This window comes from Bos grunniens, chromosome 12 (assembly GCF_055505025.1).
Source record: "Bos grunniens cultivar Pamir isolate PY7600 chromosome 12, Bosgru_T2T1.0, whole genome shotgun sequence".
Taxonomy (NCBI): Eukaryota; Metazoa; Chordata; class Mammalia; order Artiodactyla; family Bovidae; genus Bos; species Bos grunniens.
In genome coordinates, this window is record NC_141176.1 from 1,683,333 (window position 1) to 1,755,421 (window position 72,089).

Genomic DNA, 72,089 nt, shown 5'->3' on the forward strand with positions numbered 1-72,089 from the left:
TCTATGCAGAGTACATCATGAGAAACGCTGAGCTGGAAGAAGCACAAGCTGGAATTAAGATTGCCAGGAGAAATATCAATAACCTCAGATATGCAGATAACACCACCCTATGGCATAAAGTGAAGAGAAACTAAAAAGTCTCTTGATGAAAGTGAAAGTGGAGAGTGAAAAATTTGGCTTAAAGCTCAACATTCAGAAAACGAAGATCATGGCATCTGGTCCCATCACTTCATGGGAAATAGATGGGGAAACAGAGGAAACAGTGTCAGACTTTATTTTTGGGGGGCTCCAAAATCACTGCAGATGGTGACTGCAGCCATGAAATTAAAAGACGCTTACTCCTTGGAAGAAAAGTTATGACCAACCTAGATAGCATATTGAAAAGCAGAGACATTACTTTAACAACAAAGGTCCGTCTAGTCAAGGCTATGGTTTTTCCATTGGTCATGTATGATGTGAGAGTTGGACTGTGAAGAAAGCTGAGCGCCAAAGAATTGATGCTTTTGAACTATGGTGTTGGAGCAGACTCTTGAGAGTCCCTTGGACTGCAAGGAAATCCAACCAGTCCATCCTAAAGGAGATCAGTCCTGGGTGTTCTTTGGAAGGACTGATGCTAAAGCTGAAACTCCAATACTTTGGCCACCTCATGCGAAAAGTTGACTCATTGGAAAAGACTCTGATGCTGGGAGGGATTGAGGGCAGGAGGAAAAGGGGACAACAGAGGATGAGATGGCTGGATGGCATCACTGACTCAATGGACGTGAGTCTGAGTGAACTCCGGGAGTTGGTGATGGACAGGGAGGCCTGGCATGCTGTGATTCATGGGATCACAAAGAGTCAGACATGACTGAGAGACTGAACTGAACTGAACTGATGAATCCTTTTAGAACTAGGCATAACTCCTCTGAACCTAAAGAAATGTTGCAGTGCATTGTACTTTCCTATACACCAGTTCACCAAAGCAGTTCTCCTGCTTTCTGGAAACAAAACAACTGTTCATCAACCCCCTTACCCCAGACAAGGACAAAAAAGCTAGTTTCAGCTGGATGATGTGATTCAGGTGTCTTTGTGCCCACAGAGCTCAACCGAACAAGGAGTTAATGCAATTTCACTTTTTATGAAAGGAATCTCAGGATGGGGGAATCGTTTATTTTTTAGTTACTCAAGTCTATCAAGTCCCAGAAACTTTAGGGCTTTCAAAAGGAAAATACAATTGCTATGGCAGGGTGTAGCCAATTGTGTCTTTTAAAAATATGATGGGGTAGCTACATTTCACACAGAACCTTCAAAGAGATCAAATACCCTGCAGTGAATAAGACAGATGAAAAAATGTTCTCTTTTGTAACCATAGGTAGTCCTTGATTCCATAGCAAGGTTGTGCTGGCAATCGAAATTTCCCAAATCATAGCATTTGGAAGCTAGAAGAAATCTCCATCTTTCCTGAATTACTTGAAGTCAGTGACTACTCAACTATTAGTTTGAAAAAGAGATAGAGTGTGCTTGATGAAGGCTTCCCAGGTAGCCCAGTGGTAAAGAATCTGCCTGAAATGCAAGAGCCACAGAAAATGCAGATTCAATCCCTGGGTTGAGAAGATCCCCTGGAGGAGTGCATGACAACCCACTCCAGTATTCTTGCCTGGAGAATTCCATGGACAGAGGAGCCTGGCAGGTTATGGTCCATAGGGTCGCAAAGAGTTGGACACGACTGAAGTGACTGAGCACACACGCACATGTTTAGTGAACTACGTATGCTATTAAAACCATTCTAAAAGATCAAGTAAAGAAATCTTCAGCCTTGATTAATTGATGAAACTGTTCAGAATCCATCTGATACTGATATTTTGTAGGAAGCCTTAACCTATTCAGCCTTTAGCCATAGTAATGGAGATTTTTTCTTACTACAAGTTTAAAACTGCAGTAAATTCATTCAATTCATGCTTTAGTCACATAAAACTGAAATTTATGAAAAGTTCAACCTGTCACTTTCCTAGGAATGCCTCCTGATGAATATCCATTGATGATTGATTGATTCACAAAACCATTGTGGGAAAAAGGAAAGATGTCATATTGAAATTATGCACCCCTGAAGGGCTGTGTATAGTAAATCCAGTATATAGTCTTTTTATTATTTATTAAATTATAAAGTAAATGAATATTGATTTCAGTAATTGAGGTAAAAAGTAAGCAAGTAATTGCCTTGTGCTAAGGCAAGATAAAAATTATATACCATTTCATGAAAAGGATGAAAAAGATGTGAACATATTCTTAAATCATTGCCTAGGTAATTAATAAATATAATGGAAGCATTTTACCTCCTAGCAACTGATGGGAATACCCAGAAACATAATAAAACTAATAAAAGTATCCAAATGTCATACTGCAGAGTGTGGTAAGAACTGTTGTTCCCATGCTGTTCTCAAACACACCTGCACACACAGATGGTAAATTGCTACCAGGAGCTCCAGTTGGAAAAGAAGAAAAAGGAAAGCCATCTTTTTAAAGTATCATTTTAAATGTTTTAGAACGTAATATACTACATAAGAAAAGAACAGCTTTCTTTCTTTTTTTCCGTCTGGGGAGGGATAGGTCATATTTTTCTCACTCTAAATGATACCTGCTCATTAATATAAATTTCAAAAATTCAGAAAAATATACAGAAGAAAAAGAGTTCTCACAAATCCACTGCTTTGGTGTATAATTCCTGTTTGGGCAGTGCATAGTTCTTTCATGCTATTCTGATCACATGCAGATCAGTCAAAATTAAGGAATGTCCAAAAGCAGTTGGTAATCAGCAAAGATTGTTGAAAATGAGTGATAAAACAATATAAAATAGAAGGAATATTTCTATCAGAGGTATAGAAGATACTGTATATAATATCTACAAAGGTACTGCATACTCAATATAAGCAGCAATGTTTGGGGCAAAAGAAAAATATATATGTCTGTAAGAGCTCTGAAAACATTCAAAAGGGACATTCTGAACATATTTTGAACAATGTAAGCTTAATTAAAATGCACTGTACATCCCTCCCTTGAGAAGCAGAGCCCTCAATGTGGCTCTATTCCCTAGGCAACCCAGCCAGACCCTTGGTAACTGATTGCTTACACTGGATGTCTTCCACGGGGGAAGAGGCATTGATCCAGTGTGTGCCCAGTCAGACTGTGCCTTCCATGCCCACGTACTTCTGCCAGACCAGTACTGGCAATACAGGCTTAGGGAATGTCTTCTTCCCTCATGTGATGCCACATACAATTGCTTCTGACAAGGCAATACATTACTCAGCAAAAGGAGAAGGGGAATTAGCATATACCCACAGGATTCACTGGTCTATCCCTGACAACCCAACTGATGGAGCACTGAAGCAGCCCACTGAAGACTAGGTCACACGGTCAGCTGGGTTAGCTTGTGGGAGACAGTCTCTTATAGGTTTGGTTCCTCAGGAAGCTGACCCTGAGAAGGTGATTAGCATAAGGGGTCTTGGGATTAAATTCTGTGGAGGAGATGGAAGGAAGCAGGGTTGAACAGAAACAGAAGCTGCGATATAGGCTGAATGGAAGCCTCAGCTAACCCTGCAGAGAGAACTGATGATGAGACCATCCAGAATTTGGGGCAGGGGGATGGGCCTTAACACCTGCCTGTTAACTACTCATGCAGCGCAGCAGGCCCTAGGAAGGAGACCAGGACCTCTTGAGCTGAAGAAACCCTGAAAAGAGCTGAAAGCTGAAGAGCTGAAAGCTCTCTGCCAATCGCAGCCCCAGTTGCTGAGAATGAATATTTTATTTCTGAAGAGGGGGTCTGTATAATGCATCAAAATGTCTGCCTTAAGTCCTGTCCTGAAATGCAATACATGCTCTGAACCAGGAAATTAAACATGGTTTCTGGGAATAGGTGGTGGAAGTGAAGGTGATTCCCTTCACTATTATCCTTTAATAACCTACCTGCAGAGGGTTTGCTTCCCAGGTCCTAACATCTCTGTGCTCTGCTGTTTTGGCTGTCATGGTTCCCTAGAAAGGAATACTTCCACTAGGAAATAGACAAAACTTCCTTATAACTAGAGGCTGAGACTGCTAACCCCCCATGTCTGATTCTTTACACCACTGAGATGGCAAAAAAAAAATTCTGTTTCTAGGGAGATTGACTCTGATTATTAAGGGGAAATTGTGTTGCTTCTAAACAATGAAGAGAGGGAGAAGTATGCACAAAATCTGAAAAAAAAAAAAAAAAGCCCAGTGAGTGAAGTCAATAGGTTACTCCAGTAACCCAATGCAGAAAAGCCTACTTACTAACAGTACCAACCCTTCAGCAATTAAAGTTTTAAATCACTTTACAGGTAAAGAAATCTAACCAGCTAAGGTACTGGGGTAAGAAAAAAGAACATGGAATGGATATTGGGAGAAAGAATTCATGAATACCAAGTACAGCCACATGACCAGTGTTAGATGGGGGGACAACAGTGACTAAACATTTTCCTTTCTTTATTTCAGAACATGTCTATATTCAGTAACTGTTTTCTCCCTATGTCTAATGTTTGTTCATAGTGGTTAGCCTTATAAAGGCATACTGCATCCAGAAAGGCACTCTGCTGGAATGCAGCCCTGCTATCTATAGAATGCCTGAGGGAGCACACCTGTGCATCAGAAGGCCATCTTATTGAGCATGATTCTCACAGAAATGCTAAAACGTCGATTTCCTACATGGGTCACAAATCAAGTCTGTACTGAGCTCCTTTGACCTTACACATTGCAAATTTCTGTCCAGAGTCTAAGACACAGGAAAACTACTTTGTAAATTATCTTCTCTGTTACTTTTACTTGAATGCATCCCATCAGCAGGAAAAGGGAGCGAGAGCTCCTGAAATACTACTCACTTCACTTGGCTCCAACCATGTCATACCTTCTTCCTATTTCTATATTCATTCAAAGTCTCCTCTGCAGTAGTTCTATGTTGCTCTTAGTGGAATCTTGAAATTCAACCTGTCTTTTCCCATCTATACTTTCTCCATCAGCAATATCATCAGTGCTCATGAATTCAATTAGCAATTAATACAGATGTTTCACAAATTCATACCTTAACTCAGACAAAACCATTCCTCTGAACTCAACCTATTTATCCAATGTACTACTCAACATCTTCACTTGGGAATCTCCAAGATGTATCAGACACAACACATTAGGGCTCAAATTCATTATCTTTTCCTCAAAATCTAGTGCTCAAGTAAGTGAATCGAACTGCTATCATTCAGCTTCTGAAGGTAGGAACATAGATGTGATATTTATTGCCTTCCCCAACACCTAACATGCCAAGTAGCTTGTCCAGTTGATTCAGCTTTTAAGTTCCCACATCTGCAAATTTCCACTGCCATCATCCTATTCCCAAGTGACAGGGATAGCATGGTGCCCTCAAAGAAATGTTCTTGGATTACTACAATACAATTGGACTCCACAAGCTCTCTCTTACCTCTTTATCCTGTTCTTCTTAGCAGCAAGGAATATTTTTTTCCGAATGCAAGTCTGATTTTACAATTTAAAATTCATCAGTAAGTTCCGTGTTTCCTGGACTTAAGCCCAACGTTACCACCAACCATGAGGCTTTGTCAGGTCTAGGCCATACCTCTCATACTCTACCCTTCCCTGGATCACAGGCACATTGGCCTTCTCTCAAATCCACAAGCATCAGTCCTCTTTTCTGCTCTAGGACCTCTGTGCACACTGCTTCCTTGTCTGGAATAAGCCTGGACCCCGTCAGGAATTAGCTTTCACACATGTACACACACACATAAACACACATGCATGCATATGCACACACTCACATAATTAATTCCTATTCAGGTTAATCCAATTCATGAGAATCTTTTCCTCAAAGGAGACTTCCTTAATGCCACACTCAAGATCAAAATGCCTCGCTAGGTACTCTCATATCACATGTTCATTTCCTTCATAGCTTTTAATTAAACAATAATGTCTTTGGTTCTAATACTTAATGTCATCTTCCCCACTGGACAATAAGCTCCACAAGGTCAGGGCCATGATAATTTTATTTATTTTACCCTCAGCATCTAGCAAAGTATCTCACACAGAGGTAGCACTATCTAAAGGTTTGTTGAATAAAAAGTGGCAAAAAAGGGTTTTCAAAGGTTTTTAGTCTTGAGAGATTTTCTAAGAGAAAGGAAAATGATTTTAAATTTATAAAGCACTTGTACACACATAATCTCATTTAGCTATACAAAGGCCTATTAGATGAACTGGCTACAATGCTTTGCCAACTTACAAATCTCTGCTGCCTGCACTATTTGCACCCCTTCACTCCGGTATTCCTAGTTCAAGTACAGACATTTCTGGTCTATGGCAAAATCGCCTTCCTGAAAAACCTCATTGGGGGAAAACAAGGTTGTTGCAGACCAGTAAAATCAGAAGGCAAAAATAATCACAGTTCTGTTAAATCCATGAGCACAGATGCTCATGGCACACTGCTGGTATTTGCACCTAAAATCATCCTCAGTGCATCCTTTTCAATCTTATACCCTTGGGCTTGTGCTTCCTACTTTGAGATGTAAATTCCTGCAGAATTCATTTCCAATAGAGTTCAATCATATAAAAATTAAAAATTCAATCCAGGAGTACACGTCTTATTTACCTTTTTTAACATGGGAGCAATGTGTCCTCAGCTGCTGCTCCTGCATTTGCAGCTTCCCCCAAAAGCATCTCATGGCAGAAATTATCCCATTTTTGAAGGCACTATAGAAGAAAGCTGCTTTCTCAGATGAAAGGAAGTCACTCTAAAGTATTTGTCATCTGTTTTCTTAAAGTCTTCCTTATTGCTAAGGTTTTTTCCTCAACTGTGAAAAAGTTTATATCTGATGACTATAAAATATTAATATTGTGGAACTTAAAATGACACATCCTCCATGTTATGCCAACATCATCCCCGACTGCCAATTACATATAAGCTAATCCACATTAAAGAAACATGCATTTCAGCAGAACAAATTGTATAGTGTTCATTTACTATATACCTAATATGAATGGCATTGGCAAGCTCATATCAATACTGAAATTGTATCTAATTATTGAAAATGTCTCTTCAACTTACTACTATTTGTACAAAGAAATGTACATTCTAACAACTGCAGATCTTTCTTATCAAGGTGTTTCATAAATGATAGTCAACCAAAAAGTCTTTATGAAAACAGAAGACATCATTAAGGGTTTTTTTTTCCCCCTTTAATAGTTTAGTGTTGTTTTCTGAAAGCTGTATAGACAATTTAATAAGCATTAAAAAAAAATTAGGGTAAGATTATCTGTATCACAGAATAAAACACTCCATTTTGATTTTCATGCAATTTGTGAAACCACCATCTTCAAATAATATCATATACTAAAACCTGAGTCTAACTGATGTGTTCCATGATTTAAAGCTGTCATGCAGTTGACAAATAAGAAAAAATCAAACCAGCTAGAATGTATCCCTGCGAGCACAATGCACACACTGGAGGTCAGTATCTTTCTACAAGACATTTCATACACTCAGACATTTTACCTGACATATTACTTATCATTGACGAAATTGAAGGCATTTTGCTGTACTTACTCCGTTGACATTTTGTGAAATATTCTAAAATGGAATCCTTTTTTGTGAGTTCTTCAAAAAAGGAAACTTAATTTTCTCAAAGTCCTCTTAAAGTAAGGCAAAGTGAAATGGATTTTAAAATGAAATCAATGTATTTCACTCTTCTTTTAACCACAAAGTATATAAAATAAATTTGCTTAATAGTATATATACACATAGAAAGATAACAGATTTTTTTAAACTTTCTATTTTATCTTGAAGTATAGCCAATTAAAAATGTTGTGATAGCTTCAGGTGAACAGTAAGGAACTCAGCCATACATATACATGTATTTATTCTCCCCACACGCCCCTCTCATCCAGGCAGCCACATAATAGTGAGCAGTTTCCTGTGCTAGAGGGTAGCAAATTTAAAATACCTATTCCACTCTATTCAACCACCAAAATAACAATAGAAATATTTCTTTAAAAAATACAACAAATTATGATAGTTATCAACCTAATAAACTTCAAAAGCAATGGCAATATGAATAAAGGCAATGTGGATCCAAATCCCACACTCTTGGTGGCTCTCAAAGACAATGTGAAGAGTAACCATCAAATGAAAGAACTTTGAGTGGTATATCTAATCATCTACTCCTTGTAGAAGAGGAGATGGTCTGAAGTATGGATCCATATTGATTGATGGGCAGAAGCTGGCTAGGTGGCAAGGGTCTTAGAAAAGTGTACAAGATCAATGACTTCACAGAATAGACACAAAGTGGTAAAATACTTCTATTGCATTTTTGTGCACAGAAATACTTATCAGAGGTCACTACAAAACAAATGGGAGGGGGAGCCATCCTGTGAATGTCAGTCATCACAATTTCACTGCCACTCCAATATTTAATCTGTGACGCCATGTAAAAGTGGCTATGGTGATACGTGTAGAGGCAATAGATGGGATAACAGCATAGCTTTCTTATTACCACTGTTTATCTGGTACTCTGAGTACTCTTTCTTCCAAACATGGAGAACCATGATGAAACATCTAGAACAACTATCCAGCCATCTGCTGGCAAGATGATTGTTTTAAACTCCTCTCATTATGAAGAACATTTGGTCTACATTGAAATAAAGACCACCATTCTATCTGTAACTCTGTCTGTGATCTTATGAAATGCCTCTGTTTCTATTCTATTACTATATTCCAGAACTGATGTTATTTCAAAAAGATTTTCTTCTGACCCAAGACTGAATTTTATGATCAAAAAAAAAGTGAAGTTATCAGCTGACACCTGTGATATTTTCTGCTATTTTCATGCATCATCATGAAAAATCAGATGACTTCACAGAACAATATACTGAATTATTGAAGACCCAGTTATAGCATCAGCTTGGAGGGAACACCTTGAAAAGTCAGAGTGTTCTCCCACTGGAGAACTGGATATGCTATTAGGTCTGGTGGGAGCAGCACATCTTAACATTACATGTAATTGCAAAACAAAAGTTTTCCATCACAATGCACAACTTTAGGTTTTTTGGGTTTAACTGTCTTAATACCCAAGGAAAGAATACTTCTGGAAGGGACCAAATTATTAGCTTTGCTAAATTTGAGGTTGATACAACTGTATGACCCTTACAAGCATTTTAGGCAGTTTAAGTCATGAAATAAATAGAAAAGAGAGAAAAGCAGAGTTATTATTACGTTTGAGTAATTATTCTTGATTATCAAGGAGCAATATTTTGTGCTACACAAAGAAAGTGGAGAAGCACATCTCCTTTCTTTTAGCATGCCCAGTGGTAAAAGTTTATGGAAGACTAGAACAACCCAGCACAAGCAGGACTGTCAAGGTCCCTCATTCTTCAGGATTGACTTGAAGTTACCCCAACCAATCCAGGTTAAAAAAAAAATTAAGAAAAAACTAACTAAGGTGCTGGCTTAGGGAAAAAGGAAACATAAAATAGAAAATGAAGAAAATAAAAATACCAATTATATCCTCATGACCATTTGCAGAAACGAAGACTATAGGGGTTATATTCTTCTTTGTTCTTGACATATATATTTTTTCATTTTATTTATTTTTATCAGCCACTTTCTCTCTTTCTTCTCTCTTCCTCTAACAATTTATATAAATTTGTTGTTGACAGTTAACTTGCAATTTAATCATTTTATTTTTTTTTATTTTTTTAATTTAATTTTATTTTATTTTTTAACTTTACAATATTGTATTGGTTTTGCCATACATCAAAATGAATCCGCCACAGGTATACATGTGTTCCCCATCCTGAACCCTCCTCCCTCCTCCCTCCCCATACCATCCCCCCGGGTCGTCCCAGTGCACCAGCCCCAAGCATCCAGTATCGTGCATCGAACCTGGACTGGCGACTCGTTTCATATATGATATTATACATGTTTAAATGCCATCATTTTAAATATGTCAAGGTAGAATTGTGACTAAAATAAAACAGGAATAAATATCACTCAGAGATGGTATAGGGCTAACTGGATTTTAGGCCTTATCTTTTGGGGAAAGGACTTTACATATATGGACAACAATTGTACTGCGTTTACAGAAACATGTTGTTACTCTTTTAATTCTTATTTGAAATAATGGTTTCAACAGTTTTTAAAGAAGGTTTAAGCTTGAGGACAAAGACCTTATCAGCTAACCCATCATTATTTCCACAGTATGCCAGTCTAGTGCCTAGCCTATACACAGCAAACTCCAACAATTACTGAAGACCATACATATGGAACCTAGATCGTGGATTGAGGAAAAGAATTTTCAATGAAATTAAGAAATCAGAAGTTCCATTGTAAACAAGACCAGCAACTACTGGCCTCTGACATAAAACTGGAGTCTCACTTGCATGCTTTTACCACCAATTCCCCTCTCAAAACTATCAGGCTGTTACTTAATCAGTAGTTTTTGCTCTACAACTGACTGACTGATATTTGTAATATTCAAAAAGTATCACAGCAAGTCATCCATTAATTCACTTGATTGGAGAAACTATGTTTGTCCTAATATTGATTAGTCTTTTAACAGTTTCAATTGCAGTTGTTATTTAGGATTCATAATTCTAGAATTTGCAGTAAGCTTCATTCAAGCTTGTATATTTACACTGTTAGCTATATTTTATTTATATGATAATACTTACTGACCCACCAAACACATATATATTATATATGTTACATAGTAAGTCTTAACCCAACCACGAACAGAATTGTGCACACTCTTGATACCATCAGGATTAATTGTGTTTTCATTTGATTTAACAACCTCATTAATTTTGAGGCTTACCAGGTGGCTTAGTGGTGAAGAATTTGTCTCCCAAGCAGGAGACCTGGGTTCAATCCCCTGGATTGGGAAGATCCCCTGGAGAAGGGACCGGCTACCAACTCCAGTATTCTTGCCTGAAGAATTCCATGGACAGTCCATGGGGTCACAAAGAGTCGGACACAACTGAGTCGCTTTCACTTTCATTAATTTTAGTCTTGTTAACAAATATTTTAACAATGTATCAGCATGACCAGATACTGTAAGAGAAGGTACATTTTAAGATCACGTAAAAGAAGGAGAAATTAGTTTAAAACTTAAGATAATAATACAGAGGAGAAGTTATGTCAATCTCTACACAGTTGTGGCATTTGAAAATAAGAAAAGCAATTAAAAGTGTTTATGAGTCAGAGCTGCTGAGCTGAGTGACCATTTGATATAGGGAAAGAAAGAAAGAAAAGGATTAGACTCTCAGCTTTTTGGTTATGTGACGATGTGGATCATGGTGCCACCAGATAAATGAGCCTGGAAGGAGAAGGAGGTCAGTTTTGGAATACTACATTTTAGGCATCAATGCACTCAATTGTATTATATATAGCTCTCTGGATTGGAAATGATTTGAAAGTCATGAATGTCTAGGTAGCAGTTAACATCATGTATTTTATGAGTTTTCTCAACAAATGAAATATTTAGTACTTGCTCTTCCCTTATCCAATCTGTTTTCCAAATAGACACACAAGCTATACTGATCTGACCTCAAGAATCAAAGAGAGTGAAACAGGGAAATGCACCCTGTTAGCAGAGTTGTGGGCTAGTTGCTGCTCTAGGGTTTGCACGTGGATAGGTTAGTTGCATTCTCTCCACACTCAAATCATAAGCAGCTCCTAAAGACCGATGCAGAGCAGTGAGCATGTGCCCTGGGTCTCCACTGTGCCAGCAGTTGAGCACCCCTCACTGTTCCACTATACGCAGTGCCTAAACATGAGAGCTGAGTCCAGCTCCAACCTCCACAACTGCCCAGACGAGCCTTCTTCTACCATTCTGGTATATATGGGAACATAGGACACACTCCCTCCCCCAGGGTCACTGCTTGATCCATTGCCTGGACTTTTGAGCTCTGGCTCCATCATGTGCCTATTAACATTCCCCTGAGTCATCCTCTTTTCCACATTATGCCCCAAAGAAATCAGCAGTCACCCTCTGACGTCTCACCAAGATGGTGTGGAGAGATGAGAACTGGGAGAAATATTATATAAGAGGGCAGAGAAAGAGGGGAACTGGACATGGACAACCAGAAGAGAAAATGTTATTGATGATCAAACTGACAGTAATCTGAGTGCCTGAAGGGGAGTACAGTCAGTGGACTTAGAATTATGAAGAACTAGCTAAGAGGTAGAAAATATAAGTCATTTCTCTAGAGCATTGTTGTTAGTCCTAAAAGGTGTAAGAAAAATTGCACAACACATATAATACCATGCAAGCTCATGAACTTTACTCATTGGAGAGTTCCTGGGAACTGATTTATCTTTACTACTATTTGTACTTTTAATATGCTTGGTTATCTGGTTTCTCATTCCATGCAAAATTATAATGAGGAAACCAGAAGGGAGAATACACTAAGAATAGTAAATAGAACATCACAATTTGACAAAAGAGAAGAACTAAGGGGAAAACAAGAATAGCAAACCTCAAACAGAACAATCCAGCATCATTTAGTATGAATATAAACCACTTTAAACAACTCATCGAGAGAAAAATCATTGCATTTCAGCAAAATACAATAAGTGATATTCACAAGATTAATCTTGGTTGTTAAGAAAATGATAAACTGTGTTTAATGGACTCAATTTTAGAAGATTATAAAGTGAAAAAAGTTTTATCTAAACTTTTTTTTAGAAGTCGGATCCTTAGAAGGGTAGTATTCAATTACCGAGGAAATGCACACATACAAAACATGGTATTACCCAATGATACTGAGCAAATGAGATTTTACTCAACACAGGACAGAAATGGTTACCAGTTATCAAACTCAGATGAAGACCAAATCAGCATTGAATAATTTTGGGAAAAAATTCATAAAATACTTTTTGCTTATTATTTTGTTGATTTTGAATATTCAATTAAACATTTTTTCTTCATGTGCTGATTTTATTTTCTGACGCCTTCTAAATCTCATTGCCATTATGTAAAGTGTACCCTATATGGAATGTTTGGAGCAATGTTATTCTCTGAAATGGCCTTTAGTTTCTTTGAACTATAAGCTCCAAGTCCATAAATGTGGGATACATAAATACTGATAAATGGAGGCCCTCTGTATTCACTGTTCTGAATGTTCACTCTCAATACTGATAATTTGTTTCCATCCGCTGAGTCCCATCTTTACCTAGACCCAAGCCCCCTAGCCCCAGACCAGCTGCTAGTAATGATGCTCCTCACACCAGCCCCACTTGTTAAAATAAGAATTAGCAATAGCAGAAATTAACAACACATTAACATTTATTGGAAGCTTACTTCTTGCTACAGCACTAAAAGAAAAGAACTGGTGAGAAAGTTTGTACTGGAGGAAAAGAAAAATCCGTGAAGAAAACAAATTATGCTTTATCATTTGGGCAGCATAGGTAAAGGAAATTTGATTATTGATTTATGTCCATGCTTTATAGAAAGGATTTATCTACCTCATAGTTAAGATGCACCCTGACATCACATCAGGAGAAGACAAGGGGTGTAGGAGTCACTATGACCATTACTTGTTATAGCAATAGTTTCTTTCCAACTGACATAATCTACAGTATGATATAGAAAGTTTTTGATTGATTGTCAAATGGCAGTCTCCACTCTAGGTTGAGCAGTTAAAACTAGCTGGGAGTTTCAACTTGTAGAACATTCAAAATGATTCCCAGAACTCTGGGCGCAGAGCATAGGAGACAGAACAACAGAAAAACTAAAGACTCAGAGAGGGATACTGAACAGAGTAGAACGAAGGTGGAGAGACAAACCCAGGGGACACTGCATCAGGGAAAAGACACCCATTTTCACTTCACTGCCATAAACAGTTCCATTAATATTTTGACTAACCCAATAAAAGGCCTTGCAACCCTGGGCATTTCAGCTTCATCTCTGCCTTTCCCAGATTCCAATCACTTCAGTGCCTACATAAAGCTGTCCAATAAAACAAGTATTACTGCTAACTTCCTTTAACATATTGTACTTCTCAAGGTTGCCCAGCCATGGTTACGCTCTCACGCTGTCATTTCTCAAGTGAATTACAGTCTTTATTTTCCCTCTCCCTCCCTCTGTTTTTGTCACCCACATGCTGGGGCCTTCATGGTCTCAATACTCTCTGGGGAATAAGGCTGCTTTCCATCAGGTACAAAGAAATGGAACTCCACTTGAAAAAGCAGCATAGCTTTTAGGTATTCATGAATCAAAAGAGCTACTTTATCCATAACTATTTAACCTGGAAAAGCAAGCACAGATGTACAAATGTGATATCAAGTAGGTGATTGGAAAAAAAAAAAAAAAACTTCTAGAGGGGACACTTTTTGGTCTGACAGTTACTAGAAAAATTGCAGTAGCAGAAAAAGGATCATGTATCCTGCTGCTGCTGCTGCTAAGTCGCTTCAGTTGTGTCTGACTCTGTGCGACCCCATGGACGGCAGCCCACCAGGCTCCTCTGTCCCTGGGATTCTCCAGACAACAATACTGGAGTGGGTTGCCATTTCCTTCTCCAATAAATAAAAATGAAAGTGAAGTCGCTCAGTTGTGTCCGACTCTTCACGACCCCATGGACTGCAGCCTACCAGGCTCCTCCATCCATGGGATTTTCCAGGCAAGAGTACTGGAGTGGGTTGCTATTTCCTTCTCCATCATGTATCCTAATGATCACTAATAATATGGAGGAGTGAGGCAGAGAGACTCTATTCGGATGAGGGCAGAGTAAACTGCTCAGAATCACCTTAATAAACAAAGCAGATGGCATTCACCAGCTCTTTGACCTTGGACAGGTCATTGTACCTCTCTGGGATTGTTTTATTATTGGGATATAATTGCTTTACAATGTTGTATTAGTTTCTGCTGTACAATGAAGCAAATCAGCAATATGTATACATCTGTCCCGTCCTTCTCGGAGGCTCTTTAGTTCTTTGCTTTCTGCCATAAGGGTGGTGTCATCTGCGTATCTGAAGTTGTTGATATTTCCCCTGGCAATCTTGATTCCAGATTGTGAGTCATCCAGCCCAACATTTCACCTGATGTACTCAGAATATAAGTTGAATAAACAGGGTGACAAAACACAGCCTTGTCATATTACTTTCCCAATTTTGAACCTGTAAGCTGTTCCATGTCCAGTTCTAACTGTTTCTTCTGCACACTGGTTTCTGCACACTGTGAGAAACCTGCACACTGGTTTCTCAGGAGGCAAGTAAGGTGGTCTGGTATTCCTATCTTTTTAAGAATTTTCCACAGTTTGTTGTGATCCACACAGTCAAAGGCTTTAATGTAGTCAATGAAACAGAAGTAGATGCTTTTCTGGAAATTCCTTGCTTTCTCTATGATGGCAGTTTGATCTCTGGTTCCTTTGCCTTTTCTAAACCCAACTTGTACATCTGGAAGGTCTCAGTTTATGTGCTGCTGAAGCCTAGCTTGAAGGATTTTAAGCATAAGCTTACGAGCATGTGAAATGAGTACAATTGTGTAGTAGTTTGAACATTCTTTGGCATTGCCCTTCTTTGGGATTGGAATGAAAACTGATTCTTCCAGTCCTGTGACCATTGCAGAGTTTTCCAAATTTGCTGACATACTGAGTGCAACACTTTAATGGCATCATCTTTTAGGATTTGAAACGGCTTAGCTGGAATTCCATCACCATCACTACTTTTGTTCATAGTAATGCTTCCTAAGGCCCTCTTGACTTCGTACTCCAGGATGTCTGGCTCTAGGTGGGTGACCACATTATCGTGGTTACTCAGGTCATTAAGACCCTTTTTGTATAGTTCTTTTGCATATTCTTGCTACTGCTTCTTAATCTCTTCTGCTTCTGTTAGGTATCCTTATCATTTCTGCCCTTTATTGTGCCCATCTTTGCATGAAATGTTCCCTTGATATCTCCAATTTTCTTGAAGAGATAGTTCTTCAAGCACTGTCTACCAGATCTAATCCTTTGAATCTATTTGTCACCTCCACTTTATAGTTCAGTTCAGTTCAGTCGCTCAGTCGTGTCCAACTCTTTTTTGCCCCCATGAATTGCAGCACACCAGGCCTCCCTGTCCATCACCAACTCCTAGAGTTCACTCAAACTCACGTCCATCGAGTCAGTGATGCCATCCAGCCGTCTCATCCTCTGCTGTCCCCTTTTCCTCCTGCCCCCAATCCTTCCCAGCATCAGAGTCTTTTCCAATGAGTCAACTCTTGGCATGAGGTGGCCAAAGTACTGGAGTTTCAGCCTTAGCATCATCCTTCCAAAGAAATCCCAGGACTGGTCTTCAGAATGGACTGGTTGGATCTCCTTGCAGTCCAAGGGACTCTCAAGAATCTTCTCCAACACCACAGTTCAAAAGCATCAATTCTTCAGTGCTCAGTATTCTTCACAGTCCAACTCTCGCATCCATACATGACCATAGGAAAAACCATAGCCTAGACGGACCTTTGTTGGCAAAGTAATGTCTCTGCTTTTGAATATGCTATCTAGGTTGGTCATAAATGTTAAGTTTGCTTTTTCTCTACCATTCCCTACTATTTTCTCTATCTCTGTCCCCCAAACTCCTAAGGATTTGAAAAAATACAGTTGCTCTCATAATTGGATACAGATACTTAACATGCATCTTTTGTTTTAGAAAACACAACTTTCTTATCTTTCTTCCTTTAAAATGGATCACTAAAGCAGGTGCCCTCTAGTTCTTCTGACAGTTGTACATTCTGTTGGGGACTAACACAAGAGCTGAGTTCGAGGCCAGACTGCTGCATACCCACCATGTAATCCATTGTTGCCCATTCACTTCAGACCCTCAAAGCCCAGGCTTTTCGGTATGCAAGAGAGCAAGAGCCATCATAAACTGGAAAGTGCATAAAGGAGTTTCCAAGATTTGGACTCAAAGCCTGAGGCAAAAAGCAGAAGAAGCTAAGGTTCCAATGGTGTAAGACACATTCGCCCCAATCTGCTTCCTTGAGCCACAGTCTAAAATGTGAAGGCAACATCTGCCCCCTGTGGGAGATGAGGGGTTGTCTGGCTAAGATAACCACATGGTGGCCCTAAAGGGAACTGAGACTTAACGACCTGCATCCAAACTAGGTTGAATTGACTTCTGTCAAGTTGCCCAGCCACTCTAAGGCACAGGATGGGCTTCCTGATAGCTCAGTTGGTAAAGAACCCACCTGCAATGCATGAGACCCTGGTTCAATTTCTAGGTCATGAAGATCCCCTGGAGAAGGGATAGGCTACCCACTCTAGTATTCTAGGGCTTCCATTGTGGCTCAGCTGATAAAGAATCTGCCTGCAATGTGGGATACCTGGGTTCAACACCCGAGTTGGGAAGATCCCCTGGAGAAGGGAAAGGCTACCCACTCCAGTATTCTGGCCTGGAGAACTCCATGGACTGTGTAATCCATGGGGTCACAAAGAGTAGAACACGACTGAGCTACTCTCACTTTCTTTCCCTTTCTAAGGCACAGGAGTGACTGTCAGGGTTAGACAGAACACAGAGTCCCCTCTTTGGTCCTAGCTGTGAGATTCAGCTGCTCTGCCTTCAGGGGAAGGGAGAGTGGTGGTCCATGAAGGGCTAGTGTCAGGTGTCCCCAGTACACAAGCCTCTTTGAAGGCATTATCCCTGCTTGTTTCAAAAACACGTATGCTCGTTATTACTATCTCTGGCTGACAGTTAGGGAACCTAACTAATATTCTGCCTGAATTTCCAGAATGATGGCATTGAATCTGAATCCTAATATGTCTGAATTCTGTTTTGTTTTGGTCTTTTCCACACTTCATAGTGAACTTGACTCCTTTCTCCTCTGCTTGGCATTTTACTTTTAGCTCCTAATATTCTCTGACTAAATTTATAGCAAGTCGAAATTTTTCCCTGACACAATGGTAAATAAGATTTGGGGAGAGGGGGATTTTTTTGAGTAAAAAGAAAATAAGAATCACCCATACTCTCAGCATACAAAATTGGTGTTTTGATCTATTTGCTTCTAGTATTCTAATATTGTCTCCATGTATAAACTTTTTAAAACACACAAGTAATATATGAGGAGATTCTCTGTAAAAAATTTCAAGATCACAAATAAAACAAAAAATCTTATTTTTAGTTCAACAATAAAACCAAAGTATCCTTTGTCTATCACTCCAATACTCAACCCCAGCTTCCAAGACACTATGAGTTTGGTGTATATCTTCAAGTCCATTTTTATATTTTTGTGTAAATACATTGAAATGTAATAGTATTATTTTGTTTATGATTTTGAATATAAATATATTGGGTTGACCAAAAAGTTCATTTGGGTTTCTCTGTACAATCTTACAGAAGAACCCAAACAAACATTTTGGTCAGCCCAATAGAATAATGAATGTATTAATTTATAGTTTGTTTTTTCATTGAACAATTCTCCTTAAAGTTCTTGCATCTTTTGTTATGTTTATCCCAGACACATCATAGGTTTTGTTGCCATTCTGAATGGAATTCCTCTTTAATTACATTCTCCAATGAGCTATTGGCAGAACACAGAGAGGAAATTGATTTTGATATGTTGGTCTTGTATCCAGCATCCTTGCTATCCTCTTATCACTTCTAAGAAGGCAGGCCTTTTTCTACTGCCTTATTATTGTATTTCCAGAGATACTGGGTGCCACATTTTAGTCCTGAAAACTGGACAGTTTGAGAAAGGTCCTGAAAATAACAAAATTCTACTACAATAATACTGTGATGTCCCATGCAGTTCTTGATAATGAGGATTGGCCTGTCATGCTTTGCTGATTTTAGCTCTGTCAGACATTACACACACAAGTATGCCTATGAGATAATTGCACTAAATTTCTTTCTGTGGTTTCTTTTATGTCATAGCACAAACTTATAGTCACCTTTCTAAAAGTCAAAGTCACATTTAATTCTCCTCTGGTAGACAATGGTGATTAAGATGATGGTAAGTTTCTCAGGAGTAACCATAGGAAGTAAGAGGGAAGAGAAGTGCTCTAAACAAAAATTGGAAGTTAATGCAATGTCATCAATTTCCCATAGTAAGCAATTAACAAAGAAAAAAAAATGAACAAAAAAACTAATAATTGTTATTGAAGAGAAAGTGATGCAGTTAAAGCTTTAAAGTGAAATGACTTTTTATATATGCAGATTTTCAGGCTAGTCCTAGTTGTTATTTTTGTTACTTCAAGAAAACCAAAGGACTTTGATCACATCTATCTGTGCAAAGTGAACCCATAGTACAATTTATCTGCCCATTTCAATAGAATTAATAATTAATCAGCTTTAACTATGCAATAGATTCATCAGTGATGATCATTGTCAATCAGAAATGCACAATGTTAATAAATTGACTATCCTTTTATTTTATATTCCTAGTTTATGTAGGAAGATAAAATTCTCCAAGCTAGGCTCCAAGTTAAGATTCTTCAAGCTAGGTTCAAAATTCTCCAAGCTAGGCTTCAACAGTATGTGAAATAAGAATTTCCAGATATTCAAGCTGAATTTAGAAAAGGCATAGGAACCAAGGATCAAATTGCCAACATCCATTGGATCATAGAAAAAACAAGAGATTCTAGAAAAACATCTATTTCTGCTTCATTGACTAAAGCCTTTGACTGTGTGTATCACAACAAACTGTGCAAAATTCTTAAAGAGATGGGAATACCAGACCACCCTCCTCAGAAACCCATATGCAGGTCAAGAAGCAACAGTTAGAACCAGATATGGAACAACAGACTGATTCCAAATTGGAAAAGGAGTACATCAAGGCTGTATGTTGTCACCTGGCTTATTTAGCTTATAACCTAAATATATCATGTGAAATGCAAGGGTGGATTAAGCACAAGCTGGAATCAAGACTGCCAGAAGAAATATAAATAACCTCAGATATGCAGATGACACCACACATATGGCAGAAAGTGAAGAGGAAATAAAGACCCTCCTGATGAAGGTAAAATAGGAGAGTGAAAAAGCTGGCTTAAAACTCAACATTCAAAAAAATAAGATCATGGCATCTCATCCCTTCTCTTCATAGCAAATAGATGGGGAAACAATGGAAACTGTGACAGACTTTATTTTCTTGGGCTCCAAAATCACTGCAGATGGTAACTGCAGCTATGAAATTAAAAGATGCTTGTTACTTGGAAGAAAAGCTGTGACAAACCTAGACAGTATATTAAAAAGCAGAGACATTACTTTGCTAACAAAAGTCCATACAGTCAAAGCTATGGTTTTTCCAGTAGTCATGTATGGGTGTGAGAGTTAAACCATAAAGAAGGCTGAGTGCTGAAGAATTGATGCTTTTGAATTGTACTGCTGGAGAAGATTCTTGAGAGTCCCTTGGACTGCAAAGAGATCAAAACTATCAATTCTAAAGAAAATCAATCCTTAATATTCATTGGAAGGATGGATACTGAAGATGAAGATGAAGCTCTAGCACTTTGGCCACCTGATGTGAAGAGCCAATTCATTACAAAAGACCCTGATTCTGGGAAAGATTGAATGCAGAAGGAAAAGTGGATGACAGAGGACAAGATGGCTGGATGGCATTGCTGACTTAATGGACATGAGTTTGAGAAAGCTCCAGGAGATGGTGATGGACAGGGAAGCCTGGTGTGCTGCAGTCCATGGCCGCAAAGAGTCAGACACTACTGAGCAACTGAACTACAACAAAAGTCTATGTAGATTAACTTCTATAGAAAGCTGGCTTTCCTTCCCTCCTTCCTTCCTTCCCTCCTTCCTTCCTTCCCTCCCTCCTTCCTTCCTTTCTTTGCAGAGCATTTCACTGAAGTGAGAGGAAAACTGCCAACAAAAAATTCATTTTCAAAAGGATGAAATCTTCTTAAAGGATTTTAAAGTGATGACTATGGATCTCTCCACACCCATCTCCTTCAGCTCCCAGTCAGATTTGGGATTTTCAAAACCCTGTTGAATTGAACAAAGAACCATTTGCTAAATGCCTTGAAGGGAAATTATTTATTTCAAGGCATAGTGAATCTGAGTTTGCTCCAAACTCTTGAAGGCACTGAGCATGTGATGGAGAAGGCAATGGCAACCCACTCCAGTATCCTTGCCTGGAAAATCCCATGGACGGAAGAACCTGGTAGGCTGCACTCTGTGGGGTTGCAAAGAGTCAAACATGACTGAGCGACTTCACTTTTACTTTTCACTTTCATGCATTGGAGAAGGAAATGGCAACCCACTCCCGTGTTCTTGCCTGGAGCATCCCAGGGACGGCAGAGCCTGGTGGGCTGCTGTCTATGGGGTCACACAGAGTCGGACACAACTGAAGTGACTTAGCAGCAGCAGGGCTCCCCAGCCTTATGCCATAGCACCTTTTTTTGTGAAAATTAGGTTTGTTTTTTTTTTAAAGCACTTCCAAAACTTTAAGATAACTTTTTCATTCATAATGAACATTATAGAAAAAATAGGTGGGAAGAAATACAGTCTTGACATAGGGCTCAACCTCAAAGCAGGTAATTTTCCAATCATTATCATACCTGGTTAAAAAATGCCAAATTAGCCATGTCTTAACTGGTTTCCTCGCTCCCACTCCTATTTAAATGGAAGAAATTCATGCAGTCTCTGAGGATGGTGATTCAACAGCTTGAAGAGATCTAAATAGTTTTAAGTCAAAATATTAACTCCTGAAGTTGCAAGTTTTTAGTTTATTCTTACTTTAAAAAGTCAATAGTGAAAATAGATGATTAAGGCAGAAATTTAGTAAGTGGGTGCCCCTGTGTGGTGAGTAATTATGCTCTTCTGGATTATAGCCTAGGCCATAGGATCACCATAATTCACTCTATGTAATGCAACATGAATCCTTTTATTCTAAGGCATAGATAAACCACAAATAAAGGAAATCTGACATGCTTTGAATTATACACATTGGTCACTCTATAGGATCTGTATCCCATAATACTGTTCTCTACATTCAGACAAATAACAACTTATTATTAGTGAAAAGAACAATTTTTTTCTGGATCATGGTTTAAAGTGATATGAGTAAAAATATCCCAAAAGGATGTTTTAGTAGAGTCTCTATATCATTTTTAGGTAGATAAGTGATAATAGCATTTTAAGTTTTTCCCATGACAAACCTAGACAACATATTAAAAAGCAGTGACATCACTTTGCTGACAAAGGTCTGTATTGTCAAAGCTATGGTTTTTTCAGTAGTCATGTAAGGATGTGAGAGCTGGACCATAAAGAAGGCTGAGCACCGAAAAATTGGTGCTTTTGAACTGTGCTGCTGGAGAAGATTCTTGAGAGCCCCTTGGACCGTAAGGAGATCTCACTGATCAATCCTAAAGTAAGTCAACCCTGAATATTCTTTAGAAGGACTGATGGTGAAGCTGAAGCTCCAATATTTTGGTCACCTGATGTGAAGAGCCGACTCACTGAAAAAAACCCTGAAGCTGGGAAAGATGGAGAGCAGGAGGAGAAGGGGACAACAGAGGATGAGATAGTTGGATGGTATTGTCAACTCAATGGACATGAGTTTGGGCAAACTCTGGGATATAGTGAAAGACAAGGAAGCCTGGTGTGCTGCAGTTCATGGGGTCACAAAGAGTTGGACAAGACTGAGTGAATGAACAACAGTAAAGCTTTCCCATAAGCTTAGTCACTTTACAGAAAGATATTTTGTTTCATTATAGTTTCACTTTTAATAGAAATAACAATAATCTACTTTGTCATATATGTGTCTTTTCTAAAACATTTGCCGACATGGAAGCAAAATAGAATTATTCTCCGGAAGGATACTGAAACATACTGTGACTAGGACTGGAGAATAAGTTATATTCCTTAACAGGAAATCTTGGAAGAATGCAGTGGTTTAACTGTAAAGTGTTCTTAACGTGGAAAAAAAAAAAGAATAATGCTTATGAGTACATAGTTACAGTAATTCAGAAATATTTAATCAAACCAAACATGTAATTTTCTTTTCTTAGAAATGGAGATTTTAAAGTGCTTTAATTATTAGCCATACATTTATACTACTTTTTTTTCCATGCTCAGCCTTTTACTGAAAATGTATTACTGAGAGAAGATAAGAGAACATGAGGATAGGAGCCGAGTGCTTTGGCAAACAGAAACTCTTCTAGAAAGAACACGGCCGTTGGGCTCTGTTCCACCCTGTATGCAAGGAAAGAGTTGGAACATACTTAGGGGAACCCTGCCATGCTCCTTAGGAGGTGACTAGGATGATGACAGCTCAATGGCATGGGGTACACCTCCTAACAATTGCTTCTGATGGTGCAAGATACATTGGCTGCCAGCTGCCAGGAATCTTAAACTCACAATTTTACTCACAGGCTTTTCTATGTAATGACCTTCTGCTCACTGATATTCTGCTGCTGATTGCCCTGAGCATAAGCAGGAAAGTATGCAAATGTAGAGGAGGATTTTACATATCCATGGAATAGGCTTTTCTCAGAGCTACCTATTCTAAGTGGATCAGATAAAATCACCCTCCCCTTACTTCCTTGTGAGAAACAACTCTTTGCAAATCCAAATTAGGAAAAAAAAAAATTCTTTTTAAATGGAGAGGAAGTTTGTATAGTTTGAATAGCACCTGCCATGGTCTCTGGGCCTCTTGTGCAACAGAGATGTTGGGAGGTAACAGAAAAGGTTTCTTGAGAATGGACCAGCTACTCAGTTCTGAAGCACTGAGACTGAAGAGATGCTACAAAACTTGAATCAGTCCATTTACAAAGGACCAAAAGAATCTTTTGGAGGGTTTTTACAACACTGAAAGAAGGGACGTTTCTGAGACCGACTGTGGTAGTTCAGGGACGTCTCAGATATGGATTCTCACAATCCCATTTGCCTATGTCTGTATCAGTTTGCAGACATGCCATATTTTCAGGATGACACATAATTATGCACTAAATCTCCACATGCTAAGGTGAATACAATTACTAAGAGAAAAAAAAAACTTATAGAGGCAAAAGTTTGTCAAAAGACAGTTTTTTAAATCATTTTTGTCATAAAATTCGACCAGAATTCTCTTCCTTACAGAAATTCAGCCTATTATAGACAAAAATAAAATCCCTTCTCTGATCTTATCAAGGCAAAGACAGCAAGGAAGTTTTCCCAGGCTACTCTGAGGACAGCATTCATATAGCACATTGAAATTAAGTCAGTAGTTTCTTAGTCATTTTGGAAGTTGTTCTTTTTTGTTTTGCTTCACCTGGTTGTCAGGGAGGAAAGAAATGCTATAAGAACTTTAGAGAAATAGGGAGAAACATGTTATCATTGTGTCAAAATTACTTAGCTAAAAAGGATTCACTACTTTTAATGTATGTTCATCACATCCTCTATGATGGTTCAAATGCTCGGACTGGGGAATGAAAACTATTGGTAATGTGCATTGGAGCTCTTCCTTGCCAACCACATTAATTGTAATTAAGTGACAGATTGACTGCTACATATTGATGGACAGTATGGTGAAGATTATTTAGTGTTACTATGTATAGTGTGGATGCATATTTACAGAATAATTAGCATATATAAAGCTGATAACATCTAGTCTTGAATTTTTTTTCTTTTATCAATAAATACAATCAGTATAGGAGCATTTCATACAAAGATGAGCTCGATAAAGGACAGAAATGGTATGGACCTAACAGGAACAAAAGATATTCAGAAGAGATGGCAAGAATACACAGAAGAACTGTACAAAAAAGATCTTCATGACCCAGATAATCACGATGGTGTGCTCACTGACCTAGAGCCAGACATCCTGGAATGTGAAGTCAAATGGGCCTTAGAAAGCATCACTACAAAAAAAGCTAGAGGAGGTGATGGAATTCCAGTTGAGCTATTCCAAATCCTGATGCTGTGAAAGTGCTGCACTCAATATGCCAGCAAATTTGGAAAACTCAGCAGTGGCCACAGGACTGGAAAAGGTCAGTTTTCATTCCAATCCCAAAGAAAGGCAATGCAAAGAATGCTCAAACTACTACACAATTGCACTCATCTCACACGCTAGTAAAGTAATACTCAAAATTCTCCAAGCCAGGCTTCAGCAATATGTGTACCGTGAACTTCCTGATGTTCAAGCTGGTTTTAGAAAAGGCAGAGGAACCAGAGATCAAATTGCCAACATCCGCTGGATCATCGAAAAAGCAAGAGAGTTCCAGAAAAACATCTATTTCTGCTTTCTTGACTATGCCAAAGCCCTTGTGTGGGTCACAATCAACTGTGGAAAATTCTGAAAGAGATGGGAATACCAGACAGCCTGATCTGCCTCTTGAGAAATCTGTATGCAGGTCAGGAAGCAACAGTTAGAAGTGGACATGGAACAACAGACTGCTTCCAAATAGGAAAAGGAGTTTGTCAAGGCTGTATATTGTCACCCTGTTTATTTAACTTATATGCAGAGTGCATCATGAGAAACGCTGGACTGGAAGAAACACAAACTGGAATCAAGATTGCCGGGAGAAATATCAATAACCTCAGATATGCAGATGGCACCACCCTTATGGCAGAAAGTGAAGAGGAACTAAAAAGTCTCTTGATGAAAGTGAAAGTGGAGAGGGAAAAAGTTGGCTTAAAGCTCAACATTCAGAACATGAAGATCATGGCATCTGGTCCCACCACTTCATGGGAAATAGATGGGGAAACAGTGGAAACAGTGTCAGACTTCATTTTTCTGGGCTCCAAAATCACTGCAGATGGTGACTGCAACCATGAAATTAAAAGACGCTTACTCTTTGGAAGGAAAGTTATGACCAACCTAGATAGCATATTCAAAAGCAGAGACATTACTTTGCCAACAAAGGTCCCTCTAGTCAAGGATATGGTTTTTCCAGTGGTCATGTATGGATGTGAGAGTTGGACTGTGAAGAAAGCTGAGTGCCAAAGAATTGGTGCTTTTGAACTGTGGTGTTGGAGAAGACTCTTGAGAGTCCCTTGGACTGCAAGGAGATCCAACCAGTCCATTCTGAAGGAGATCAGCCCTGGGATTTCTTTGGAAGGAATGATGCTAAAGCTGAAACTCCAGTACTTTGGCCACCTCATTCAAAGAGTTAACTCATTGGAAAAGACTCTGATGTTGGGAGGGATTGGGGGCAGGAGGAGAAGGGGACGACAGAGGATGAGATGGCTAGATGGCATCAGTGACTCGATGGACATGAGTCTCAGTGAACTCCAGGTTTTGGTGATGGACAGGGAGGCCTGGCATGCTGCGATTCATGGGGTCGCAGAGTCGGACACAACTGAGCGACTGATCTGATCTGATAGTAAAATAGCCTTTCACAAATTCAGAATAAGTCCATAAGCAACAACCTCTAGTCCTAACATTTGTATCCCTGTCTGTTTTAAAGTAGTAATGTAAGTAAGTTGTTTATTTTAAGAACTAATAATGAAATTTTAAAATGGAAAACATTTTTAATCACGCAAATATCAAACTTCTATGCACTAGGGTGGGCTCAGAAAGGACACACCTGCTCATTTTACTAGTTCCAAAACTAGAAAACTAGTAGATTGGTGGATCAGATGGTAGTTGGGATTTCATGGGCTCTGGGGTCAAGCTGAAATGGTTTTAAAGTCCTCTACCACTTGTTAGCAAAAATTTTGGACAATCTATTCAATCAACTGTTCTTGTTTCTCCTTAAAAAATTGAGAATTACAATAAATACTTCAAAGGGTTTCAAGATGAGAGAATAATGTGAATGAAGAATTTAGCATAGTATCTGGCACATGGTAGACACTCTATAACTTACAGTTACTATCATTACCAAAACAGAATTAATAGAGATTAAACTCATTGTGATTATAAGAACATTATGAATGGAGTTGTTGGGTAGTTAGAATAGGAAAAAGGAGTCCAGAATGGCGGTGGCTAAAAGGCAAGGAAGGGAAAGGCCCTCGAAAATAGAGCAAAGGAAGGTCCGAGGACCAGAGTGAGGACTTCAGGTAGAACAAACAGCACTCCCAACTAGTCCAATTTACCTAGGGCAGGCTCAGGGGGAGGAGAAAACATATTTAAAAAGGAGCCAAAGTGCCGGGGCTCTCTGTCTCTGTGACTCTCTCTCTCTCTCTTCTCTTCATGTCTTTTGGGTCAGCATGTTCTCATGCCTTGAGGATGTATTTTCCTTTATTTTCTAAATAGCTGTAAATGGGGCTGTAACATGGTCTGTCTGAGAGCTGTGACACGCTGAGGGCTTTAATGTCCGTTGCTTCAAATTGTTGTTGTGATGAGACAAAACTGAGGAAATTACACACTACCCTGACAGAGTCTATCAACCTTTTCCAAAATTATAATAGTGTCAGTAAACAGTCAATGAAGAATGCATCTTTAAATCTTCATTCCACAACTGTTTCAGTTTTATCCAATTCTCACTACATTTTTGCTGATCTTCAGTTTTGCCTTCCTTTACCAAGGAGATGCTGATGTGGTCAAGAGAAAGAAATAAGACAAATACCCCACCCAAAATCATCACATTAAACCTTTCTATAAAATGGAAATTGACCACTAACTGCTAATTTCACCCTGTTTTAGAATAAGGTTTTTTGTTTGGTTGGCTTTGTTTTGTTTTTAGTTCAGGCATTTGAACAGTTTGTTTGGCATCTGAATGACTCTACTTCTATAGTAAATACAATAGGATAAGTGTTTTGGACTTAAAATGGCTCCTGATTTCTAGACATTGGTATAGTTGGAATCAGTGCTAACGAGTCTTTACTACACAGTACAGTGAAGCATCTTCCTGTTACTGTAGAAATTTTATTAACAAGGGTTTAAGTAAGTCAATGCATATTATAGAGCTGGTACAGAATCCACCTGCAATGCAGCAGACTCCAATTCAATTCCTGGGTTGGGAAGATTCCCTGGAGAAGGAATTGGGTACCTACTCCAGTATTCTTGGGTTTCCCTGGTGGCCCAGATGGTGAAGAATCTGCCTGAAGTTCAGAATACCTGAGTTCGATCCTTGGGTTGGAAAGATCCCCTGGAAGAGGGCATGGCAACCCCTCCAATATTCTTGCCTGGAGAATCCCCATGGACAGAGGAGCCCAGCAGGCTACAGTCCATGAGGTTGCAAAGAGTCAGATGCGACTGCATGACTAATCACAGCACAGCACTTTTAACTAGAAAACACTCCAAAATCCATAGTTTCATAATCTACCTGACCTTCTGAGGCTGTTTGTTCCAGATACCACCATGACGGGAAACTGGAACATGTAATGATACAAACTAATGAACTATGAGATTCAGTGTTCCTGACCAGCAAGCAGGCAATGAATATGTCATTTGCTTGATCATACAAATCATTGGGAAATGGTGAGGAGGGTGTTTTTCAGTACCCTTAATGTTCCAGTGCATACCCTGTATATATTGTCAATGCTCTAATCTCCTGAGATGAGCACAGATGTATACTTAGTTTTCATTGACAGACTGCAAAACTTCTGTGAGTGAGTGAGTGAAAGTCGCTCAGTCACGTCCATGTATGTCATTTATATTATTGAGTGATTAATTTGTTTCATTTTTCCACTTATTTTCATGAATCTTGGATTTATATAATCCTGAAACTTTGGCATGGATTTGAAATTAAAGTTTTTGCTTTGAACACATGCCCTGATTTAGAGAGAAAGAGAGATCCAGGCCTATTGTTGTTCCTATAAAGTGGTCTACAGATTGAGTCATGTCTGACTCTGTGCGACCCCATAGATGGCAGCCCACCAGGTTCCCCCATCCCTGGGATTCTCCAGGCAAGAATATTGGAGTGGGTTTCCATTTCCTTCTCCAAGCATGAAAGTGAAAAGTGAAAGTGAAGGCCCTAAGTTGTGTCTGACTCTTAGTGACCTCATGGACTGCAGCCTACCAGGCTCCTCCATCCATGGGATTTTCCAGGCAAGGGTACTGGAGTGGGTTGCCATTGCCTTCTCCACAGATTAATTAGCTACTGCTAAATATATTCATTTAGTATATAGGTGTTCCTCTCTATCACCTCTATTTTACTTTTTGTGGACTTTCAAATATTAACAGTACTGAAAAGTGATAGCTTTGTTCATTTCAAAATGCAAAAAGGAAGAAAAATCTATCAACAATTTCACTTGAGTACTTTTCTTAGTATTTTGAATTCCATCTCTGTTGTAGTTTCTCACATGAAAGCAGATAGACATGTATGCACTCTCAGACAAGTTTGACAAATTAGAAATTCACCCAGGCCTTTCCCCATAGCTTTTAAACAGCAGTATCAGCCAGGCTCATATTTAAACTATGGCCTCCTGATATCTAAAACAATATATGTTATGACCTACGAACATCTTGGAGAAGGCAATGGCACCCCATTCCAGTACCCTTGCCTGGAAAATCCCATGGATGGAGGAGCCTGGTAGGCTGCAGTCCATGGGGTCGCTAAGAGTTGGACACGACTGAGCGACTTCCCTTTTACTTTTCACTTTCATGCATTGGAGAAGGAAATGACAACCCACTCCAGTGTTCTTGCCTGGAGAGTCCCAGGGACGGGGCAGCCTGGTGGGCTGCCATCTACGGGGTCACGTAGAGTCGGACACGACTGAAGCGACTTAGCAAAATGAACGTCTTTGTGCAGATACCATAATTTTAAATCTAGAAGAATTCAAACAGATGATTCAAAGCATGTGTGTTTGTTTCTCATAAAATTGTGTTGTATTTTTCATCTCCTGAAGTAGTGTCTCCTAGAAAAGCATGAAAATCATTGCAATGAAATCTCAGGACAAGCAACATGTTCATCTCACACAGCGATTAACATATTTTTAAGTATTTTGGAATGTGTAATTATGTGTAATTATCCAGTGTTATCAGCAAAGTTAAGGTTCAGAAACCCACAGCCATTTGCGGTGTGGTGAGCCTGAGGCAATTCTAAAGGTCAACTGTGAATATTCTCAGCCTACTATCAACCAGCAGGAAATGATCTGAGCTTTGGAAGGGGACCTCAGAGGAAAAATTCCATGTTCCTTTGGCTTCATTCTCTGAAGCTCTAGGTAAGGCACAGGATGAATAATCTATCAAAATTGACATAAATGCATTGGTTTTTTTTTTTTAATCAGTGTATTGTGACTTGAACTGTTATACATTCTTCCATTCACTATTCAGAACAATGAATGCATTTAGACATTTTTATTTTATTATTGTGAAAGAAAATTATAATGAATTTTTAGAAAGCAAGTATTTTCCTAATTAACAAAGTTTAAAATATTATCTCTCCTGATTAAAAATATGATATATTTTGATAAATAACCAGAAAAATATTGAATCCTAAGTTCCATAACAATTCATACAAGAGAGTTAAACTTTTCACTGTTTTGTATCTACTTTCAGAGAAGCTTCCCTGAAATGGTATTAATAACTTTCCTGTCACTACAGCTTGGATAGCTGTGAGGTTGAGATACTCACACTATGGCTTCGCTACCCAGATAACTCTGAACTGAATTTGATAATCAAAAATCTGGCTTGCCTTGGAACAATTTCCTCAATTCATTCATATATGAAGTAAAAATAATAAGGTAATATCATTTTCATGACAAGAATTCAAGGAAACAATAATTCAAAAGATGTGACAATGAAGAAACATAAAGAAAGTATATGCTAAAGTATATTACTAAAATTGAGGCTGAATTCGACACCTTTCTGACCATTTTAAAAAACAAGAAAATATCTCTGTAAGGAGGCAAACATCTTTAACCTCATCAGTTTTCACTTTCATTAAGATATGATCAACTTCATCAGAGTTTCATTTCCTTTAATTTTCCTGTTCTCCTCTTGCTCAGCACTTCTCTGAATTAGTGCTTCATTTCAAACTAACACTGCTGTTCAGTTCAGTTCAGTCACTCAGTCATGTCTGACTCTTTGTGACCCCATGTACTGCTGCATGCCAGGTTTCCCTGACCATCACCAACTCCTGGAGCTTGCTCAAACTCACGTCCATCAAGTCGGTGATGCCATCCAAACATTTCGTCCTCTGTCATCCCCTTCTCCTTCTGCCTTCAATTCTTCCCAGTATCAAGGTCCCAACACCCCTGTAAGCTACTAGAAGCAATTAATACTCCTCTATTTTCCCACACTTCAAACCTTAATTCTTAAATTTTGAGTCAGCCTGTAATGTAGTAATAAGAGATGACCATCTGGTGGGATTAAGGAGCCTTGGAACTCTCATTCCTGACTTACACACAAACACACATACACGTGCATACAAACCCAGGGTGTCAACCACCAAGTCCCATTATAGTCTTGGGTAGTATACTAACATGAAAAAATGTCCATGAAAATCAACACAACATGATCATTAATTATATATAGTTCAGTGTGAACAAGTACATTATTTTTAACAACAGAGTTTAAAGCAGTATATTGGGGTCCCTAGGCATCTATTGGAATGTCTATCAGGAAGAAGTCAGAGCTCAACAAGTTGGTGCAAGATACAGAAGAGCAAAAGTAACATAGATGACTGTAAAGTCTCAATTTTGCTTAGAGATGCACTAACACAAAATTGTGGCCAAGTAAGAGTTCAGCTCCATTCTCTGCCACAATGACTCCAGGGCCCTTGGTCCTTGTGCCTATCACAGCCCTAAAATATTGTAGTACCATGCATCATTTACATTCATGTCTCTCTTACAGACTTACAGATGCTTTGAAGGCATAGTGTCTTAATTTTTAAAATAGCTGTCTTAGCACTAAATAGAGTTGACTGCATATAAGAATTATCTAGAGTTTAATAAAAATAAAGATTTTTAGTCCTGCCCAAGACCCAGTGAACAAATATCTACAGAAATACGGCCTGAGCACCTATATCTCTTATAGCTCTAGGGATGATTTTGATATGTAGCTTGAGGATAATTATGTGAAATAGATGTTGAATGAAAGAAAGAGCTCTGTTTATATCCTTTTTACCTACTGTCCACACTGGGACAGAATTCTTGTGATGCACAACACCAGGGGACCACCAGGCACATATACCACAATGTGAATGGGACTCCTTGGATTTATGTGACACAATGGCTCTGGAGTATACACAAAGACCATGGGTTTACAATGCTATTAAATGCAACTTTGCTGATGCCTCCAAGTCTTTGCAACTTTAAAAACTTACCACTAGAGAATGTAACTTGGTGCAGCCTCTATGGAGATTCCTCAAGAAATCAGAAAAAGAGCTACCATACAATCTAGGAATTACATTCTGGATACTTATCTGAAGGAAATGAAAACATTAACTAGCAAAGTTATATGCACTACCACGTTCATTGCACTGTTATTTACAATAACCAAGACATGGAAGCAACCTAAGAGTCCACTGATGAATGAATGAGTAAAGAAAATGTGGTAAATATATATATAATGGAATATGATTCAGCCATAAAAAAAGAAGGAAATCTTGCCATTTGTGACAATATGGATGGATATTGAGGGTATTATGCTAAGCAAATACCATATGGTCTTACTTATATGTGGAAACTGTAAAAGAGATAACAAATGGGAATTTGCTGTATGTCTCAGGGAACTCAAACAGGGGCACTGTATCAACCTAGAAGAGTGGGATGGGGAGGTAGATGGGAGGCAGCCTCAAAAAGGAAGGGATATATGTATACTTATGGCTGATTCATTATGAGGTTGGACAGAAAACAACAAAATTCTGTAAAGCAATTATCTTTCAATTAAAAAAATAAATAAATTTAAAAACTCAAGCTCATAGATACAGAGAACAGATTGGTGGTTGCCAGAGGTGAGTCAAAATGGGTGAAGGGTCAAAGGCACAAATTTTCAGTTATACAACAACTGAGTCCTAGAGATGTAACATGCAACATGATGACTAATAATATATATTGTGTTTTTGAAAGTTACTAAATAGTAGACCTTAAAAGTTCTATAATAAAAAAGTTTGTAACTATGAATGTTAACTAAACATTTGTGGTGATCACTGGCAACACATGTATACAAATACTGAATCATTATACTGTACACTTGAAACTAACATAGTGTTATATTCAATTTCACTTCCATTTTAAAATAATAACATATATTTAAAAAGGAAAACTTAGTACTGTGCGGTTTACTTATGGATCAAAAGAAAAGTTTTCCAAGAAAATAAAACGAACTGATCTCTCACCTCTTATTCTTTCCTCAATAACCTGAGACTACGGCAGAGTTATCACCACCTTATCTGGAACTCCTGTGAGAAAACTGCATCAGAGTCCCCCTCTAACTCCGTTCCTTTATGACATATCTCTTTCAAACAACAAAACCAGCATTCTACCCAAAGCATTGAAGGCCTGGAAAATGGATTACAGCTGTCATTTTGCTCGAGTAGACCAAAAGTCAACTTCCAAATGTAGTAGTGTTTGCAAAAACAGTAAATCGTGGCACTAACATTCATAAAATGTGCGGCATTGACGCTTGGAAGAATTCTCTTCTATAATAGAATTTGTGTTCCATTGCAAATACATCAAGTTTTGGGTGGGCATTCCAAAGAGGAGGGTCTCTATAACTGCAGCACAGATTGCTTGGACTCGTATATTGTGGCTGGAACCATCCTCTCATTTTCCCTTCAAATTCTCTACAGTGCTACTTTTCTAACTTTACTGTTTTTATTAATTGCCTGGAAATCATGTTGACATGTAAATTCTGACTCAATAGGTCTGAGGTTGCAATTCTGAGGTTGCAATTGCAACCTGAGTTGCAATTCTAACAAAAACCCAAATGATGCTGATGCTGTCTGCCCTCAGACCACCTTTTGAGTAGAAAGTAACTGAAGTATTGAGTTAGCACATAAAGAACTTTACTAAATTCTCTCTGGAGTTCATAACCAAATCATGATACCTAAGTACAGAATGTCTTTGTCCCACAGGGTCTTTTGAAAGTAATTTGAGAAGTTTTTGAACAAAAAGAAAAATTTTCACAAACTGTTTTTCAGGGCCAAAAACTAATTTTTGTCATTAACTTAGCATTATTAAGTAAATTCTAAGGGCAGAAATTAGGCAATAGGCTCAGATTCTAGTTGCAGTATGTCCATTTTCCAATTATTCCCTCTGCCACTACAGATTATTAAAAAATTTTTACTGAAACAGTAATTTGGAATGTGCATGAAAGAATTTCAAGACATGGTCCAAGGAAACCAGAACTCTTTCTACAGGAAAAAATCCAGTACTTACTTCTAAGAAACCACTCTGGCACACAGCAGACTCTTCACGGGCATCAGAGCCACTCAGGGAGCAAGTGGAATAAAATGCAACAGAAACCATGGCACACAGTAAACATGCACAGCAGAATCCGTGGGTGACTCACCTGTGCTTTGACTGCCACCTTCAATCTGCCCTCACCTTTGTTCCTGCCTTGGCATTCTTGTTCCTGACTCTGAATTCACCCTTGTTTGCCTGACAACTTCAGACAATATTTATTAAAGTTTTATTGGTGATTATGCAGACTTACATTTGGGATGAGAAAGGTGAAACATATGTGTGGAAATTTTCTTCTACAGGTATTATTTTCTCCTTTTGCTGAGAGATTCAGACTGAGGGCACAGAACTGATCAAAATTTAATGGTGGGTGTCTTTTAGATCAAAATGCATCATGAATCAAAAGGTAATTTTGTACTGGCAATGAAAACCAGCCAGATGGATGCCCTAATGTATTAATGTTACTTCTCTGCATAAGATGAAGTGGTTAAGCCAATAGTACAGATCCTGCTTTCTCTGCCATGGCATTAAGATAAAATAAGCCCCACATGGTCTGACAAAACAGCCTCAAGGGAAAGAGATTAGAAAGAAGCTGACCCACTTTGATGGACAAAAATGAGGCAGGGAGTTATTATACAGCATCCATATCCCTGGTTGGTTTTGCCATGATCCTTACCAGTCTGGTCAGTTAACCCCCAGGTAATTCATTGGTCTAGAAGAAACCAGGACAATTTTCCTAGCATCGTCTCAATTCTAACTCTGAAATTTGCATCCTGGAAACCCCCTCATCCTGAGGAAAACAGAACAATTGTTCATCCTAGCCATGAATTCTAATTCTACTCTTCAGGCTCTACTTATAATGTGAAACACCTGTGCAGTTAAACTGGTTCAGAAGGTGCAATTGAAGCCACAGTTCCCAGGGGGTAGATATACCAATGAAAGTGTGAAAAGTGAAAGTGTTAGTCACTCAGTCTTACCTAACTCTTTGTGACCCCATGGAATGTAACCTGCCAGGCTTCTCTGTCCATGAAATTCTCCAGTCTAGAATACTGAAGTGGTTAGCCATTGCCTTCTCGAGGGGATCTTCCTGACTGAGGGATCGAACCTGAGTCTCCTGCATTGCAGGCAGATTCTTTACCATCTGAGCCACTCCACTTATACCACCATGATACTGTTCCTCTAGTGAGTTAACTGGAAGCTGGGCCATGGGCAGCACTCTGTAGCACATTCCATTCTTGATATGACTTGCTTTGATGTTCTGACTTCAAACCACACTGCCTCAAACACTGCCATAACCAGTTTCGACATGTGTGTGAGCCTGACAGCTGGTTTCTATAATGACCACAGTCCCCCCTCATCAGCACCAAGCTTATCTCCAGCTTTACCAGAGTCTGGTCTTATCTCTAGGAACCATTAATAGCAGAGTTTATTCTTACCCATGTGTACTTAGTCGCTTAGTCATGTCCGACTCTTTGAAGCTCCATGGACTATAGGTACCCACCAGTCTCCTCTGTTCATGGAATTTTCCAGCCAAGAAAACTGTAGTGGGTTGCCATTTCCTGTTCCAGGGGATCTTTCTGACTCAGGAATCTGGCCTGTATCTCTCACAACTCCTGCATTGGCAGGCAGATTCTTTACCACTAGGACCACCTGGGAAACCCACTATCATGACCCATAAAGGACTGCTAAGTTCTAACAAAATGTTAAAAATGAAACTTGAAGGACTCATTGAATTATAAAATATGTTGCAAAGGATTACATTAAAAGGGAGGAGGAACACAATGTAAGAATTGTAGGTTTTACTCAGATTCCTGTCCTTTTCTCACCAGATTCACAAGGATAGCATTCTTCTTTCACACATTCAACTAGCATTTTTTGAGTCTCATGCTGGTCAATGAATTGTATCCTCTGTTTATGGTGGTGTGGTTAGCAAAATATACCAGGGAAGCTTTTACTATTAAACCAATGAGATGCCTTAAAGGGAAAGAGGGATAACATTCTCATATCTACAAAACTCCTAAGAGACAATCTAGAATACCTCTTCATTGAAAATTCTAAGTACCAAACAAAAAGACTTAAGCTATATCCTCTGTTTCAATTGTCCCCAACAGTTTTGGCACCAAAGATCAGTTTCATATAAAACAATTTTTTCAAGGACTGGGAAGAGGATGGTTTGGGGATGACTTAAGTGCATTATGCTTATTGTGCACTTTATTTCTATTATTATTACATCAGCATCACCTCAGATTGTCAGGCATTAGATCCCGGAGGCTGAGGACCCCTGTTCTATGTCATCCCTAAACATACCCTAGCTTTTGAGAATCCTCTCTCCATATTTTGGACACTTGGGTCATGCCACAAAGGCCCCCAGGCTCTTCCTAGTGCAGGAAATAATTGCTCTTAACATAAACCTGAGCAACCAGTTTGACCTAAGAAATATTAGTCCTCATTTCCATGAGTGTCTCTATCATAAACTGATTTAAAAATTATAGAAGACATAATTCTAATCAAGCCATTTTCCCCTTTGGAAAAATGTCTAGTTGTGAAATATTGCTGACTTGCCCCTTTCTGGATGACCATGTATTAACATTAACTTGTCAAACCCCAGTGGTTAGTTCATTCAATTTTTTTGAAAGTTGGTATTCTCCTGAACTCCCTATGCACCTACAGCTTTGCACTCCTTCCTGAAGCCTTTTTCCTCAGGACCTTAACGGTCATGCTAGGCTGAGTGATAACAAATGGTGGTGTAGTGCTGTGAACTAGCTTGGACCAGTGGTCATATTTTATCCAATCCATCCCTCCCTCCCAGGTCTTCCAAGCACACACACACTTGCTCCATAACTCACTCAGCTAAATCCTGATAGAGAAATTTCTTTTCACTCCCTGCCACCATGTCCCATTCACAAAGAGAGTGATGTATTTAAAAGAAATATCTCATTTTCTGCAGAATAATTTTGAGCCTCATGCTACTGGGCCAGCACCTGGCTATTTTCTGTTTCAGCTGTCTCCACCCATTTGACACTCTGGCTCACTGGATTGGTCCCAGACAGCACAAGACAACAAATTAGCCCTGCCCAGGTGGCTCTGACTTTACATCAGACACGAGAAGCCCAGGGCTTCTAACTATGCTGATCATACCAAAGTACCCTGGCTTCTTAAGCGAGAGGTCCTGAATAATACAATTCATTTTTCATTTGAAAATGACTACAGAATACTTTAATTAGATACCAGTCTGCTGCAGTAACAGAAAATCTAATTCCTAAGCATAATGAACACTTCAAAACGTTGAAGAAATTCTCATCATCATTTTCAGCATTTGGCATCTGGAAGAGGTCCCATAAGGCTGTCTTGCTGAGGGCCTCTATAATTGGTGAAGCAAAGCTACAATGAGTGCCTCTTGGCACTTAAAGGTGCTCTCACTGCTCAAGATGGATCTGCCTTACACACAGTTTTATTCTATAGTGAGGCCCCTGGCTGTTTATTGATGTGTTTGCACTGCACCGACCAACTAGGAAGGAAATAATGTATTGTAAGGGAAAAAAATGAAAAAATAATAATAATAACACTTTGCTCCTTAAGTGCTTCTTTTACGATATAAAAAATGGGCATGCAGGAAACAAGCTACCAAGACAATGTCCTAAGATATTTTAACCTTCTTTTTGAGTTTTGTAGCAATTTCCTTTGACTCTATGCTTTGCGTTTTCCAACTGAGAATTTTAAGAGCATTCAAAATTGACTTTAAAATACCTGCATGTTACATAAAACCTGACATACCTTTCAGTATGTGCGTTTGTGCATGTGCAAATATAGTGTAGAAAGAGCTAAGAATCTTAACACTATACCGAAGACCAAACAAGAGTTATATACTTAATTTCTGTCTTTTTATTCTGAAGATGTTGGATATGATATGAGGGATATAGTTTATTCCAATGCACTTGAAGCAAAAATAAAGAAAACAAAGCACCTGTATGCTGAATTCTATATTTACTCTAATTTTAAAATTAGGATACAATATTCTCCTTTTCATATTTTAAAACAAAAACCATGGAAATATTTATTTTAAATACATAAATCTTTCAAACAGTTGAAAGTGCATCATATATTTTCTGAAAGACAATATAATATCACAGTCAGAAACATTAAGATGGGAGTCAAGGGTTAGAATCCTACTTTGGCAACTTTGTATCTTCGTGAACTGGGGCAAGTTCAATTCAGTCAGTTCAGTTCAGTCGTTCAGTCATGTCCGACTCTTTGCAACCCCATGAATTGCAGCTTGTCATGCCTCCTTGTCCATCACCAAAACCTGGAGTTCACTCAAACTCACGTCCATCAAGTTGGTGATGCCATCCAGCCATCTCATCCTCTGTCAACCCTTCTCCTCCAACCCCCAATCCCTCACAGAATCAGAGTCTTTTCCAATGAGTCAACTCTTTGAATGAGGTGGCCAAAGAACTGGAATTTCAGCTTTAGCATCATGCCTTCCAAAGAAATCCCAGGACTGATCTCCTTTAGAATGGACTGGTTGGATCTCCTTGCAGTCCAAGGGACTCTCAAGAGTCTTCTCCAACACCACAGTTCAAAAGCATCAATTCTTCGGCACTCACCTTTCTTCACAGTTCGACTCTCACATCCATACATGACTACTGGAAAAACCAAAGCCTTGACTAGATGGACCTTTGTTGGCAAAGTAATGTCTCTGCTTTTGAATATGCTATCTAGGTTGGTCATAACTTTCCTTCCAAGGAGTAAGCGTCTTTTAATTTCATGGCTGAAATCATCATCTGCAGTGATTTTGGAGACCAAAAAAATAAAGTCTGACATTGTTTCCACTGTTTCCCCATCTATTTCCCATGAAGTGATGGGACCAAATGCAATGATCTTAGTTTTCTGAATGTTGAGCTTTAAGCCAAACCTTTCACTCTCCTCTTTCACTTTCATCAAGAGGCTTTTTAGTTCCTCTTCACTTTCTGCCATAGGGTGGTGTCATCTGCATGTCTGAGGTGACCCATATTTCTCCCAGCAATCTTGATTCCAGCTTGTGCTTCTTCCAGCCCAGCATTTCTCATGATGTACTCTGCATAGAAGTTAAATAAGCAGGGTGACAATATACAGCCTTGACGTACTCCTTTTCCTATTTGGAATCAGTCTATTGTTCCATGTCCAGTTCTAACTGTTGCTTCCTAACCTTCATATACGTTTCTCAAGAGGCAGGTCAGGTGGTCTGGTATTTCCATCTCTTTCAAAATTTTCCACAGTTTATTGTGATCCACACAGTCAAAGGCTTTGGCATAGTCAAGAAAGCAGAAATAGATGTTTTTCTGGAACTCTTGCTTTTTCAATGATCCAGCGGATGTTGGCAATTTGATCTCTGGTTCCTCTGTCTTTTCTAAAACCAGCTTGAACATCTGGAAGTTCACGGTTCATGTATTGCTGAAGTCTGGCTTGGAGAATTTTGAGTATTACTTTACTAGCATGTGAGATGAGTGCAATTGTGCAGTAGTTTGAGCATTCTTTGGCATTGTCTTTCTTTGGGATTGGAATGAAAACCGACCTTTTCCAGTCCTGCGGCCACTGCCGAGTTTTCCAAACTTGCTGGCATATTGAGTGCAGCACTTTCACAGCATCATCTTTCAGGATTTGGGATAGCTCAACTGGAATTCTATCACCTCCACTAGTCGCAGAGAGTTGGATATGACTGAGCGACTGATCTGATCTGACTGAGTTTTCTTATAGTGTGTCTCTCCACTGGGGTTTATTAGATGCTGTCTCATAATCAGATTGTAGCTATGACACCAGAGAGATGGCATGCCCTTCTCAGTGCTTCATATTGAGGAATGCATGATGCCAAGATGTCTTAACTGGTGAGGTTAACCTTGATCTCTTGATTGATGTGGTGTCAGCTAGGTTTCTTCACTGTAAAGGTACCATTTCCCCCTCTGTAGCAAGTATTTAGTTTGGGTCTCTCTTATTTTTTATTTCTCATATTAGAAAGTCCTTTTGTTTGACCTATACATCCAGGTGTATTTTACATTAAGGTTCAAGCACAACCACACAATAGTCATTCCCCAGATCATGGAGGTTCACATAATGTTGAAGCACCTAACAATGAAACAAAGGCATGCATGTATTGTCTGAACTTTTTCAACTGCAAGTTACAGAAGCCCAGCTCAAAACAGCTTAAGCAAAAAGGGAATTTATTGGCTCACATAACTGTGAAGGTCAATAGTGAACTTGTTCAGAATTGTCAAATCTAAGGCAATGGCACCCCACTCCAGTACTGCTGCCTGGAAAATCCCATGGACCAAGGAGCCTGGTGGGCTGCAGTCCATGGGGTTGCTAAGAGTCGGACATGACTGGGCTACTTCACTTTCACTTTTATGCATTGGAGAAGGAAATGGCAACCCACTCCAGTGTTCTTGCCTGGAGAATCCCACTGACAGGGAAGCCTGGTGGGCCATCTATGGGGTTGCACAGAGTCGGACACGACTGAAGAGACTGAGCAGCAGCAGCAGCAACACCATTAAGACTCTTCCTTCAACTGTGCTTCTGTATTCATTTCATTTTGCGTAAGTTCCCTCCACAAGGGGTAGAATATAATTGGCTAAGAATTCTAGATTCATGCACTTTCAACCTTGTACCCCAGTGGATGAGGCTATTTCCTTTTCTGAGTACCCATATATTAATTCAGTCACTGATTCTATTTGGCTACTTGACCTTTGCAAGACCTCTGCTGAACAAATCTCTATGGTCTGTGGAATGGTACATACTGTAAGCAGATTTTTATTTGTGCTTGTTTAAGATTTCCTGATATTTTATAATAAGCATGCCTTGCTCTCGAATTTATTTGCCACCTCCACTGTGTAATTTTAAGGGATATGATTTAGGTCATACATGAATGGCCTAGTGGTTATCTCTACTTTCTTCAATTTAAGCATTAATTTTGCAATAAGGAGCTCATGACCTGACAAATAGATTTTAGGGATTAGATTTTGTAGACAGAGTGCCTGAAGAACTATGGACAGAGATTTGTAAAATTATACAGGAGGCAATGACCAAAACCATCCCAAAGGAAAAGAAATTCAAGAAGCAAAGTAGTTGTCTGAGGAGGCTTAACACATGGCTGAGGAAAAAGAAAAGCAAATGGCAAGGGATAAAGGGAAAGATATACCCAACTGAATGTAGAGAATAACAAGGAGAGATTAGGAAGCCTTCTCAAAGAACAATGCAAAAAATAGAGGAAAACCATAGAATGGGAAAGACTAGAGATCACTTCAAGAAAACTGGAGAGATCAAGGGAATATTTCATGCAAGGTTGGGCATGATAAAGAAGAGACACAGCAAGGACCTAACAGAAGCAAAAGAGATTAAGAAGAGGTGGCAAGAATACACAGAAGAACTAAATAAAAGGTCTTAATGACCTGGATAACTACAATGATGCGGTCAATCATCTAGAACCAGACATCCTGGAGTGCAAAGTCAAGCAGGCCTTATGCAGCATTACTACAAACAAAGCTAGGGATGGTGATGGAATTCCAGGTAAGCTACTTCAAATCCCAAAAGATGATGCTGTTAAAGGGCTGCACTGAAAATGTCAGCAAATTTTGAAAACTCAGCAGTGGCCACAGGAATGGAAAAGTTCAGCTTTCATTTCAATCCCAAAGAAAGGCAAGGCCAAAGAATGTTAGAACTACTGCACAACTGTACTCATCCAACATACTAGTGGGGTTATGCTCAAAATCCTTCAAGCTAGGCTTCAGCAGTATGTGAACTGAGAACTTCCAAATGTACAAGTTGGAATTAGAAAAGGCAGAGGAACCAGAGATTAAATTATCAACATTCATTGGATCATGGAGAAAGCAAGGGAATTCCAGAAAAGTATCTACTCTGCTTCATTAACTACATGAAAACCTTTGACTATGTAGATCACAACAAACTCTGAAAAGTTTTTCAAGAGATGGGAATACCAGGCCACCTTACCTGTCTCCTGAGAAACCAGTATGCAGGTCAAGAAATGACAGCTAGAACCAGACATGAAACACAGACTTGTTTCAAGTCGGGAAAGGTGTAAGTAAAGGCTATATATATTAACTTATATGCAGAGTACATCATATGCAATGCTGGACTGGATAAACCAAAAGCTGGAATCAAGGTTGCTGGGAGAAATATCAACAACTTCAGATATGCAGATGATACCTCTCTAATGGCAGAAAGTGAAGAGGAACTAAACAGCCTCTTGAAGAGGGTAGAAAGAGGAGAGTGAAAAAGCTGGCTTAAGATTTAACATTCAAAAATCTAAGATCATGGCATCCAGTACCATCACTTCATGGCAAATAGAAGGGGGAAAATTGGAAACAGTGACAGATTTTATTCTCTTGGGTTCCAAAATCACCATGGACGGTGACTGCAGCAATAAAGTTAAATGACACTTGCTCCTTGGAAGAAAAGCTATGACCAAACTAGAAAGTATATTAAAAAGCAGCGACATCATTTTACCAACAAAGGTCCGCATATACAAAGCTGTGATTTTTCCAGTAAGTCATGTATGAATGTGAGAGTTGGACCATAAAGAAGACTGAATGCCAAAGAATTGATGCTTTCAAAATGTGGTGCTGGAGAAAACTCTTAAGAGTCCCTTGGACTGCAAAGAGATCAAGCCAGTCAATCCTAAAGGAGATCAACCCTGAATATTCATTGGAAGGACTGATGCTAAAGTTCCAATACTTGGGCCCCATGATGAGAAGAGCAAACTCATTGGAAAAGACCTTGATGCTGAGAAAGATTGAGTGAAGAAGGAAGCAACAAAAAGGATGAGATAGTTGGACATCATCACCGTCTCAATTGACATGAGTTTGAGCAAACTCCAAGAGATAGTGAAGGACAAGGAAGCCTGGCGGGCTGCAGTCAATGGAGCTGCAAAAAGTTGGACACAACTTAGGGACTAAACAACATCAATGCATTACTCTTGAAATACATTTTATTAAGTGCATCTTTTTATTTGATGGTCTTTGAGGGGGTAACAGACTTTATTAGAAGTCTCTATTACTGTGATGTCCTATTGGAAACTACCACTGTGGCCCCTCTGACAGCTGCAGTCCCTGAGAAGTGATGGTATGTATTAACACTTGTAGTAGAACTAAGCACCCCTATGAATTCTTCACTCCTTGATTGTCTGAGGCCTCTATTCCAGCATGATTTACCCTCAAAAAAAAAAAAAAGTTTTCACTGGCTAGTTAACATTCAGTTATAGGCAGAGATCACTGATTTTTTCATAATACTCCTTGGTAAAGAGAATGGATAGCCATTACCTGAGAAAAAACCTCATAATAAGCTTGAGGAGCTTAAAAATCTAGGTAGAAGCTTGGATCAGCACAAATGTTCTTGAAAATATCACCTGGAACATAAAATAATTACTTAGCTTGAACAAACTAAAATTAGCCTATATACATAGCACCTGGAATATTCTAGGATACTTTAAGAACCACTGACCTAATAAAAGTGATTCCGTGGGAATTTTCCCAGGAAAGACAGTGATGTATTTCAGCCACAGCAAAGCCAAGAAGGCATTAGGGAAGCTTTTTTAGCAACACTACCAACACACAGGGAAGATTATACATTTGCCTATGTATCCTGTGCCTTTTTGTATCAAGAACAGGATGCTGACAATGCCAGACCTAGATATTTCATTCTTAATTATATCTCTGAGTAAAAATATCAAATCTTTTCTAAAGTCAGCCAGAGTCTCTAAAACATCTGGTAAATTTAATAATGCATGGACAGGGAAAGAATTTTTAGACTCTCAAAACATAAACTGCATTGACTGTTAGACTTTTAATCCTCATTTGCCTCCCAAAAGTAATCATACAGTAAAAGAAATAAAATCCAATGGAATCTCAAATGTTATACTTTTGAAAATACACAACTACACTCTGCAACAGCATGTGCATAACTTTATTCATTGTTAGTAGTGGTTTCGAGTAATCAAACTATAATCTCAGTCTTATTTTATGTTTTCTTTTTTTTTTTCATCTTTTCTTACCATTTTCAAATTTGTGACAAATAAAATTGTCATGACTGCCTAGTCAGTCAGTCATGTAAAGTTTAAAAAAAAAAAAAAAAAAAAGTTGAACTTCAAAAAAAAATAAATAAATAAAGTGTAAAATTTTAAAGTCTATGATAAATGCAAGTAGTTTCAAGACCTATATCTGTAGAGTTAGGAAACTTGTATAAATATATATTTATGTGAATTTGCCACAGCAATGTATTTTACTCAGGGTTTTAAAAATTGCTTCCAAATCAAGAAGACTTATGATTATTAATAATTAAGATTTGCAAATTCTGCCATCAGTGACATTTTAAATTAAAATATGAAATTCTTAAAAAAAAATTGTCATGATCTCGCATCTCCATGTGTCATATAGAAAACATAAAATAAAACTGAGCAATTTATTTTATGTTTTCTATATGACACATGGAAATGCTTTGGGATCTGGACAAACTGGTATACTTGATCCTCAGAGGCCAAACATGTCTGTGTTACAGTTCATTCAAATTCCCCTGGTTAATTTTGTAATTACTTTAATTAAGCATAATTAACTATGACTTAAAATAACTTTAATTAAGCTACCATAATTAGCTCAAAGGGCACTGTGATTTTAATGGCTTCACAACAAATCTTTTGTTCTTGTATCTATCTCCTTGGATGCAGCACTTTATTTCTGAACTATTCCTTGCTTCCAGAAGAGAAATGGGACTAAGTTAATTTCTATGATAAACCCACACTGAATTAACTTCCTTTTTGTTACCCTAATTATCTAGATGTTAAATTGCAAGTGATTTCAGAAGTATTGAGTTTATCAACTTTTATGAACTCACATAAAATTCATAGTAAATAAAACTCCAAAAGCAGAAGTCAGACAATTAAAGTACAAAACTGTTTTCTTACACAGGCATTCAATGATAGTGATTTTGAGGTTTTGCTCTGGTAAGCACCTCAGTTAAGTAGTAGAGGCAAATGTCACATAAACAACTATGCTGTTCTCATTTCAGAGAGATCGCACGTCCTACATGCTCCAATAAAAGATTATTCTGAGTTCATATCTCACCTCTTCTTTTAACTTGCTAAGTGAAGCTTACAAGCTCTTTTAGCTTTACTTAAATTTCCTTTTCTTTAAAATAAGGATAATTCTAGTTTGAACATATATTGTGAGGATTCAATGAGATAAAATTTGACCACTTCTTGGCACACAGTGGGCACCAAAGAAATGGTGGTGACTTTGTTCTGCCTTCTGCATTCTTCTTCTCTCTGTTATCCATTCATGACTGAGAATGGCTTCCAAAATAGGTGGAGGAAAATCAGAGATGACTAAGGACACACACAGAAAGTGATTCTTTGAAAAAATAATCAACCATTAACTACTTTATTTTCACCCAGACATCATATTTTGTCTTTTTCTGTGTTTTTGATCACGTGATTTTATGTGATGTGTTTTCTCTCTTTGAATTATCTCTAGCTGATAAACTCTTTCTCATTGGTTAAGACTCATACAAGCTGTGATCACCTGTCTTTGAACACAACTGTGGGCTCCATGGTAACCACGCAGCACTTCCTCTCCATGTGAACAGCCTGCTGCTGGAGGAAAAAGGAGAGTGGCTGGGGATAAGTCTGAGTTCCTAAAATATTGATTCCAGAAAACCCAAGCCAATCTATTCTGTAACTTATGTTCTATCCTGTGTTCCTTATTGTTTCTGTATTAGGTCATGGTAAAAGGGTGTTTAAAGAAAATATAATGGAATAGGGACTAAAGGAATTAATGCAAACAAACAGAAAGAGCATGAAAGTCTGATTTATTTCCTATAATCTCATGGTTTCCCCTCAATTAATGATCACAAAGAACATAATAGCCTCAGATCCATCCATCAGCCCCAACATCTTTAGGGCATATACACAATACTTTCCTTACTTTTTTGATTCCTTGACTTCTCAGGTTCTAAACAGCTTAACTTCAAAAGCCCTTTGCAAAAAACATTCTTCCTCTTCAGGTTTTAACAAGTGGACCCTAATCCTCAGCTTATAAATTAAAGAAATACAGTCCTTTGTTTGCTCATTGTAATTTTTATCTGCTTCTTTTAACGTATAGTGACCAGGAAATTAAAAAAAAAAATCCCTGAGCAACTTGCTTATTAAGGGTCCTCTCTGTGAATACTTGCCCTATCTGCCAGCTTCCCTCTTCAGTGTTGGAGAATGAAACATGGGGGACTCTATACAAAATTCCTGTTCTTTGTCTTTTCCTAGGTCTCTGCCCCTGCCTGCTTTTCTACCCCACTGTAATCATCTGGACAGTTTCAAAAACAGTAAATTTTGGCTCTGGGTATATAATAGCAAATCAAAGCAGGTCCACTACCTGCTCTTAGTCACACATGCATGGACACACACACACCTGGGGCTACAAATCCTAAATATCACAATGTTGTCTGCAGTGGCAACTCTACCCTCATCCTTGAAATGAATTTTTACTTCTTCAAATGCTGGATACTGAAACAACCTCAAAAGCATTTTGGTATACACAGCAGTGTACTTAGTGGAGCTTTTCCTGTTGTCTCAAAGGTTTAGCTGAAGCCTTAAAGCTAAGGACAAACATTGTAAAGTGCCCCCCAAAAGATATGCCAAAACACCTATGCATGATTTGCTAAGAGCTGGCCCAAAGCTAGTTGGGCAACCTTTAATTCAGTCCCCACTGCTAGGTGATATAAAGAAAAGGCCACTGGGAGATGGATAAGCAAAGGCTGCTGTGTTAAGAATAACTTACGGAGAACTGCAGACATGCTGGATGTTGGGGACTTTCTCCCATCCCCACTGCTACCTTGAGCCAGATGGCTCCCCCAAGAGAACCATTTAGAGAATTTGACACATAACCCTAGTATTTGAAAGGTGCAAAGTCTGGTGCCTGAAAAAGTCCAAAATGAACTGGTAACCAGAGCAGAAGAAGGTGGGGGAGGGGGGAGTTATTTAAAATGAACTGAATTTCCAGGGGTACAGGAGTTAAATTTACCCCATAAGACTGACAAGTGCATCAGAGGGTGGCCAGGAATGGGTCATCTTGAATGATTTTGACAAAGAAACTTATGTGCCAGGTGCAGGGTCCCTCACAGCAACAAGTAGGGTGTGAGGAAGGTAAATTGGGGAGCCATGTACTGTTATCAGTTCCCCTGAGGTGTCCCCTGCAGCTTCCCACGTGGCTCAGTGATAAAGAATCAGCCTGCCAATGCAGAAGACCCAAGTTCGATCCCTGGGTTGGGAAGATTTTCCTGGAATAGAAAATGACAACCCACTTCAACCTCCTTGCCTGGAAAATTCACTGAACAGAGGTGCCTGGCAGGCTACAGTCCATGGGGTTGCAAAGAGTCAGACAAGACTGAGTGACTGAGCATGCAGTGTGTCCCCCTAGAATCCATAAGTGCCTCAGAAGAGAAAGATTTAACTTTGTTTGGGGCATCATCTCGCAGAAGGCACCTATGAGAGGTAATCAGCAGGAGGAAACAAACTACAAGTATAAGACTTCCCCCCCCCCTTCTCTATACAAAATTAAAAGGAGGTTTCTTTAAAACTCTGTGTTGTCATGACAACACCTAGTTCCACCTGAACTTAACTTTTCTCAAACCTTGAGATAACCAATGCATTTTTATTATGGAAATGTTTGTCTTAAACTCTCTGGGCCACCATTCTACTGATCTATAAAATGATCAGCTAGATCATGCAGTCTGTAGAATTACACCTAAATATAAACATTTTTATAAGTCAGTTTCATACCTCATCCTTCTCTTCTTAAAGTTACATCTCACTACTTTTAACCCTTCATTCCCTCCCCATAGTAATGATATTATTTGTTGATAATGATAGGAAGCAGGGAGGCTTGCAAAGAATATAGATGAAATCTCAATATCACCTCTGTCCTAATTGTACTGATTTGTGCTGATTTATTTTTTCCAGCCTTCATTTGATCTCCTAATGATGTGCTTCACCAGAGAATAACTCCTTTGGTTTTTCTCCTTTGAGTTAGTTAGAGAAGAGGTGTGGAAAAGTCCCCATTGCTCATTCTAACAGAGCAAATCTCTTTTGATGATTCCAGGCAACTTGCCTCGAGGGTGGTTGTAGGCTCTTTGAATGCAAGATGCAGTTATTCCTAGGAGGATAGGTAGGAAATAAAGTGCAACAAGACCCATTTTTTTTTCTGCAGTTCAGAAGGAGAAACCTATAAATTCAACACAATTTCAAACACAATCCCAATGGGTATGCCTTGAGTCTGGATTTTGACAAGCTCATTCTAAAATTTGTATTAAAGAACAGAAAAGCAATTTGAAGTAAGAGAAGAAGACAGTCACTCTGTCATATAATAAGTCTCGTTACAAACTATATTACTTAAGACAGTACAATATTGAAGCAGAAACAGATGACTAAACCAATGGGAGGGAATAGAGAACCCAGAAACAGATCTATGCATAGCTGGTTAACTTGCAGATGAGCCAAGGAAGTGTGGACAAATCAATAATGGAGTTCATACAGTTGATTAGACACATGGTGGGGAAAGTGGGTTTTCTGCTTTACCTCATAAACAAAAATAAATTCCAAGTAGTTTAAAGACTTTGGAACATTTAAAGAAAAAATGATAGAATATCACTTTTTAAAAGACCCAAAAAATGAATCATAAAGGAAAAGGTTAATCAGTTAGATTACATTAAAATTAGAAATTTCTGCATATCAAATGGCAGTATTAAACAAAAACTGTCAAAAGACAAGCCGTAGACTGAAGGAAGATACCTGTAACCAGCTTAAGATAGAAGAAATCAACATCTAGGATAAGCAAGCCAAAAGAAAAATAATAATGAGCATAATATTAAAAAATAATCATGGAAGAGAAAGGATGTTCAACTTCACAAGAGATTAGGGAAATACATAAGAAAACTAAAACAAGTTAATATTTCACATCATCTAATATTGCCAAGTATTGAGACAATTACAGAGTAACAGGAAATTGTACACATTATATTGACCGTAAATTGGTATAATCAGTTTGAAGACTAATTTTACAACATTTAATGAATTTAAATACTCACAGATCTTTTACTCTGGTAATCCACTGAGACAGACTATTCATTTCATGAGCAAACTTTTGACAAGAGAAAAGATCCAAAATTTGAGGAAAATAGTGAATTCATTTTGGCTGGAGCTCACATGAGGACATGTTGGATGAAATAAAAGCTTTGGTTTGACAACAGGGTCCTCTAACCTGGCTCCAAGCAGTATTTCCTACTCAAATTCTATTCCATAAGTGATGAGGATCATTGAGGACTGATAAGCAGGAGGACAGCAAACAGAGCAGAGCTTTGGGAATTCAAACAGGACAGCGAGGAAACCACTAAATGATTACAAACCAAAGAGTGTCATGATCCAATACCCATTTTGGAAAGATCATTTAGTGGTTTCCTCGCTGTCCTAAGTTTGAATCTTAGGACATTCTATCTCTGTGTATTTGCTGCCAATCAGAGTTGATGCTCAATAATAAATCAAGAAAAGGGCACAGGAATAAATGACCAGCAGAAAAGTAGGTGAACAGAACATACTAAAAGGTAAATTGTAAGCTCTTCAATATGAAGTTGTCCAACACAGACCATATCACTGGAGAAAATTTATTGGTAAAATTCAAGAAACAGAGTTGCTATAGGATTTTAAAATACTATAATAGTAGTAGTGTGTGTATGCCAATCCCAATCTTCCAATTCATCTCACCCCTCCTTTCTCCCCTTGGTAACCCCTTGGTAAGTTTGTTTGCTACACCTGTGACTCTATTTCTGCTTTTCAAAAATGTTCATGTGTACCATTTTCTAGATTCTACATACAATTGATTTTATGCATTTGTTTATCTCTTTCTGACTTACTTCACTCTGTATCACAATCTCTAGGTTCATCCGCATCTCTGAAAATGGCACTATTATGTTCCTTCTTATGGCTAAGTAATATTCCATAGATAACTAAAGAGAACCTACTGTATAGCACAGGGAGCTCTCTACAAGTCAAAGATCTGTGGTGACTCAAGTGGAAAGGAAAAAGAGCAGACATATGTATATGTATAATTTATTCATTTGACTATACAGCAGAAACTAACACAACATTGTAAAGCAACTATATGCCAATAAAAATTAATTTTTAAAAAATACTATGATAATTTGCCTGTAATTGATGACTGCTTTCTCTTAATAAAAAAGTTCCTCTTACTATGAAGTTTCTCCCTTTTTGCCAATAGGAACTTTTGATATGAGAATTACATAAGTAAAAAGGTTTGCTTTCTTATCATTCACGTTTTTTTTCACTGTCCTGATATTTACACAACTCCTAAGAAAATAATTCATAGAAAAGGTACATCAATACTGGAGAAATGAAAATGCAATAAAAGAGATATACTCAAATGGCCACCCCAATCCCACTTTGTAAATCAGCCAAGCTTCTTTGCCATGATTTAATAATATTCTTTTTTTTTTTAATTTTATTTTATTTTTAAACTTTACATAATTGTATTAGTTCTGCCAAATATCAAAATGAGTCCGCCACAGGTATACATGTGTTCCCCATCCTGAACCCTCCTCCCTCCTCCCTCCCCATACCATCCCTCTGGGTCGTCCCAGTGCACTAGCCCCAAGCATCCAGTATCGTGTATCGAACCTGGACTGGCAACTCGTTTCTTACATGATATTTTACATGTTTCAATGTCATTCTCCCAAATCTTCCCACCCTCTCCCTCTCCCTCTCCCACAGAGTCCATAAGACTGTTCTATACATCAGTGTCTCTTTTGCTGTCTCGTACACCGGGTTATTGTTACCATCTTCCTAAATTCCATATATATGCGTTAGTATACTGTATTTATGTTTTTCCTTCTGGCTTACTTCACTCTGTATAATAGGCTTCAGTTTCATCCACCTCATTAAAACTGATTCAAATGTATTCTTTTTAATGGCTGAGTAATACTCCGGAAAGCTGTGGTACATATACACAATAATATTCTTTACAGAGGGGTATACTGAAAACAAATGTCCATAACTAAAGTGCTAAAATAGTAAAAGACTGTTTTATTATAGCTGATTGTCTATTAATATAAAAGATTATTTTATAAAACTTACTATTAATTTGTTGAGAGGAATGATATCACATTCTTATTTTCTCTTAAAAAAGAACTCAGTATACATAAATGGAGTATATTATAACTAACTCCAGTATATGAAAAATTCTTCTGAGACTAGTACTAAAGCTACTGTCAAGTAGAATAGTGTAAGTGATTCAAATAGTTATCTTTACACCATACTTATTTCTTTTGCTTCTTTTCGTACAATATCTGAAACTGAAAGACTATCTGAAAACATTTTTTTTCAAAATTTATCATAAGGAACTACCAATTCCATTTACTAAAATCCCATTCACCAATTTCTACATAATAGTAGAATGTATTTCTGGTTTTTTATTTCAAATATACCAGAGAGATGTATAAAAGTCACCAGCTTTTATATGAATGTTTAAAAAATTCATTCTAAGAAAAATATAACTAGTCTCAAAATACTGCTTTGTCTAAAATGTTTATTAGTTTCACTTGAGTACTACTTTTTAGCATTTAATACTATATTTTCAATGTTTATTGTTGATTTCCCAACAATAAAAATTCTTGAACTTGGAAAGGAATATTTAAGTACCATGAATTTGAGATGTCTATTCAAATATCATGCCTATGTGCTTTCTTCCCCCCACCACCACCAAAATGGCATCAGTTAGCTCTTTTTGGCAAACAAACATAATGATAGACTTCTGAATGGGCTCTCCATTTTCAGAAGATGTGATTTTTCAACTATATGTGGAACCACAGAACTAACATAAAACCACTTTTTCCAAAGAAAGCAGGGGCTAGGTTTCCATACTGTCAATATTTTGTTGAAACCCAGTTCACAATAAAGAACAAGCTGGAAAAGCAGAGTAGACATGGAGAATCTTGGGTCACAGTCCACGTGCAATTATTGTCATGACAATTGTTATCATCATAAAATATATAGAATGCTGGCTCCACTAGGAGTACAGAAAAGGGCTGATTATTTGCCTTCAATTTTGTAACAGTTTTCTCCATTATTCTTCTTGACCTATAACCAGCTTGTTTCTGCAACTATTATAATAGAGCAAAAATCACCCATGGTCCATATGAATGTAGGAGCACCCTTTTTTTTTTTTTTTTTCATCACTTTCTGCAAGTGTCTCCTGAATACTCACTTCAGAAAATTATAGGAAGACTTATTCATACAGATATTTTCCCTCAAAAACAGCCTCTGCTGAGATCTCTACTAAAAGAGTATTATTCTTAAGAATCAAATAGAAATGCATTTTATGAGTTCATCAAAAGGTAAATTAGGAAGACCACTATTTCCTTCCAAAATTGCTAACACAAGTCTATGTGTGCATGGTAAGTCACTTCAGTCATGTCCCGTGAACTGTAGCCCACCAGGCTCTTCTGTTCATGGTATTCTCCGGGCATGAATACTGGAGTGGGTTGCCATTTCCTTCTCTAAGGGATCTTAGGAATCCAACCTGCGCCTCTTACATCCCCCTAGTTGGTAAGTGAGTTCTTTTACACTAGCACCACCTTGGAAGTCCATGATAGAATGAGTCCTTACTTAAGGCTTTGATTTCTGATCATGAAATCTGACTCATCAGTGTTGCTTTGATTAGAAAATACTGCTTACCCAGTAAAGAATCACAACTTTGGAAGTGGAAGTAAATTTTCTCTATTTCTAGAATTTCATTGTCCTCAGAGGGGGAAAAAACACTTACGAATATCGATAGGACATTATTTTACCTTTCTGGTATTCTCAATTACCTTCCAGATAAAAGAGAACAAAAACTTTGGCATTTGGCATTTTAGCACTAAATAAAGAACATTGACATTTAAGTTGCTGGGTTTTGTTTTCACTTGCTAAAGAGCTTACAATTATTAATATATTAATATGTTTATAAATATTTTGGCCACCTGATATGAAGAGCCGACTCATTGGAAAAGACTTTGATGCTAGGAAAGATTGAGGGCAGGAGGAGAAGGGGACGACAGAGGATAAGATGGTTGGATGGCATCACCGGCTCAATTGACAGGAGTCTGAGCAAGCTCTGGGAGGTAATGAAGGACAGGGAAGCCTGGCGTGCTGTAGTCCATGAGGTTGCAGAATGAGACAGGACTGAGGGACTGAACAACAGAAATGTTTATAAATATATTAACTCACCTATCCCATAGGCTAATACCTATGGAAATTTAAAACACCAAGCATTTATAAAATCTTTGGTCAATTCAATCTATGTCTTTCATGTTTTGCACAAAGGACCTCAGTCAGAAATTTCACTTTGTTTGTGTGGAAAATAATTTTTAATTGCTAATGGAAGCACGTGTGCTTTGAGTTGTACCATGTTCCACCTGAGAGCCCCATTCCCATGAGCCTCATAACCTGGATCCTGATAATAGCCCCCATTTCCTACAGTTGCCCCATTTCATCTTGAAATCTTCTCTTGGTTGGAAAAGCTATAATTTCTCTCCTTTTAAAGTAATTCATAACCCTAATTTAATATAGTTATACTGTGGGCTAAACATTCAAATGATGCACCGGGGCTAAAAGAACCAGCCTTTGCCCTCAAGGGGAGGCAGCTTCATAATGCTCTGAATTAATTTTAGTACATCGTCAAGAAGAAGCAAATAATTAAGTACCCACTGAAGCAAAACAAATACTCTGATATCAATACAGCACATAAAACACAACTTGTCACATAATTTAGCATGCTAAAATTATTTCAATATAACTGACAGTAGCAGCCCCAATTCTCAAGGTAATCTGGAAATTTTATCATGTATTGAAATGAAATTCCTTTCAAATGTTGAACTCTGCACATTTTAACAGCAGTTGTTTCACAGCCTCATGAATATCATCATTTATTTTGCTATCAAAACCAGGCTAGAACCAGAAAAAAAGAGCCATAGACATCCTGGTCAAGCACTCCCTTCCCCTTCAAAAGGGGCCATAACCAAAACCACTCAATATTCAAAAAGAACTGAAATTATAAAAGCAAATAACAGCGGGATTTATTGACTTATTTCACTTTTAACTGGAGATATTTTGATAATTTCCCTTGTTAACCAAAAAACAAAAATAAGAATTGAGTAGAAGGAGTAGAGTTTGAAGATAGGCTGAAATGTTTGGCCTCTCTTTCTTATTGAGTTATCCTAAATGCCTAGGATAGTGTTAACCCATAGAAGGCATTTGTTGGATGAATGAATGAATGAATATGTTTGAACCCTACATTGGCCCCAACTCTAAAACTAGTTTACAATAGCTTTTCTTATCTTAGAATTAAAATGCATTAAACTTCCATGGTACACCATCAGCAACTTGGAACCCCAAATAACCTCTTTCTCCTCTACCAACCTTCCCACACCTTTAATTCAGTTATTAGGTTTAGCCTATATATGCTCGTATCCAAGATTTTATATGCTTTATTAGAGAAACCCTATTTGCTGTAACAGTTCAGTCACCCAGTCATTTCCGACTCTTTGTGGCCCCATGGACTGCAACACGCCAGGCTTCCCTGTCCATCACCAACTCCTGGAGTTTTCTCAAATTCATGTCCATCGAGTTGGTGATGCCATCCAACCATTTCATCCTTGTTCCCACAGTGAGCCACAGCTGCCTCCCCAGGAGATCCTCCAAGACCAGTAGGTACTTCTCATCTTCTCCTATGAGAACTCCAAAATTACAACTCACTGCTCAACAACCATCAACAAGAGAATGTTGGATCCCACCAAAAAAGATACCCCACGTTCAAGGGCAAAGAAAAAGCCCCAGAAAGACGGTAGGAGGGGGAAAATCGCATTTAAAATCAAACCCCACACCTGCCAGAGATGTTCCAAGGGCTCAAACAAAACCTTGTGTGCACCAGGAGGCCCCATAGAGACTGAGCCAGACCTGCCTTTGAGCGTTTGAGTGTCTCCTGCAGAGCTACAGGTGAGCAGTTGCCTGCCACAGAGGCAGGGGCTCTGGGTGCAGCAGACCTGGGTGTGGCATAAGCCCTCTTGCAGGAGGTCACCATTTACCCCACCATAGAGCCTCCAGAACTTACATAGGACTGGGGAAACAGACTCTTGGAGGATACAAACAAAACCCTATACACACCAGAACCCAGGAGAAAGGAGCAGTGACCCCACAAGAGACTGACCCAGACTTGCCCATGAGTGTCCAGGAGTGGAGGTGGAGGGTTAGGTCAGCAGTGGCCTGCTGCAGGGTCGGTGGCACTGAGTGTGGCAGTGCCTGCATGGGACCTTTTGAAGGAGGTCGCCATTTTCTTCATTACCTCCACCACAGTTTGGCCTCAGGTCAAACAACAGGGAGGGAACACAGATCCACCCATCAACAGAAAATTGGATTAAAGATTTACTGAGCATGGCCTCGCCCATCAGAACAAGACCCAGTTTCCCCCACAGTCTGTCTCTCCCATCAGGAAGCTTCCATAAGCCTCTTAGTCATCAGAGGGCAGACAGAATGAAAACCATAGTCACAGAAAATTAACCAAAATGGTCACATGGACCACAGCCTTGTCTAACTCAATGAAACTATGAGCCATGCCATGTAGGGCCACCCAAGATGGACAGGTCATGGTGGAGAGTTCTGACAAAATGAGGTCCACTGGAGAAGGGGCTGCAAACCACTTCAGTATTCTTGCCTTGAAAACACCATGAACAGTATGAAAAGTTGCTGTAATAATAAAACCAAAAACTTCAGAGACACAACATAATTAAAATTTATTTCTTGTTCACCTAATAATACTAAAAAATAGGAGGAGTAGCCCTTCTCTGAGCTCATGGGAACTCAAGATCATGTAAATTCTATCATCTTCACCTCAGAGCTAGTACATTCTTCTGGAGGTTCTTACCTTCCCAACTAGCTGGCGGGATTCTTTCCCACCTGGAGAAGAGAGTGACAGCAGCTTTTGTGAGTCAGATTTGAAAATGATATATATCTCTTCTAATCACTTTCTGTCTCCTAAAACTCAGTCAATGGCTGCATTTAATTGCAAGTGGGGCCTGGAAAATGTAGCCCCCAGCTGAGCAGCCCCTTCTCACTACAGTGCTACAACATGTAAGGTGCAGGCAAGGACAGCACCATGTCTCTGTCACACAGGTTTCCTCATCAGAAACATGAGATCTAAGGCAGCCTAGGACTGTGACTGGATGCTCCTGACTGATGCTGTCAACCTCAGGTTACCCATAAATTACCTTTGAGAATAATATTGAATAAGAAAACATGAGCTATTCAACATGACTGAAGACAATTGATTTTTTTTTCCATTTGCTATAAGCAATTTTGAAAATAACTATTATTTGTGACATCACCCAGAAGCCATCCAGTGTTACAGTTCAGTTGACAATACAATTTTCCAGTTCCCTGGGACTACTAGTTCAGATGCATAGGAAGTGGTAGTAGAAATCAACATTTTAATCATCTGGAGTTTAATATGTGTTTTCCATAGCACTTCCAATTTAAATCAGTGAAGCAGGTCTCTAATACATCATAGAGCTCATACTTACAAGGGTTCTATTCCACTCATTTTCTCCCAAAGAGTCTGATCATGATCTCAGCAGAAACCTGTAGTTCTGGATACCAAATATAAAGAGTTTCACAATTGTATTTTAAAAGGCTTTAGTGACATCAACTTCTGCCTCTGACCCTTTTCTTTTTACTGGCAATTCCAAAAGAACTGAATAGATCTAATGAAACATTCTGAACTCTTTCACGTGGTCAGTAATCGAAAGTATATGTACTAGTTAAAAAGCATTATTGCCTAAGTTATTTCAAAAAGGTTGAGTATACCATTGTGCTACAGTCTTCCAATAATTCAGTCTCCTAAATCATTTGACATGAAAAAAAATTAGAGACTAGTCAATTGCCTTTTCTATTGAACAAGACTGAAAAACAAAGGAATTTCCAAGAGTGGTAATTGGGAGTGAAATATTTGTCATGGTACATGTAAAAGTAAGATTTAAAATTTTCTAGAAACAGATTAAAAGTTATAATAATTGAACCTTCTTAAATGTCATGCAACAATTCATTAACTTCCTACAGAATGAAAGGATATGAGAAACTTCTCATGTCTCCACAGAACACATCACTAACTGCTTTCACAATATTTTCTACCCACTCACCTGAATTATGTGCATGTTCTTGCAAAGTATTTCTCTCTCTGAAATTTGCAACAGCAACAAATCTACATATGAACTCTAATTTTATGTGAATTTAATTTAGCAGTGATTTGATAAGTATAATTAAGGGCACAAAGATTGGAAAAGAAAAATGTTTGCTAACAGAACTGAAAATATGTTGTGCATAGCAACTTGGTCCAATTTAACTTTTGATCAATAATGGTACTGGAGAGTAAAGAGAAAATAGACTGAATGCATCAATTAAACATTGGTCTAAAATAACAGAAGCCACTGTAGTTGAAAATCAACTGCATTTGAAAAGTGTGTTTTCTTCTAAAAAGTCAAAAGAGCACTTGGTTACCATATCCAGACTCTACTTTTACATCACATTTAGAAAATTGGAGATACAGTGCTGATCTACACAACATATAACATTTTCCATTTTGCATTTTGTGATTTGAAAAAGAAATATGCTGGTACTTCATTCTGATGAACAATGCAGTGAATGAAAAGTACTCTCAGGTGAATAACCACATGCCATGGATTTATTTTTCACTTGTGAGGCTGCTCCAACATGTGGTGCAACTGAATTTTCCACATAATCTCTTGGGGACTCTCCGAGCAGTCACTCAGCCACTTTGTCTGCCCTTTTCAACATAACACATTATGGTACCAGTGGAAGCTGATCCCCATAAGATAGCAGCAATATAAATTCAGAAACCTGTTTCTCCTCTCTGTATTTACAATTTTGTTCTGCAGGTTAGCATGGCATGACACCTGCTTACTCTTGTTAGCCTCTCACAGAAAAACATCATCCTGTAATCTTGCTCTGGTCTCTTTTCCATTTCATATATAAATATTATGCCCAGTCGGCCTGGAGTAGCAGGAGTATAAGCAAGAATATATTCTTGTTCCAAATCACTCAATGCTATTTTGACTGGAGGGACTTTAATTTTCTCATGTATGGTATTATGAAATATACCACACAGATTAATTATCTAAACCAATAGTCTTAGTGAGGTTATTCAGCATCTTTGTTATTCTGAAAAATATCCACTATATATATATATATGATACTTCATAGATAAACTCTGAAGTGAAGAAAGTGAAGTCGCTCAGTCATGTCCTACTCTTTGCAACCTCATGGACTGTAGACTACCACCCCCCTCCATCCGTAGGATTCTCCAGGCAGGAGTACTGGAGTGGGTTGCCATTTCTTTCTCCAGAGGATCTTCCCAACCCAGGGATCGAACCTGGGTCTTCCGGATTGTAGGCAGACACTTTACCATCTTACCACCAGGAAAGTCATAACAATAGATACATGATACTTCACAGATAAACTCTAATTAGACTAATTACAATGCAGGGGGAAAACAGCCTTTGGTTTTTAAGTGCCTAATAAAATTGAGCATTCCAAATGCACACATTAGGCTTTGGTTAAACAACAAGTCTCTCTGTCAGATTATTTACAGAGACCAAAAGAAACAGCCTTCCTCAGATAGTTCCTTTGGCATAATTCTCCAACTTGGACACAAACATGTAATGGCTAAACTTAAAATTTAAACAAGGGGAGAAGCAAAACAAATTCATTTCTATGTTTATAGACCAAGCTAATTTTTCTTAATTATCTTGGACAAGATTAATCAAATAAAGTCACTATTTTATACTATGAAGAACCTTACCTATCTATATAAAGACAGGCTTGGGTTGAATTAGGGAGAAGCACAAGAAGAACATCAGTAGATTTTTATAAGCTGCTCCAAGAAAGCTATAGAGCTTGGGAAGTTGTATATATCACCCTGAAAGTAATAGGACACTATCTGGAAAGAGAGAGAAAAAAGAAAAGGAAAATAACAGATGACATACAATAGTGATATGGCTGATGATGATCCTGTGATTTCAAAATCTTCTTTTTAGTGACTGTATTATCAGTCATGCTGACTATGCATTAATTGAATATTAGTCATACTGGTCATAGAACTAACTAGTAAACCCAGGCAAAAGATCTAAAATGCCTAGAAGTAAAGGAGCAAAGTTATTGAGACTATTTCTCTTCCTAGTCTTATCCCATTAGAAAAGAAATATTCTAGGAAGGTAGTGGCTACATAGTTTTTGCCTCTTCCTAGAGAGTCATGTAAAGTATCCAGATACAAAGAAAAAAATTCACCAACATTTGTTTTTAAGAGGGGCCATAAAGCACAAGGCATTCCCACAGACCCTAAATTCCAAAAAAATGGGAACAAAACACCAAAAAACTACAATATCTGCATGGTATTAGTGTTTGGGAAGGAAAAAGCAAAGGAAAACAATAAGACATTTGATGGTAATAAGCATAAGAAATGCTAACGATAGACAACACATGTTTACTGAAAATCATGACAGGTGAATCTAGAAAAAGTACCTGACACAGAGAGAGATTTTTTTTTTTTCCTCTAACAGTAGGAGAGTCCAAGGAAACTTCATTTAAAAACTAAGGAGCTGGAGCAGTCTAGACCCTATGAAATTGACCAGACGCAGTTTTCTTCTAAAACAGAGCCCATGCTGAAATGAAGCTGATGGGAACTGAATCAAAATTTGACAGAACAAGGGAAATAAGGATGAAGAAAAGTGAATGTTTAGATGAAATAGATGCAAGAGATCTCAGAAAGCAAGCTGTCAGCTTATGAACACTACTCAAAAAGAATGAAAGGAAGAGTACTGTGAAGACAGAAAAGTAGTATTAGCAATAAGATAAGGTAAATAGGGTTGTGAGTTGCCTTTTCTTATAAAAGAAACCAAAGTTTCTTGGGTAAACAGTTGATTTCCACATCTGGGACAGGATATGTACAAGATGAGTCTGGTGTACCTTGTCAGAAAAGTAGCAGAGACTACTAGAAACAAGGCAAAAAGATTCAGTAGCCAGCTTTATGAGATTTCCACCAGCCAAAGATAATTTATCTTCAAAAAAGAAATTCCCATGTACTGAAATAAATATGCATACATTTATTAATTAATAACAGTTTAATTATTAAAAATTAAATGATCTCTCCAAAGAATGGTAAATAAAGGGAAAGAATAAAACATTTATTCTGCTATATGACCATTACTTGCATGCTTTGTTGCTTCATTCGTGACTCTTCACGACTCCATGGACTGTAGCCTGCCAGGCTTCATTGTCCTTAGAATTTTCCAGGCAAGAATACTGGAGTGGGTTGCCATTTCCTACTGTTAGGGAAATTAAATAATCTTATTTAGGCTTCAGAGACAAGGCAGAACAGGCCTCTGATGTTCCTTCTAACCTGCCTGGACACTGTGCTGACTGTGAGTGACTGCCTGCTCTGAGTGCCAGACTTGCAGTAACTGAAGTTGTTGAGCCCCTGGAGTGGGCTGGCCAACCAAACCCCTGGCTTAACAACATTCCAAGTTTTTTGCTTTTAAAAAAAAAAAAAAAAAGCTTTTTAATTAATTTATTTATTTTAATTGGAGGCTAATTACTTTACGATATTGTGGGGGTTATTGCCACACATTGACATGAATCAGCCACAGGTGTACACGTGTCCCCCATCCCAAGCCCTCCTCCCACTTCCCTCCCCATCCCACTCCTCTGGGTTGTCCCAGTGCACTGGCTTTGCGTTCCCTGTTTCATGCATCAAACTTGGACTGGTCATCTATTTCACATATGGTAATATATGTTTCAATGCTAGTCTCTCAAATCACCCCACCCTTGCCTTCTTCCACAGAGTCTACACCTGTGTCTCTTTTGCTGTCTTGCATATAGGGTCATCGTTACCACCTTTCTAAATTCCATATATGTCTTAGTATACTGTATTGGTGTTTTTCTTTCTGACTTGCTTCACTCTGTATAATAGGGTCCAGTTTCATCCACCTCATTAGAGCCGATTCAAATGAGTTCTTTTTACAGCTGAGTAATATTCCATTGTGTATATGTACCACAGCTTTTTTATCCATTCGTTTGACAATGGACATCTAGGTTGCTTCCATGTCCTGGCTAAGGTAAACATTGCTGCAATGAAAAATAGGGTATATGTGTCTCTTTTAATTCTGGTTTATCTGTGTGTATGCCTAGCAGTGGGATTGCTGAGTCATATGGCAGTTCTATTTCCAGTTTTTTAAGGAATCTCTGCACTATTCTCCATAGTGACTGTACTAGTTTGCATTCCCACCAACAACGTAAGAGGGTTCCCTTTTCTCCACACCCTCCCCAGCATTTATTGTTGGTAGACTTTTTGATAGCAGCCATTCTGACTGGCATGAGATGGTACCTTATTGTGGTTGATTTGCATTTCTCTGATAATGAGTGATGTTGAGGATCTTTTCAAGTGTCTGTTAGCCATCTGTATGTCTTCTTTGGAGACATGTCTGTTTAGTTCTTTGGCTCATTTTTTGATTGGGTCATATATTTTTCTGGTATTGAGCTGCAGGAGCTGCTTGTATATTTTTGAAATTGCTTCTTTGTCAGTTGAGTCATTTGCTATTATTTTCTCCCATTCTGAGGGCTGTCTTTTCACCTTGCTTATAGCTTCCTTCGTTGTGCAAAAGTTTTAAGTTTAGTTAGGTTTCATTTGTTTAATTTTCCTTTTATTTCCATTATTCTGGGGGGTAGGTCATAGAGCATCTTGCTGTGATTTATGTCAGAGAGTGTTTTGCCTATGTTTTCCTCTAGGAGTTTTATAGTTTGGGGTCTTACATTTAGATCTTTAATCCATTTTGAGTTTATTTTTATGTATGGTCTAGAAAGTATTCTAGTTTCATTCTTTTACAGTTGGTTGACCAGTGTCCCCAGCACCACTTGTTAAAAAGATAGTCTTTTCTCCATTGTATATTTTTGCCTCCTTTTTCAAAGATAAGGTGTCCATAGGTGTGTGGATTTATCTCTGGGCTTTCTATTTTGTTCCATTGATCTATATTTCTGTCTTTGTGCCAGTACCATACTGTCTTGATGACTGTAGCTTTGTAGTATACTCTAAATTAGAAGTCAGAAGGCAGGCAGGTTTATGCTTCCAGTCATTCTTCTTTCTCAAGATTGCTTTGGCTATTTGAGGTTTTTTGTATTTCCATACAAATTGTGAAGTTATTTGTTCTAGTTCTGTGAAAAATACCATTGGTAGCTTGATAAAGAATCTATAGATTGCTTAGGGTATTATACTCATTTTCAGTGTATTGTTTTTTCTGATCCATGAACATGGTATATTTCTCCATCTATTTGTGTCATCTTTGATTTCTTGCATCAGTGTTTTATAGTTTTATGTATATAGGTATTTTGTATATATAAATTTTAGGTAGATTTATTCCTAAGTATTTTTATTCTTTTTGTCACAGTGGTGAATGGGATTGTTTCCTTAATTTCTCTGTCTATTTTCTCATTGTTATTGTATATGAATGCAAGGGATTTCTGTGTATTAATTTTATATCCTGCAACTTCACGATATTCATTGATTAGCTCTAGTAATTTTCTGGTGGTGTCTTTAGGGTTTTCTATGTAGACGATCATGTCATCTGCAAACAGTGAGAGTTTTACTTCTTTTCCAATCTGGATTCCTTTTATTTCTTTTTCTTCCCTGATTGCTGTGGCTAAAACTCCCAAAACTACGCTGAACAGTAGTGGTGAGAGTGAGGACTCTTGTCTTGTTCCTGACTTTAGGGGAAATGCTTTCAATTTTTCACCATTGAAGATAATGTTTGCTGTGGGTTTATCATATATGACTTTTATTATGTTGAGGTATGTTCCTTCTATGCCTGTTTTCTGGAGAGTTTTTATCATAAATGGGTGTTGAATTTTTTCAAAGGCTTTCTACATCTATTGAGATAATCATATGGTTTTTATCTTTCAATTTATTAATGTGGTGTATCACATTGATTGATTTTCAAATATTGAAGAATACTTGAATCCCTGGAATGAAGCCCACTTGGTCATGATGTATGGTCTTTTTAACATGTTGCTGGATTCTGTTTGCTAAAACTTTGTTGAAGATTTTTGCATTTATGTTCATCAGTGATACTGGCCTGTATTTTTCTTTTTTTGTGGCATCTTTGGTTTTGGTATTAGGGTGATGGTGGCCTCATAGAATGAGTTTGGGAGTTTACTTTCCTCTGTAATTTTCTGGAAGAGTTTGAGTAGGATAAGTGTTAGCTCTTCTCTAAATGTTTGATGGAATTCACCTATGAAGCCATCTGACCCTGGGCTTTTGTTTTTTGGAAGTGTTTTATTCCAGTTTAGATGTCCATGCTTGTTATGGGTCTGTTAAGATTTTCTATTTCTTCCTGGTTCAGTTTTGGAAGGTTACACTTTTCTAAGAATTTGTCCATTTCTTCTAAGTTGTCCATTTTATTGGCATATAATTGCTGATAGTAGTCTCTTATGATCCTTTGTATTTCTGTGTTGTCTGTTGTGATTTCTCCATTTTCTTTGTTGTTGTTGTTGATTTGATTTTTCTCCCTTTTTTTCTTGATGAGTCTGGCTAATGGTTTGTCTATTTTAATGATCTTCTCGAAGAATCAGGTTTAAGTACATTAACATGAAATCAGAGCTGCAATTTTCTCACAGATTGATGATGATATCAGTTTGCATCCTGGGATTATAAGCACGAAGCCTGAACTGCAATCTTTGAAGTCTCACCCACAGATTGGATGCTCTGCCTGGGACCTTTTCTCAGTTGAGACTTTAGATGTGCTGTGTCATGGGGCTTCCCAGGGCTGTTTGAGTCTGGATGTTGGTCAAAACCCAATTAGGTGATGTATCCTCTACTGTTTCTGTTTCTCTTATCTTTTAATGTTAGTGTATTGAAAGTAAACTAGAGAATTCTCTAATAAATATTGGTATTATTTATTTGTATAGAATGAATGGCCTTATTTTATTAACAATTCCTTTGAACCTGAGACAAAAGTGAAAACTTTCAGCTAAATATCTACTCCAGGGGATTTTCCCCACGCAGGGATAAAACCTGCATCTATTGCCTCTCCTGCATTGGCAGGCAGATTCTTTACCACTGTGCCTCCTGGGAAGCCTTATATATACCATTGGTGGTGGTTTAGTCACTAAGTCGTGTCCAATTCTTGCAACCCCATGGACTGTAGCCTGTCAGGCTCCTCTGTCCATGGGATTCTCCAGGCAAGAATACTGGAGTGGGTTGCCATTTCCTTCTCCAGATATGTATACCATTGGATAACCAAGTAATAGATGAGGGGAAGTATTTGTTTATAAGAATATTCTAAACAATAACTTTTTAAGTGATAGACCTATCCCCATTTGTAACCACCCTCCACTCAATGAATTAATGTATTTGCATATTATCCATGTATACTAACAAAAACAAAAAGAAGACATATGTCCCTTCTATTGTCTTGCCAAAATGTCATACATGAGGCCAATCAACTCTGGATCCTGCTGCCAATTTTCAGTAAATAGAGAAGCAAGAACATGTTAACATAGCCAAGAATATATAGCTAGCAAAATTCAGACAATAGGAAATTTAACAATTCAAATTGTCTTAGTCCTTTAACAAAATTATAAAGAAAAGAAAGGGACAAGGTAGGAGTGGGGAGAAGACTTGCAGATTAAAAGAAGATCTAAAGATATCATTTTTTAATGGATAATATTAAGATGTAGTGTATAAGGATGCAATCTTGGGTGATCAAACTAATTTTTTTAATGTAAGGCTATTATTACTATAAAAGTCAGGAAGAGGGAGTAAAAAACTAGTGTTCGTAACTGGCCAGGCCTCACCTAGGGGTTCCTGGTGTGGCTGGTAAAGTTCTGTCTCTTGGCCTGGATAGTAGTTACAAAGGTGTTGGGTTTAAATAATTCACTAGTTGAAAACAATATTAAGAAGAGGAAAACTGAAAGAAAATAGGAATAAAAAGAAAAGCAATGACAGACTCATGGACATAGGAAGATGGTAGAAACTGTGAACAGGTTTGTTCTGTTTGCATGCATGCTCAGCTGCTTCAGTCATGTCCAACTTCTGGAGGCTCCATGAACTGTTGCCCACAAACCTCCTCTGTTCACGGGTTCTCCAGGCAGGAATTCAGAGTGGGTTGCCATTTCCTTCTCCTGGGGATCTTTCTGACCTGTCTGCTGCTGCTGCTGCTAAGTCGCTTCAGTTGTGTCCGACTCTGTGCTACCCCAGAGATGGCAGCCCACCAGGCTCCCCTGTCCCTGGGATTCTCCAGGCAAGAACATTGGAGTGGGTTGCCATTTCCTTCTCCAATGCATGAAAGTGAAAGTGAAAGTGAAGTCGCTCAGTCGTGTCCAACTCCTAGCAACCCCATGGACTGCAGCCTACCAGGCTCCTCCATTCATGGGATTTTCCAGGCAAGAGTTCTGGAGTAGCGTGCCATTGCCTTCTCCGTCTGACCTGTCTACCCAGTCACAAAGGGACTGAACCTCCACCTTCCAGTATTTCCAGTGAAATCTTCAAGGATATGGAAGCAGAGGCCAGACTTTAGCCGAAAGTACCCTATTTGTCCTAAATTGCTGTGTGTTCAGATTTCTTATCACAGTATTTTTACAGAATTGTGTTGCTGCACTCACTGCAGGCCCCATGATCAAGTAATAGAAAAACTATACTGGGAAAATTATATTTTGTATTGACATGAAGAAAATAATTAGCCTCACTACTCCATCATCTCATGTAAAAAACAAGAAGTTGGAAATGTTTCAGATGATTTTATTTTATTGTTTTTTCTTTCTATATTCCTAACTTCCATAACAATAAAAAAAAAAGATTTGGCATGGCAATATATTGTTACGTATTCTATGAAAGTATAATTTGATGGAATGACAATTTTGAAGCCTGAAGCAACTACAGATGCTTAAATTAGAGGATATTGGGAGAGTAGGAAGCCATTTTCTTGAATTAAGTTGAACGCCATGCTGTAGGTGTTACTCTTTGCTTCTCCTTACATTGTACTGTGCTTAGTCACTCAGTCATGTCCGATTCTTTGCGACATCATGGACTGTAGCCTGCCAGGCTCCTAGGTCCATACGGATTCTCCAGATAAGAATACTGGAGTGGGTTGCCATGCCCTCCTCCAGGGGATCTTCCCAACTCAGGGATTGAACCCAGGTCTCCTGCATTGCAAGCAGATTCTTTACCATCTGAGCCACCAGGAAAGCCCCTCAACAGCATTGAAAGTGAAAGTGAAGTCGCTCAGTCGTGTCCGACTCTTTGTGACCCCATGGACTGTAGCCCACCAGGCTCCTCCGTCCGTGGGATTCTCCAGGCAAGAATACTGGAGTAGGTTGCCATTTCCTTTTCCAGGGAATATTCCCGACCCAGGGCTGGAACCCAGGTTTCCCTCATTGCAGGCGGACACTTTAACCTCTGAGCCACCAGGGAACCTGGCCACTAATCTTCTTATTGTAGAAGGGCAATGGCACAGTATGTCTACCACGGTCTGACAGGGACCCATTGAGGTCTTTACCACCCTGCCTTTCACTCTGAGGGAATCTGAACATCAGCTGGGGAGGGAAAAGAAAAGAGAACCTATACTTCTTTGGACCATGAAGTGCATATACCAGAATCCTTTATAAATACTCATTTACTGTATGTTCAAACGATACAAAATCTACAATGGGGACAGAGATCTAGAAGGTTTCCTGCAAAGGAGTCCTGCCTATGGCATGGGACTACATTCATCAGCCCTTGGGTACAGTATGAGCTCTCCCTTGACCAAAAGAGGCTCACCCCCAGACCCCTCCACAAACTCTCTCCTACTGCCCTTCACTCCTAGTCACCCCTCACCCTCCACACCCCAATCAGTTGGTCTTGCTGTTCACACTGTGTGCACTGTTCACTGAACTCGTGGTAGGCAAGGTGTGAGCTAAGAGGCTGGAAGAAAATGTGAGGAGCTGTAGGAACTGCAGACGTGTTTATTCTCTCCTGGCTGGTGTAGCAGCTGTAGCAGCAGACATAATATAACCTAACACAACACAACCTCTGTCCCGGCTGAAGCAGCATCTGTGGCAGTAGACACACTATAGTCTCTCCTCTCGTGGCTGACCCAACGGACACAGCTGTGACAAAGCAGTGACACAGCAGTAATGCTGTTACTTTCTAGGAGGAGCCCATATATCCCTATAGCACAAAGTAGCTCATGACCAAGCAAATACCTTCTGACGTTCATGTGCAGTGATCTCAGCTGTTACATAATCATTATTTACAAAACATGGGATAAGAGCAAGAGGCCGTGGAGGGACAGAGCCTGACCATGCCATCTTGGCTAATTTTCTCTTTCCCTACACATCCTCAACCTTGTTTTGCTAAAGGACTAGCCTTTGCTTCTCCAGCTTTGAGTTACATTACAAAACCTCTAGCCTTAGCAACCAGGGAAGGAAGTGGGGTCACCACAGAGTTGATGCAAAAGGAACCGGTGTGTACATGACAACTAAAGTTTCTGACTTACATAACATACATTTAAATATACATAGGCCTATGATATCTTCTGTTTAAGATATTTGAAAGTCATAACAGAAATGCCCAGAAAAGCAATGTTAAAGGGAGGATTATTAAGTTTACTCTGCTGTAACAAAAGGCAGGATTTCCAGAAGCTGGGTTTTAGGAGGCCTAAATATAAGTCTCCAAGAGAGCATATGGCCACAGAAAGGATTGTTTCAAAAATGGTGTTGAAAACATCAGAAAAAGTTATGAGCAGAAAAACTAGTATACAGTAGATAAACAATAAATAGTTGTTAAATAACCAAAAGGATTATTAAAAACATAGTAGAATTAATGACACATGTTACCATTCAAGTGTGCAAAACATGATAATTATTTTCTACAAGGAATCTCATGTTGCTTTTTTAATTTATTTATTTTAATTGGAGGTTAATTACTTTACAAGATTGTACTGGTTTTTCCATACATCATCATGAATCCACCATGTGTACACACGTGTTCCCATCCTGAACCCCCCTTTCTCCTCCCTCCCCATACCATCCCTCTGGGTCATCCCAGTGCACCAGCCCCAAGCATCCATTATCATGCATTGAACCTGGAGTGGTGATTCATTTCATATATGATATTATACATGTTTCAATGCCATTCTCCCAAATCATCCCACCCTCTCCCTCTCCCACAGAGTCCACAAGACTGTTCTATACATCTGTGTCTCTTTTGCTGTCTCACATACAGTGTTATCATTACCATCTTTCTAAATTCCATATGTATGCGATAGTATACTGTATTGGTGTTTTTTCTTTCTGGCTTACTTCACTGTGTATAATAGGCTCCAGTTTCATCCACCTCATTAGAACCGATTCAAATGTATTCTTTTTAATGGCTGAGTAATACTCCATTGTGTATATGTACCACAGATTTCTTATCCATTCATCTGCTGATGGACATCTAGGTTGCTTCCATGTCCTGGCTATTATAAACAGTGCTGTGATGAACTTTGGGGTACACGTGTCTCTTTCAATTCTGGTTTCTTCAGTGTGTTTGCCCAGCAGTGGGATTGCTGGGTCATAAAGCAGTTCTATTTCCAGTTTTTTAAGGAATTTCCACACTGTTCTCCATAGTGGCTGTACTAGTTTGCATTCCCGCCAACAACGTAAGAGGGTTCCCTTTTCTCCACACCCTCTCCAGCATTTATTTATTTATTTTTTAAATTTTATTTTATTTTTAAACTTTACATAATTGTATTAGTTTTGCCAAATATCAAAATGAATCCATCACAGGTATACATATGCTCCCCATCCTGAACCCTCCTCCCTCCTCCCTCCCCATACCATCCCTCTGGGTCGTCCCAGTGCACTAGCCCCAAGCATCCAGTATCGTGCATTGAACCTGGACTGGCATCTCGTTTCATACATGATATTTTACATGTTTCAATGCCATTCTCCCAAATCTTCCCACCCTCTCCCTCTCCCACAGAGTCCATAAGACTGTTCCATACATCAGCATTTATTGCTTATAGACTTTTGGATTGCAGCCATTCTGGCATGAAATGGTACCTCATTGTGTGGTTTTGATTTGCATTTCTCTGATAATGAGTGATGTTAAGCATCTTTTCATGTGTTTGTTAGACATCTGTATGTCTTCTTTGGAGAAATGTCTATTTAGTTCTTTGGCCCATTTTTTGATTGGGTCATTTATTTTTCTGGAATTGAGCTGCAGGAGTTGCTTGTATATTTTTGAGATTAGTTGTTTGTCAGTTGCTTCATTTGCTATTATTTTCTCCCATTCTGAAGGCCGTCTTTTCACCTTGCTTATAGTTTCCTTTGTTGTGCAGAAGCTTTTAATTTTAATTAGGTCCCATTTGTTTCACTAAATATGCCAGTAAATTTGGAAAACTCAGCAGTGGCCACAGGACTGGAAAAGGTCAGTTTTCATTCCAATCCCAAAGAAAGGCATTGCCAAAGAATGCTCAAACTATCGCACATTTGCACTCATCTACACGCTAGTAAAGTAATGCTCAAAATTCTTCAAGTCAGGCTTCAGCAATATGTGAACTGTGAACTTCCTGATGTTCAAGCTGGTTTTAGAAAAGGCAGAGGAACCAGAAATCAAATTGCCAACATCCACTGGATCGTGGAAAAAGCAAGAGGGTTCCAGAAAAACATCTATTTCTGCTTTATTAACTATGCCAAAGCCTTTGACTGTGTGGATCACAATAAACTGTGGAAAATTCTGAAAGAGATGGGAATACCAGACCACCTGACCTGTCTCTTGAGAAATTTGTATGCAGGTCAGGAAGCAACAGTTAGAACTGGACATGGAACAACAGACTGATTCCAAACAGGAAAAGGAGTACGTCAAGGCTGTATATTGTCAGCCTGTTTTTTTAACTTATATGCAGAGTACATCATAAGAAACGCTGGACTGGAAGAAGCACAAGCTGGAATCAAGATTGCCAGGAGAAATATCAATAACCTCAGATATGCAGATGACACCACCCTGATGGCAGAAAGTGAAGAGGAACTAAAAAGCCTCTTGATGAAAGTGAAAGAGGAGAGTGAAAAAGTTAACTTAAAGCTCAACATTCAGAAAATGAAAATCATGGCATCCGGCCCCATCACTTCATGGGAAATAGATAGGGAAACAGTGGAAACACTGTCAGACTTTCTTTTTCTGGGATCCAAAATCACTGCAGATGGTGACTTCAGCCATGAAATTAAAAGACGCTTACTCCTTGGAAGGAAAGTTATGACCAACCTAGATAGCATATTCAAAAGCAGAGACATTACTTTGCCAACAAAGGTTCGTCTAGTCAAGGCTACGGTTTTTCCTGTGATCATGTGTGGATGCGAAATTTGGACTGTGAAGAAGGCTGAGCGCCGAAGAATTGATGCTTTTGAACTGTGATGTTGGAGAAGACTCTTGAGAGTCCCTCAGACTGCAAGGAGATCCAACCAGTCCACTCTGAAGAAGATCAGCCCTGGGATTTCTTTGAAAGGAATGATGCTAAAGCTGAAACTCCAGTACTTTGGCCACCTCATGTGAAGAGTTGACTCATTGGAAAAGACTCTGATGCTGGGAGAGATTGGGGGCAGGAGGAGAAGGGGACGACAGAGGATGAGATGGCTGGATGGCATCACTGACTCGATGGACGTGAGTCTGAGTGAACTCTGGGAGTTGGTGATGGACAGGGAGGCCTGGCGTGCTGCAATTCATGGGGTCGCAAAGAGTCGGACACGACTGAGTGACTGATCTGATCTGATCTGATTTGTTTATTTTTACTTTTATTTTCAATATGCTGGGAGGTGGGTCATAGAGGATCCTGCTGTGATTTATGTCGGAGGGTGTTTTGCCTATGGTCTCCTCTAGGAGTTTTATAGTTTCTGGTCTTATGTTTAGATCGTTAATCCATTTAGAGTTTATTTTTGTGTATGGTGTTAGAAAGTGTTCCAGTTTCATTCTTTTACAAGTGGTTGAGCAGTTTTCCCAGCACCACTTATTAAAGAGATTGTCTTTTTTCCATTGTATATTCTTGCCTCCTTTGTCAAAGATAAGGTGTCCATAGGTGTGTGGGTTTATCTCTGGACTTTCTATTTTGTTCCATTGGTCTATATTTATGTCTTTGTGCCTGTACCATACTGTCTATCAAGACGGTCTATCAAGTCATCAGACTGTGGCTTTGTAGTAGAGCCTGAAGTCAGGCAGGTTGATTCCTCCAGTTCCATTCTTCTTTTCAAGATTGCTTTGGCTATTCAAGGTTTTTTGTATTTCCATACAAATTGTGAAATTATTTGTCTAGCTCTGTGAAGAATACCATTGGTAGCTTGATAGGGATTGCATTGAATCTATAGATTGCTTTGAATCAATAGATACTCATTTTCACCATATTGATTCTTCCAGTCCATGAGCATAGTATATTTCTCCATCTATTAAGTGTCCTCTTTGATTTCTTTCACCAGTGTTTAATAGTTTTCTATATATAGGTCTTTAGTTTCTTTAGGTAGATATATTCCTAAGTATTTTATTCTTTTTGTTGCAATGGTGAATGGAATTGTTTCCTTAATTTCTCTTTCTATTTTCTCATTATTAGTGTATAGGAATGCAAGGGATTTCTGAGTGGTAATTGTATATCCTGCAACTTTACTATATTCATTGATTAGCTCTAGTAATTTTCTGGTGGAGTCTTTAGGGTTTTCTAGGTAGAGGATCATGTCATCTGCAAACAGTGAGAGTTTTACTTCTTCTTTTCCAATGTGGATTCCTTT